The sequence below is a fragment of the Somniosus microcephalus genome, chromosome 19 (assembly GCF_052327205.1).
Source record: "Somniosus microcephalus isolate GS21.2 chromosome 19, FLI_Smic_1.0, whole genome shotgun sequence".
In the NCBI taxonomy this organism is placed as follows: Eukaryota; Metazoa; Chordata; class Chondrichthyes; order Squaliformes; family Somniosidae; genus Somniosus; species Somniosus microcephalus.
The window spans coordinates 40,555,112-40,627,200 of record NC_141005.1 but is presented as its reverse complement, the minus strand read 5'-3'; the positions used below and the strand labels follow the sequence as shown (position 1 = coordinate 40,627,200).

The following is a 72,089-nucleotide window of genomic DNA, read 5'->3' as shown; positions in this document are numbered from 1 at the left end:
AAAAGCGGAATATAGGGAGTTAGGAGATAAATTAAAAAACAGGACCTCAAAGGTAGTAATCTCAGGTTTGCTACCAGTGCCACGTGCTAGTCAGAGTAGAAACAGAAGGATACTTCAGATGAATACGTGGCTAGAGGAATGGTGCCAGGGGGAGGGATTCAAGTTCCTGGGACATTGGAACCGGTTCTGGGGGAGGTGGGACCAGTTCAAACCGGACGGTTTGCGCCTGGGCAGGGCTGGAACCGATGTCCTAGGGGGAGTGTTTGCTAGTGCTGTGGGGGAGGGTTTAAACTAAAATGGCAGGGGGTTGGGAACCTGAGCAGGGAGACAGAGGAAAGGGAAACAAGGATAAAAGCAAAAGATAGGAAGGAGAAAAACAAAAGTGGCAGTCAGAGAAATCAACGGTTTAAATCAAACATGGCCACAGTAAATAATAATTCTAATAGGTCTAAGAGCATTAAAAAAACAAGCCTGAAGGCTTTGTGTCTTAATGTGAGGAGCATTTGTAATAAGGTGGATGAATTGGCTGTGCAAATAGAAGTAAACAAATACGATTTGGTTGGGATTACAGAAACGTGGCTCAAGGAAGGCCAGGACTGGGACCTCAACATCCAGGGGTATTCGATATTCAGGAAAGATAGGCAAAAAGGAAAGGGAGGTGGGGTAGCAATACTGGTTAAAGAAGTGATTAACACAATTGTAATGAAGGATATTAGCTCTGATGAGGTGGAATCTGTATGGGTAAAATTGAGAAATACTAAGGGGAAAAAAACGTTAGTGGGAGTGGTTTATAGACCTCCAAACAGTAAGGCGGAGGTTGGGGATGGCATTAAAAGGGAAATTAAAGAAGCGTGCAATAAGGGCACAGCAGTCATCATGGGTGACTTTAATCTACATATAGATTGGGCCAACCAAATTAGTAACAATACTGTGGAGGAGGAATTCCTGGAGTGTTTACGGGATGGTTTCCTGGACCAATATGTCGAGGAACCAACCAGAGATCAGGCCATCTTAGACTGGGTATTATGTAACGAGAAAGGATTAATTAGCAATCTTGTTGTATGAGGCCCCTTGGGTCGGAGCGATCATAATATGATCGAATTCTTCATTAAGATGGAGAATGAAGTAGTTGACTCGGAGACTAGGGTCCTCAATTTAAATAAAGGAAACTACGATGGTCTGAGGAGCGAGTTGGGTAGGATTGATTGGGGAATGGCACTCAAAGGGTTGACGGTGGATAGGCAATGGCAAACATTCAAAGACCGAATGGATGAACTACAGAATTTGTTCATCCCAGTTTGGCATAAAAATAAAACAAAAAAGGTGACCCAACCGTGGCTAACAAGGGAAATTAGGGATAGCATAAGGTCCAAGGAGAGGGCATATAAATTGGCCAGAAAAAGCAATAATCCTGAGGATTGGGAGCAGTTTAGAATTCAACAAAGGAGGACAAAGAGATTAATTAAGAAAGGGAAAATAGAATATGAGAGTAAGCTTGCAGGGAACATAAAAACTGACTGTAAAAGCTTTTATAGATATGTGAAGAGAAAAAGATTGGTGAAGTCAAGCGTAGGTCCCTTGCAGTCAGAATTGGGGGAATGTATAATGGGGAACAAAGAAATGGCAGACCAACTAAATACATATTTTGGTTCTGTCTTCACAAAGGAGGACACAAATAACCTCCCAGAGATGCTGGGGAACATAGGGTCTGATGAAAGGGTGGAACTGAAAGAAATCAGTATTTGTAGGGAAATGGTGTTAGGAAAATTGATGGGACTGAAGGCCGATAAATCCCCAGGGCCTGATAATCTACATCCCAGGGTACTTAAGGAAGTGGCCCTAGAAATAGTAGATGCATTGCTGGTCATCTTCCAGAACTCGATAGACTCTGGAACGGTACCCATGGATTGGCGGGTAGCTAATGTTACCCCACTATTCAAAAAAGGTGGTAGAGAAAAGGCGGGGAATTATAGACCGGTAAGCTTGACATCGGTAGTGGGGAAAATGCTCGAGTCCATTATAAAAGATGTAATAGCAGAGCACTTGGAAAGCAGTGACTGGATTGGACAAAGTCAACATGGATTTACAAAAGGTAAATCATGCTTGACTAATCTACTGGAATTTTTTGAGGATGTAACTGGTAAAATAGATAAGGGAGAACCAGTGGATGTGGTGTATTTGGACTTTCAGAAGGCTTTCGATAAGGTCCCTCATAAGAGATTAGCGTGCAAAATTAAGGCACATGGGATTGGGGGCAAGGTATTGACTTGGATAGAGAACTGGTTGGCAGACAGAAAGCAAAGAGTTGGAATAAACGGGTCGTTTTCCGAGTGGCAGGCAGTGACTAGTGGGGTACCGCAAGGATCGGTCCTAGGACCCCAGCTGTTCCCAATATATATTAATGATCTGGACGAGGGAATTGGATGTAATATCTCCAAATTTGCAGACGACACAAAGCTGGGTGGGAGGGTATGCTGTGAGGAGGATGTCGTGAAACTCCAGTACGATTTGGACAGGTTGGGTGATTGGGCAGAAACATGGCAAATGCACTATAATGTGGATAAATGTGAGGTTATCCACTTTGGTGGCAAAAACAGGAAGGCAGATTATTATTTGAATGGAAATAGATTGGGAGAAGGGGAAGTGCAAAGAGACCTGGGTGTTCTTGTGCACCAGTCGCTGAAGGTAAGCATGCAGGTGCAGCAGGCGGTTAAGAAGGCAAATGGTATGTTGGCCTTTCGTAGCAAGAGGGTTCGAGTACAAGAACAAGGATGTCTTGCTGCAGTTGTACAGGGCCTTGGTGAGACTGCACCTTGAGTATTGTGTGCTCCCCATATCCCTTGATCCCTTTAGCCTTAAGAAATATATCCAACTCTTTCTTGAATATACTTAATGAACTGGCCTCCACTGCCCTCTGTGGCAGAGAATTCCACAGGTTCACCACTCTCTGGGTGAAGGAATTCCTCCTCATTTCAGTCCTAAATGGCTTACCCCTTATCCTTAGACTATGACCCCTGGTTCTGGACTCCCCGGCCATCAGAAACATCCTTCCTGCATCTAGTCTGTCCAGGCCTGTCAGAATTTTATAGGTTTCGATGAGATCCCCTCTCAATCTTCTAAACTCCAGTGAGTATAAGCCCAATCGACACAATCTCTCCTCATACGTCATTCCTGCCATCCCAGGTATCAGCCTGGTGAATCTTTGCTGCACTCCTTCCATGGCAAGAACGTCCTTCCTCAGGTAAGGCGACCAAAACTGCACACAATACTCAAGGTGTGGTCTCACCAAGGCCCTGTACAACTGCAGCAAGACATCCTTGTTCTTGTACTCGAACCCTCTTGCTACGAAGGCCAACATACCATTTGCCTTCTTAACCACCTGCTGCACCTGCATGCTTACCTTCAGCGACTGGTGTACAAGAACACCCAGGTCTCTTTGCACTTCCCCTTCTCCCAATCTATTACCATTCAAATAATAATCTGCCTTCCTATTTTTGCCACCAAAGTGGATAACCTCACATTTATCCACATTATAGTGCATTTGCCATGTTTCTGCCCAATCACCCAACCTGTCCAAATCGTGCTGGAGTTTCACGACATCCTCCTCACAGCATACCCCCAGCCCCCAGCTTTGTGTCGTCTGCAAATTTGGAGATATTACATCCAATTCCCTCGTCCAGATCATTAATATATATTGTGAACAGCTGGGGTCCTAGGACCGATCCTTGCGGTACCCCACTAGTCACTGCCTGCCACTCGGAAAACGACCCGTTTATTCCAACTCTTTGCTTTCTGTCCGCCAACCAGTTCTCTATCCAAGTCAATACCTTGCCCCCAATCCCATGTGCCTTAATTTTGCACGATAATCTCTTATGCAGGACCTTATCGAAAGCCTTCTGAAAGTCCAAATACACCGCATCCACTGGTTCTCCCTTATCTATTTTACCAGTTACATCCTCAAAAAATTCCAGTAGATTAGTCAAGCATGATTTACCTTTTGTAAATCCATGTTGACTTTGTCCGATCCAGTCACTGCTTTCCAAGTGCTCTGCTATTACATCTTTTATAATGGACTCTAGCATTTTCCCCACTACCGATGTCAAACTTACCGGTCTATATTTCCCCGTCTTTTCTCTACCACCTTTTTTGAATAGTGGGGTAACATTAGCTACCCGCCAAACCGTGGGTACCGTTCCAGAGTCTATCGAGTTCTGGAAGATGACCAGCAATGCATCTACTATTTCTAGGGCCACTTCCTTAAGTACCCTGGGATGTAGATTATCAGGCCCTGGGGATTTATCGGCCTTCAGTCCCATCAATTTTCCTAACACCATTTCCCTACAAATACTGATTTCTTTCAGTTCCACCCTTTCATCAGACCCTATGTTCCCCGGCATCTCTGGGAGGTTATTTGTGTCCTCCTTTGTGAAGACAGAACCAAAATATGTATTTAGTTGGTCTGCCATTTCTTTGTTCCCCATTATAAATTCCCCCGATTCTGACTGCAAGGGACCTACGCTTGACTTCACCAATCTTTTTCTCTTCACATATCTATAAAAGCTTTTACAGTCAGTTTTTAGGTTCTCTGCAAGCTTACTCTCATATTCTATTTTCCCTTTCTTAATTAATCTCTTTGTCCTCCTTTGTTGAATCCTAAACTGCTCCCAATCCTCAGGATTATTGCTTTTTCTGGCCAATTTATATGCCCTCTCCTTGGACCTTATGCTATCCCTAATTTCCCTTGTTAGCCACGGTTGGGTCACCTTTTTTGTTTTATTTTTATGCCAAACTGGGATGAACAAATTCTGTAGTTCATCCATTCGGCCTTTGAATGTTTGCCATTGCCTATCCACCGTCAGCCCTTTGAGTGCCATTCCCCAATCAATCCTACCCAACTCGCTCCTCAGACCATCATAGTTTCCTTTATTTAAATTGAGGACCCTAGTCTCCGAGTCAACTACTTCATTCTCCATCTTAATGAAGAATTCGATCATATTATGATCGCTCCGACCCAAGGGGCCTCGTACAACAAGATTGCTAATTAATCCTTTCTCGTTACATAATATCCAATCTAAGATGACCTGATCTCTGGTTGGTTCCTCGACATATTGGTCCAGGAAACCATCCCGTAAACACTCCAGGAATTCCTCCTCCACAGTATTGTTACTCATTTGGTTGGCCCAATCTATATGTAGATTAAAGTCACCCATGATGACTGCTGTGCCCTTATTGCACGCTTCTTTAATTTCTCTTTTAATGCCGTCCCCAACCTCCGCCTTACTGTTTGGAGGTCTATAAACCACTCCCACTAACGTTTTTTTCCCCTTAGTATTTCTCAATTCTACCCATACAGATTCCACTCATCAGAGCTAATATCCTTCATTACAATTGTGTTAATCCCTTCTTTAACCAGTAATGCTACCCCACCTCCCTTTCCTTTTTGCCTATCTTTCCTGAATATCGAATACCCCTGGATGTTGAGTTCCCAGTCCTGGCCTTCCTTGAGCCACGTTTCCGTAATCCCAACCAAATCGTATTTGTTTACTTCTATTTGCGCAGCCAATTCATCCACCTTATTACAAATGCTCCTCGCATTAAAACACAAAGCCTTCAGGCTTGTTTTTTAACGCTCTTAGACCAGTGACCACAACCCAAATTCCCCTTTCAACATTTGTCCCACACTTTACCTTCGCTCTATTAGTGATCATCACAGTGTCCTCTCGGCCATGATGCTGAAATAATAGCCACCACAACACAAACTTTATACATCTATTCATTCAATATGACATCAAGAAATAAACCCACCACCCTTATGCATTGTCTTAGTAACTATGTTGGGTGTGCCTTTGCCTATCCTACTGATGTCACGCAGTGCTACCCCCATGGCTGCAGCATGGCTGGTGGAAGGCTGCTGAATTTCAGTGGGGGGCACTGCAAATGGCCTTGCTGGTTGACCTTGAGGAGCTGTTGGCTGGGAGTGTCAAATTGAGTGACGGTGTTTCTTCTTCTTCTTCACTTTCCTTTCCCTCTTCTTGGCCAACCACTGGCTGGGCAGGCTGCAGTTTTTGGGTGTGTGAAATGAGGAAGGCACAAGGGTGGAATTGTGCTGAGGGGAGGATGGTAAAGCAAGAGGTGATGCCAGAAGGAGGATAACGTATGAGGATACCAGCATCTTGTATCCTTTCAGCCCCGCCGCTGGCCAAGGGCTCAGCCATGCCCCTGCAAGAATGGCCTGCACCATCTCCTCCAATGGGGTAAGGTGAGGCTAGGAATGGGAGATGTGCCTCGTGATTTGTACAGACTGTGAGTGATTGGCGGGGGAGGGGGGTAGTCATGCATTGAGCAGTGTGTGAGGCTGGTGGTGCAGCTGGTAGGAGACGGCTTTTGAAGATGCATTCACTGACCTTGACCAGTGGTCTGAGGCCATGAAGCTTCTTTGGGCACTGGAGCCAGTGTGGGGGCAACACCGCTGGCAGTGAAAGCCTCGGTGATCTGGTCCCAAATCGTTCTTTCTGGAGGGCCTTCTGGCCCCTGTGGGTACAGGACCTCTGTTGCAGTGTCGACAATCTGCACAAAGCTGGAGTGTTGCACGCGAGACCCTGGGTGCCCCTTCCCTGGTTAGCTGAGCTATTTGTATTAGAGCTGAAGCACTTTTCCCATTTTTTGAGGTTCAGAAGGGAATTCAGCTTTAAGAGCTGAAGACTCCATTTTTACTTCCTTTTAATGTTAATTTTTATTTAAAAGGCAACAAGGGCTGAAAACTGCACGTTTATTACTTCAGAAGGCATTGCCCTTTGAATGCATTGACCTTTTAATTTCCCACAATTCCCAGCGAACTCCATAGCCTCACTTCCACAGGCTGTTCGAAGCTGGATCGTCGCTTCAGCGCGGCAGCATAGGCTGGAAATTTCTGGGGTCCATGCAGGCGCGATCGGAGGCAGGTCGGGTGGGAAATTTGAAATAAGTTTGAGCAGGTCGGGAACCCACCATCATCCCGCCCCCACACGTCTTTCCCTCGGCATGTTTGCCAGTGCGGCAGTGACCCAAACAGCAGAGGCGGGTGACCTAATTCAAATCACTATCAGCTTGTTCTCAGACCCTTAAGCGCCTTTTTTAGCCTACCTTTCAAATTTCCCTGGATGATCACGGGATTTACACAGCTCGGGAACCACGTCTGTCAACCTGAGGCAAGAGTTTTGTGGCCATTGATCCAGCTGATTAGTTGACAGCATGAAATGTACTATAAAAGCTCCCACATGATAGCTGATCACTTTCCTTAGGCAGAAGCTGTTGCTCACTACATTGCCAGCACAGATTTAGCTTTCTGCAGGCTGCAAGTGTTTTCAGCAAAGTCACCATCCTGTGTCACCTCATTGGTAGAACCTCTCTCACCACTGACAGATTGCTTCTGTCATCTCTACTTGACCTGCCATCTATTCCATCAGCATGGGTGCCGTTTATACTGTCACACCTTGGTCCTCAGAATCGGACTACAATGAGCCCCAATACCAGCAGCACCAATCACACCAGCAGCACCAACATCAACACCATCAACCTTCTCCTCAATGCCCTGATGTTGCACAGGACTGAGGGCATCAGCGCAGGGCTGCACCGCAACGGAGGTGATACCCCAACACAGGGTATACAGGCAGAGGATGAGCTTCCTCAACATGACTGAGCAGCAGTGCCAAAGGAGGCTCAGGCTATTGCGCCAGATCATCACAGACATTTGCACATTGCTGGAGAAAGACCTGCAGCCCAGAAGAACGGGTGGACATGCCTTACCAGTGGCTGTCAAGGTCACCAGTGCCCTCAACGTCTTCGCCTCAGACTCCTTCCAGGGATCTGCAGCAGACGTTTGCAGCATCTCGCAGTCGGCTACCCATAGCTGCATAACAGAGGTCACTGATGCCCTCTTTGACAAGTCAGCCAATTATATCAACTTTGCTACTGATGAAGCCAGTCACACAGTTGGTGTTGCTGGTATGACTGGTGCTCGGTTTTGCCTCTCTTTCTGGCTTCCCATGGGTGCAGGGCATCATCGACTGCACACATGTGACCATCAGGGCACCCCATCATCACCCAGGTGTTTGTCAACCACAAGGGCTTCCACTCCCTCAATGTGCAGCTGGTTTGCAACCATAGGAAGATCATCATGCATGTGTGCACCAAATTCCCTGGCAGCTGTCATGACTCTTTCATCCTTTGCCAGTTCACCCTCACTCAGGTCTTCGCTCCTCCAAACAGACTTTCCGGCTGGCTGCTTGGAGGCAAGGGGTATCCACTAAAGACGTGGCTCATGACACCCTTGAGGAGGCAAAGAACTGAGGCCGAGGAGAGATATAATGAAAGACAAACTTCCACCAGATGCTTCATAGAGCAGACAATAGGCATGCTCAAAATGCACTTCAGATGCCTTGACAGATCTGGAGGAGTCCTTCAGTACGCTCCAGCCAGGGTCCCTAGAATCATCTTGGTCTGCTGCGCTCTGCACAACAAAGTGCAGCAGTGAGGATTAGCACTACATGAGGGAGCAAGGCACTGAGCGCACAGCCTCTTCAGAGGAGGAGGAGCAGGAGGAGGAGGAGCATCAGCTGGAAGACAAGGAGCAGGAGCTGGAGGAACCTGCAGTACAGACAGCACCAGCACCCGAGCACATTGCTGCCCGGGAGGCCAGGGATGGCCTCATCATGGCCAGATTTACTTAACTTTTTGCAATACACCCATATGGCTGCCACATGCTGAGCCAGGTTGGCACCACCCCACAGCAACACCGTAAAGGATCCCTACAATGACCAAGACATTCCTTTCACACTGACCACCATTGCTGGAGGTAGCATTATGTCTTACCATTCACTGCAACTCACTAAGCCACTTCCAAAGATGCACACAAATTTGTCCAAGACCAGAAAGTGGTGAAAATAAAGATTTTTATGGTTGAGATTACATTAATGGAAACTTGACATTAACATTGAATAAAACACTGAAGTGGCTACCCTTGTCAATCTACTTGTGTGTCATCTTTCTCTTACGCGTGCTTCTATGAGGTGCTACCCCTGTGGCTCCAGCAGAGGTAGAGGCAGCCTGCTCCCTTCCCTGCTGCGACTGCTTAGATACACTTGGCGGACGCCTTCTGGGTTTTGGAGCCTCTGATGTCCCCACAAAAGTCTGCTCCTCCTGCGACTGTGCGGCAGCAGACTCGGCCATCGCTGTCCGAGGAGGCATCTGGGGCTCTGACTGAGGGGGTGGCAATGGGGGAGAAGTGTAAGTGCTTTGAGAGAAGTCCACACTTTCATGTCCCCTTTCACCGTCATCCCTCTCTTGGGCCACCCGCACTTCCCTGCTAGTAAGGAGCTGGAGAGCACCTCGCTGTACATCAGTGGGGCCATGAGGACCCACGTCTATGCTGACATCCCTCCTAGAGAGGAGGTCTATGAACCTCTGCCATCTATTCTCCATAGAGACCATGTGCTCATGTGAGGGGCGCATTAGCTGCTCCATGCAGGGGGCCATCCTATCTGTGGAAGAGCCTACAGTTGCCATCGCCTGTGACACGGTGGTGCTCATGTTGGAGATGGACTCCTCCATTCACTGCATATTTACAGACATCGCGGTTGCAAAACCTGTCCGAGCCCCCTGCACTTCTTTTTGCACCTCCAGGATCGCCCTCTTTCTGGATGGTCCCCAAGGTTCAGCATCTGCATACAGCTGAGCAGAGCTGGGAGCATCCTGCCCCCTCCTGCAAGGAGTCTCCACTGCTGTCCCTCTCTCCACCATCTGCTCTTGCTCACTTGTGACTTGTGACACACCAGGTGACATCACTACTCTATCTCACATGGGACCCACCGAGGTGTAAGTATCTGCACTGCTGCTGGTTGCGTTTATGTCTGGTGACAGTATACCCTCAGAGGCCCCTTTCCAGGTCCTTTGCAACTCCCAGAACTAACTACAGCAGGTGAAGAGGAGGTCTGCCTTTCTGAAGAAGCACCGTCTCTCTCTCTCTCTGACGAGCATGCATCCTAACTCTGCTATGGCGGGCACAACTGAGGACTTCCGGGGCCCAGCCTTTTAAAGAAGACTGATAGGTGTGCACCAGCAATTATTTGGCACATTGGATGGTCTGCCAGGGAGCCACTGCACCATGTTGGGCAGTATGGAGGATTCTAACTTTCAACTAGTGTGAGGCCACAGCTTATGGCATCAAGGCAATGCAGTCAACCACAGAGTGTGTGGTCAGCACCATGAATGCTCCAGCAGGGACCTCAGTAATGGAGCCTGAGGTGACATCCCTGACAACTTTGATGTTGTAGGAGCACCAGAATAGGTAGAAGAGTATTAAAGTCAGGCACTAGGGCCTTGCACCAGGGAGAGCCTTACATTCTCCATTTCATTATGTTAATTATTAATAACAGCCAATTTTAGGGTCCTACTTATAGAAAATATTAATTTTGCTTTTTGAATGTTGGGGACAGGCTAATATTTTGGAAACAAGGGGAGAAATTAACTCATTAGTCTAAGATCAATATCTGGTAAAATAATCAGATTGACTATCAGGAGCAAATTTGAAGACAAACTGTAGGAGAATAATCTAATAAATAACAACAGAATTGGAGAACAGCTAGGGACCAGCAAATTGAGTTTGAACAAATCGACAAATGAGCAAATCAGTAGCAGATGAAATACAGACAGGTTCACAGTACTACACATTGGAAGGAAAACAGAATGTCATAAGTGGACTAAGAATTTTACGGAAATGGCTAAAGATGAAGCAGAAAGGAATCTGGAGTGATAGTAGATTTGGCACACAATATGTCAAATCACTGTGGAGCAATAAACACAGCAAGCAAAATGCTTAATTATACTGCAATCAAACATTGGAAGATGTCATGTTACTTCTGTACCGTCCCCTGGTCAGACTGGCCCTTTGAGCATCGTGGTTTAGTTTTGCTCACCAAGGTAGAAGAGAAATAGTCAGTTGCAGGCACTGCAAAGAACAACCACAAGTGGACACCTAGGCCTAGATTTCCTTTTAAAAACAACTGCCCATTTTCTGGCAGTGTGGAGGCAGTCTGGCAAGTAACATTGAATGGAGGAGCTCGCCACCAAAACTCCGCCCTTTAAAATGGACATCACGATTTCTATCCCATGACACCTCTGTGATGAGAATCTGCTTACTGCAAGTGCATCCTACCGCAGAGGGGCATCGCCAAGTGCCCCGGCCCCCAAGATTTTCCTGCATTTCTGCCTACTTACTGCCCCTGCAAATCACCGGCACTATATATGTGGCAGTACTGAGCCTGTATGGTACCTCTCAGGTAGAAGAGCACAGGACATTGGAACATAGGAATAGGAGCAGGCTTTTCAGCCCCTCGAGCCTGTTCAGCCATTCAATTACATCATTGCTGATCTGTATCCTTACTCCACCCATCCACTTTGGCTCCATATCCCTTAATATCCTTGCCTAGCAAAAATCTATCAATCTCAGCATTAAAATTATTAATTGAGCGAGCATCTGCTGCTTTGTGTGGGAGGGAGTTCCACACTTCTACCACCCTTTGTATGAAGATGTGTTTCCTAACTTCTCTTCTGAATGGCCTGGCTCTGAATTTAAGGTTATGTCCCTTGTCTTAGACTCTCCCACCAGCAGAAAAAGTTTCTCTCCATCTACCCTATCAATGCCTTTCAACATCCTAAAAGCCTCAATCAATTCACCCTGTAACCTTCTATATTCCAGGGAATACAATCCTAGTTTATGTGATCTCTCCTCATACTCTAACCTCTGGAACCCTGGTAACATTCTGGTGAATCTGCGCTGCACTCCTTCCAAGGCCAATATATTGTCTCTAAGGTGTGGTGCCCAGAACTGTACACAGTGCTCCAGATGGGGTCTAACTATGGCTTTGATTACCTGTAGCAAAGCCTCCTCTCCTTTATATTCTAGACCTCGAGTTATAAAGGCTAACATTCCATTAGCTTTTTTGATTATTTTTTGTACCTAACTACTACATTTTAGTGATCTATGTACATGACCCCATAAATCTTTTTGGACCGCCATTGTTCCTAACTTTTCACCATTTAAATAATCCTCAGGTCTATCCTATTTTGGTCCAAAATGGATGACCTCACACTTACTTGCATTGAAATCCATCTGCTACAGTTTTGCCCACTCATTTAATCTATCAATGTCCCTTTGTAATTTTATGCTTCTGTCTACATTACTTCCTATCCCACCCATCTTTGTGTTATCTACAAACTTGGATATATGGCTCTCTATTGCATTAGCTAAGCCACTGATAAATATAGTGAATAATTGAGGTCCCAGCACAGATCTTTGTGTGACACCGCTAGTCACATCCTTCCAATTTGAGTACATACCCATTATCCCTATTCTCTGTCTTCTACCACTTAACCAATCAGCTAACCAGGCCAATTATTTACTTTCAATGCCATGAGCTTTATTTTTAGCTAACAATCGCTTATGTGGAATCTTATGAAATGCCTTCTGGGAGTTCATATAAACTACATCCATAGACGTTTCCCTGTCTACTACTTTAGTTACTACCTCAAAACATTCAACAAGTTTCGTTAGACGTGGCCCTTTACAAATCCATGTTAGCTCTCTCTAATCAGCTCCAATTTCTCTAAGTGCCCAGTCACTCTGTGCTTGATTATACATTCCAATAACTTCCCACAACAAATGTTAGACTAACAGATCCATAATTTTCTGCTTTCTGTCTTTCTACTTTCTTAAATAATGGAGTTACACTCGCAATTTTCTCATCTAAAGGGGCAATTCCTGAATCAAGCAAGCATTGGAAGATTATGGCTAAAGCATCTGCAATTTCTTCACCTACTTCCTTTAAAACCCTGGGGTGGTAGCAATCAGGTCCTTGGGATTTTTCAGTATTTAGTGCCATTATTTCTTATAATACTGTTATCTTGCTTACATTAACTTTAATTTTTAAAGGGCCCACATTACCCTTGACTACCCTTTTTCTTCTAATATAATTGTAAACACATTTTGTGTTAATCTTGATATCCCTCGCAAGTTCGCTTTTGTATTTCTTTTTGCAGCTCATACTATCTTTTTTGTCTTCCTTTGCTGTTCTTTATATCTCTCCCAGTCCCCTGGATCTACACTATTGTTTACATTTTTATATGTGCTTTCCTTTAGTTTTATGTTATCTCTAATCTCTTTTGTCAACCATGGCTGTTTTATTTGGTAAGTAGGGCTCTTGCCCCTTCGGGTACTGGTCCTGTATTAAGCTAAATTATTTTTTGAACACCTCGCACTGTTCATCTATAGTTTACCTATAGTAATCTGGGATGTTATGATTAAGGTTATCCACCAGGTGGTGCTGTAGCCAATGCTGCTGCTACTCATACTAGTTCTAAGATATCGCCTCTTCGAGTTCCTTGTTTCACTACATGGATTTATCACATTACCCGATAAGTTTTGACCAGATTTCTGTCGTCAGTCTTTCAGTCTCAATTTCATCCCGTTAAAGTTAGCCTTACCAAAATCTTAGTAACTGTGTTAAGTATCTCCTCCTTTTCAAAGAAGAGATTATGCATCTGAAAGGTCACACAGGCGTGCAATTCTTCAACACTGTTTTAGCAGTAAGTCACACCCATTACTTTGAAGTTAAAACATTTAGGGGGAAAAGTTCGGTTGGTTAGTGCCTCCCGTTAACACCTCCGGGGGGCACTAACGGGGCGCTAGGAACTTAGCGCCTGAACGCAGTGATTTTAGCACCGCTCGCGAAATTGACCAGTCATTTTGCGCTGGCGCTAAACACTACCGCCGCGATCTCCTGTGCCCGCAGATCGTGACGTCATTCAAGCGTGCAATGCCCCAGTAGCGCCCCCTGCCTTACTGCCTGCTGCTTGGAACGACAGGTAGAGGGGAATGTTTTCAAGTCGGAAAGGGCTGGGGGAGCGCTATTTAAAGGCGGGCGCTCCCTGCCTTTCCTTGTCAGCAAAATTTTTGGAAAACGCAGGTTGAGAGGGAGACAGACGTCTGGAGAGATTGTCTGGAGATGCTGTCCGAAGGAGTTTTGGGTCCAGAGCACCACTTTTGAGGTTAATATTTATTTCACGTTCATATTTACCATATTTAGAAGCTTTTATGGGGGCTGTACTAACTCGGGGCGTAGTTGTCCAGCTTCACCTTCGGAGGCAGCAGAGAGAGAGTGGCACACGTGGCCAGAGGGAGGGGGGCCAACAGGCCTCTGCACAGGAGACCTTCCCCTCCCAGGGTATTCCGGGAGCAATTCTCCTATATCCATTTGTCCGACGAGCAGTGTTTCCGAAGGCTGTGCTTCAGCAAGTAGGTGGTCACTGAGCTCTGCCACCTCCTGTAACCAGATCTGCAGCCTCAGTTCAGGACCAGGACGTCTCTGTCGGTGGCAGTGAAGGTGACGGTGGCTCCTTTCAAGCTTCTACTGAGGACATAGCGAATATCTCGCAGTTCGCTGTCCATTGTTGCATCAGGGAGGTGACAAATGCTTTGTATAAAAGGGGACGCCCGTACATCTCTTTCCCATGACCCGGGACAAACAGCGTGAACGTGCATGTGGCTTTGCTAGGATAGCGGGCTTCCCCATTGTTCAGGGCGCCATTGAGTGCATGTATGTGGCATTGCAGGCTCCTCATGAAAATGCAGAGGTGTTCCGAAACCGCAAGGGCTTCCACTCTTTGAGTGTACAGTTGGTCTGTGACCACAGACAGCTCATACTCACCATCAATGCCCGCTATCCTGGCAGCAGCAATGATGTTTTTATCCTGCGCCAGGCTGGTGTTGCAGACCTCTTCCAAGCACTGCGTCAACATAGTGGATGGCTCCTCGGGGACAAGGGTTATCCACTCTGCACCTGGCTGATGACACCGCTCCGTGACCCCAACACCCCCACCGAGCTGCAATACAATGAGAGCCATAGCGCCACCAGGAACCTCATAGAGCAGACGATCGGCTTAAAACAATGGTTCCGGTGTGTGGACCACTCAGGAGCAGTCCTGAGCAAGTCTGCCTTTTCATTGTTGTGCTCTGCATGCTTCATAACATTGCAATCCTGAGGACCCAACCATTGTCACCAGGGATTGGTGGATCACCTGAGGAGGAGGAAGAGGGAGAGGAGGAGGAGGAGGAGGAGGATGAAGAGGAGGATCAGCAGCACCAACATGGGAGGGAGGTGCACAATGTTGCCACTGCAAGGGCCGTCCGTGAATGGCTCATAAGACACCGATTCCAACCCTTTAGAGTGAAGATGGCTTCTGGGATGAAGAAGCACATCATCGAAAGCATCCCGCAGCCCCTATTGCCGGGCAAAGTTGCGATGAGTCAAATCAACAAATATGTAAAGTTAGAATAAATGTTTTTATTTATATTACAAACTCTGTGTCATTTATTCAGGACAAACAATTAGAAACAAACCCAACAAATCATGAACTAACAAAACTCGTTCTCACAACATGGAGATAAACGGCAAAACACTAAACAAATATAATAATAATAACAACCTCGATCATTCCCCCCATTTATTTACAGATTCTACTGTTGGGCCTTCGAGGGTGACCTCCATCCCCTGCGTACTTCCCCCCTTCCCACTCTACTGCTCCTCCGTAATGTGGCCCCAGTGGCTGCAGCAAGGCTGGCGGAAGGCTGCTGAATGTTGGATCCAGAGACTGCAGATGGCCTTGAAGGACACCCTCAACCAGCTCTGGGCCTGGAGGGCCCGGCTGCAGACTGCACCAACTCTGCATCGGCGGCAGCAGTCTGGGCTGGCTGTGTTGCAGGCCGTGCCAAGTGTAGTGGGGAAGTGGCAGTGGTGGGAGCAGGAATGCTGTCATCCTGCTCCCATGGGGCAGTACCTCAGCATCCGGAGCAATCTGCTCGAGCACAGATTGCTGGCTTGCTGCAGTACCGTCAGATCCCCGATGTACTGTGGACGACCCAGCGAGGATGGCAGCAGTCAGTGCTTGCGTGACATCAATCTGAGACGGCATGAGAGCAGTCTGAGACTGGATGGCAGCAACCAATGACTCGATTGCAGCACTAAGCCGTTGCGTTGCGTCGGCCTGTGCTGCAATAGATCCTGCCACCTCAGCCATTACACGCGGCATGGGCTCTGGTTCCCCACGATCTCCCTGAGTGTTGGGCGTTTGGGTATTTACACTGTCTGGGCACAGAGTGAAGTTGAGATGGAGGTATGTAGAGGTATTGAAAAGCAGGTACTCACCCTGACCACCCGAGTGAGATCATAGAGTCATAGTCATAGAGTCATAGGGGGAGAAATTCGGTATCGCCCCATTTGGGGCGCAATTATCGGCCAGGCGCAAAGTTTATCGCCTGGTGCTAATTATCACCTCTGACTGCAAACTTGGCTTCTATCGCCTCTGGAGGTGATTGGAGCGCTAAATCAGGCGCTACACACCTCTCTTAAGGCGCTAGCACCGAGGAGCGAGGCGCTACCTCAGAGCGCTGGCGAAACTCATGTAATGTCAGTCAACAATGGAACACAGACACATGGCGCCGGCCAGTTCTTAAAGGGGAGGGCCGATCTTGCTCTCCATCCACACCTTGCTCATTGCAGCCTTGAATCTCGGCCTGGAGAGGCCTGTACATCAAATCTGCTGGAAAGAACAATGGAGAGGCCCAGGGAAAGAGCTCAGAGTACAGCCCCCATAGTCTCTTCTAAATCGATGCAAGGAAGGTCAAATCAAAATGAACCTGCAAAGTGCTGCTCGGTACCCAAAACTCCTTCACACAGCGTTGAATCTATCCAGAAGTATCTCTCTCTCTCAGAATGCGTGGTGCAAAAATATCGGCGACAAAAAAAGCAGAAAGCAGCCGCCTTTAAATAGCGCTCCCCCAGTCCCTTCCCGACTGCAAAATGTTCCCCTCAATCTGTCGTTGCTAGCAGCAGGCGGTAAGGCAGGGGGCGCCACTCAATATCCGGTCCGGGGTGCTACCGGGGCATTGCGCACTCGACTGACGTCACAATATCTCCTGCCCAAAACCTTAAATCTGTGTCTCCTAGTTCTTCTACCAACAACTAGTGGAAACAGCCTTTCCCCATCTAGCCTATCCAAACCTGTCATAATCTTGTACACCTCTATTATATCACCCCTGAACTACCTTTGCTCTAATGAAAAGAAATCCAGCTTCTCCAACCTGTCCTTGTAGCTAAGATCCCCCCATCCCCGAAACCATTCTGGTAAATCTCCTCTGCACCCTTTCAAGGGCCTTCACATCCTTCCTAAAGTGTGGTGACCAGAACTGGACGCAGTACTCCAGTTGTGGCCTAACCAGCGCTTTATAAAGGTTCAGCATAACTTCTCTACTTTTGTACTCAATGGGCAGGATTTTCATTGAGCCGTGGAGGCAGGATTGGAGGCGTGTGGGGGGTTAAAATTGCAAAAAACTGGAGTGCGGGACCCCCCCCCCCCGCCTGGTTCCCAACTCCAAGCAATTTTAACTCAGGCGTGTCTGATGGTCCCGACTCCATCCCGCATCAAACAGGCGGGACTGGTCATTAAGGCCCTTAACAAGCACTAAATGGCCTCTATAATCCTATTTTAAAAGGCCCTTGCGATTTTAACCCTTTTCCCACGTGAAACACGCCTGGTGGGAAACACGACGGTGAAACCTGACGGGAGCACTATTGTATTGCTGACTGTCAACTGCAGGTCAACCATTAAAGAGGAGATTTGATCAGCCATCATTTGCAGGTGGCAGGACTTAGTGGTCTCAGGTCTGGGGCAACTTTTAGAAGGCTTAACCACACCTGTGGAAGGTTAGAGCCTCACACCCATCTCTAGTATGACCTCCTGGGAAACCCCTCTCGCCACCTTCCCTCAGCGCTTCCTCAACTGAGGCATATACCAGAAGCATGGGAGCCATCTATATCCTTCCCATCTGGGCATTAGAGAAGCTCGAGCACCAGCCGCAGCACCAGCAGAACCAGGAACAACAGCAGCACCAACAACAGCAGCAGGAGCACCAGGCTGTTGCTCACCCACCTGAGGCTGCACAGGCCAGAAGGGGCCAGTGCCTGGAAGTCCGTCGGCGCAGGAGATACCCCCCAAACAGGGTCTACAGACACAGGGTCAGCTATCTCAACATGTCTGAGCAGCAGTGCCAAAGGCGGCTCCGACTTTCGCGAGAGGTAGTGAGTGACATCTGCGCAATGCTACAGCAAGACCTGCTGCCCAGAGGACCAGGTGGACAAGCATTAACACTGGCCGTCAAAGTCACCACCGCACTCAACTTTTTTGCCTCAGGCTCATTCCAGGGATCAGCAACAGACATCAGCGGCATCTCCCAGGTGGCTGCACACACTTGCATCACACAGGTAACCAATGCCCTCTTTGCCCTCGCGCACAATCACATCCATTTCACCAAGGATCGAGCAAGTGTCACGGCACGAGCGGTTGGATTAGCTCATCTGGCAGGCTTTCCAAGGGTGCAGGGCATCGTTGAATGCACACATGTGGCCCTTAAGGCACCCCATTGCAATCCAGGTATTTTTGTCAACCGCAAGGGCTTCCACTCCCTTAACGTTCAGCTGGTGTGTGACCACAAGAAGGAAATTTTGCATGTTTGTGCCAAGTACCCTGGCAGTTGCCATGACTCCTTCATACTGCGCCAGTCTAGTGTGCCTCCGCTATTCAGTCCACCAGACCAACTTAACGGATGGCTACTTGGCAACAGGGGCTATCCCCTGAGGACGTGGCTAATGACGCCATTGAGGAAACCATCCAACGAAGCTGAGGAGAGCTACAACTCCAGCCACATGTCCACCAGAGCAATAATCGAGCAAACCATCGGTTTGCTGAAGATGCGCTTCAGATGCCTGGATAGATCAGGTGGAGCCCTGCAGTACTCAGCAGCCAGGGTCTCCAGAATCGTCGTGGTTTGCTGTGCACTTCACAACATGGCACAGCGTCGTGGCTTGCAGATTCCTGAGGACCAAGTGGCTCCTCACATATCCTCCTCAGATGAGGAGGAGGAGGAGGAGGAGGAGGAGAAGGAGGGCTAAAACGAACATCCTGCAGAGGCCCATCAACCAGTGGCAGCATTACGCGATAACACTGCTGCCCAGGATGCAAGGAACGCAGTCATCCTGGCCAGATTTGCTTAGCCTAGTCAATCAAACACTTTTGCCTCGCAGCTTCTTACCTGAGCATTGACAATGGCCAAGAACCAGAGGATTCCTAGCACTCTGACCATCATACTGACAGTTGCAAGTATGCCTAAGCCCTCAATGTGGAAGTCCCAATAGCGAAATGACAGACGATACAACTGCAACATTTTCCATCAGAAATGTTATATACAATAACGAAGTGATGGCATTTTTACAGTAAACACAAAATTGCACCCAAGTGACTACCCTTGTGACTAATTTTGCAGGATTTTCCTCTTATGCGTGCTCCTACGTGGTGCCTTCCCTGTGCTTTACCAGATGTGGAGGCCCCTTGCTCACTTTGTTGCTGCTCCTGTCTTGACACCTTTGGCGGGCGTCCTCTGGGGTGGTGAGCCTGTGAGGGCTTGTCAACAGTCTGCTGCTCCTGCGGCTGTGCAGGGGTTGAGATGCCTATCTCACTTGGGTGTGGACTTTGGTGGGGCTCTGACCGAGGGCTCTGCAGTGGCATGGAAGTGTGAGCGCTTGGAGAGGAGCCCCCACTTCCTTGAGGTTGTGCCACCAACCTCCCTCTCATGGGTCAGGTCCCCCTCAGCGCCTGCAAGTGGCTGGAGAGCATCTTGCTGCACATCAGGGGGGGCCATGGGGACCTGTATCTGCAATGGCAGTCCTACTCAGAAGGACTTCCATGCAGGTCTGGTTTCTCTGTTCAATAGATGCCCATCGCTCCTCAAGAGATGTCATTCTATTCTGAACAATGACCATGTTTTCCATACCCTGGCGACTAAGTTCCTCCATGGCCATAGCCATCCTCTCCTCTACCGTAGCCATCCTCTCCTCTACGGTAGCTATCCTTTCCGCAGAGGTTGCCATCCTTTCCGTGATGAGGCGTTCATGCGCCAATGACTTCACAAAGGCTCTGGTCATGTTCGCTATGACTCCTCCATTCGCTCCACACTCGCAGGGACCCTAGAGACAAAACCTGCCAGAGACTCCTGCATCTGTGCCTGGAGTTCCATCACCACTGATCTCATGGATGGACCCAGAGGCAGAGGGTCGACATGCTGCTGAGCCGAGCTGGCAGAGTCCTGCGCCCTCCGACTAGGACTCTCCACTGCTGTCCCTGTCTCCACAATCTGCTGATGCTCACTTGTGAGCTGTGATACACCAGGTGACAACACTACTCTATGTCCCAAAGGTCCCACCGAGGTGTGAGTGTCTGCGCTGGTGCTGGGTGCACAGATTTCTGCTGACGCTGCGCCCTCAGAGGTTGCAGCTTCCTCTGAGGAGTCTGGCTGCTCAGCCTCTTCTTCCTGACTAGCGGGGACGGATGCTTGTGATGGTCCTGTGGGGGAGTAAAGGAAAGAGTCAGAGATGTGATGCCAAGGCTACATGCACATTGATTTTTGCAGAGGCTCATAAGTCCATCTGTTAGAGCATCACAATCATTATCAGCGACTCATGCAATGTCAAAGGGAGAGATGGGAAACTTCTGTCACCAGCTTGCTGTGTTGCATCCATCTGTCCTTCCCCCACATGTGCATCATACTCCAGTCCCACTATTTCAAGTACTGCCTCCTCCCAGGGGGTCAGGTGGACTATTGAGGCTGTCCCTCCTCCTGTCCTCGCTCGCTCTCTTTTGTTGTGAGCTCTCTTTTCCTGCAATGAGGGAGACAAGTGAAGGTTGAGTGAGAATAAAGGAGTGAGTGTAGAGATTGCATAGCATAGATACTTAGAAGGAGACAAAGATGGAGTGAGGTGGCAAGACGAAGGGCCCTCCCTGTGTGTTGTCAGCTGTTTTCATAGCATCAGAGTGATAGGGAGTGTGAGGGCTGCATAGTCAAATAGTTATGTGAATGTGAGCATAGAGAGAGAGGGAATGGGTAAGGGTGCATGGATATGAGTGTCAAGTGGGATGTGGAGGAAGAGATTGCTAAAGCTGAGTGCTGGTGAGGAAAGGCAATGGGGGTCAGATTGAGGGTGATGGGAAATTCATACTCACTTTTCCAGTGCGCTGAAGGTCATGAAATATTTTCCGGCACTGAATCCAGGTTCGTCGTGTGACTCCCAAGGAGCTGACCTCCTCAGCCACCTGCATCCACACTGCCTTAGTCTGCTTGGGAGGCCTCTTCCCCCCTGAGGAAGGGAAGAGCACCTCCCTGTTGGCCCTAACCCCATCCACCAATGCCTGCAGGGCCACCTCGTCGAAACAAGGAGCTGATCTGGGCCTCCCGCTTGTCATGTTTCCTGCAGGTCCCTCTCACACCAAATGGTGAAAGCTTGGAAGCCTCCAGAAGAAGCAAGGCTTGCTATAGACCTTAAATGCAACGGTAATGATGACGTCATCGGAGGCAACTTTCAGTCATGAAAAACCCATTTGCCAAGGGTTCCCACACGTTGAAAATCAATTGTACAATTAAGTTAAAATTGCATCAATCTCCCACATCCATTTAGATTCGGGTGGATAACACGAAATGCAGATAACACGACAGCATCCTGCACCTGAGCTAAAATCCTGCCCAATGCCTCTGTTTATGAAGCCCAAGATCCCATATGCTTTGTTAAGCACTCTCTGACACCTTCAGGGACCTATGCACATTAACTCCCAGGTCCCTTTGTCCCTGCACACTCTTTAAAACTGTGCCATTAAGTGTATATTGCCTCTCCCTGTTCATTCTGCCAAAATGCATCACCTCACACTTCTCTGTATTAAATTCCATCTGCCACTTGTCTGCCCATTCTGCTAGCCTTTCTATGTCCTGTTGCAGTTGATTGGTATCATCCTCACTGTTTGCCACACCCCCAAGTTTGGTGTCATCGGCAAATTTAGAAATTCTACGTTGTATTCCAATATCCAGGTCATTTATATATATCACAAAAAGCAGTGGCCCCAGCATTGACCCTTGGGGAACACCACTGTCTACCATCCTCCAGTCTGAAAAACAGCCATTTACCACAACTCGCTGTTTTCTGTCTTTAAGCCAATTCCTTATCCAAGCTGCCACTGACCCACCTATTCCACGAGCCTCAATTTTGTTAACCAGCCTTCTATGTGGTACTTTGTCAAACGCCTTTTAAAAATCCATGTAGACAACATCCATTGCATTCCCTTCATCGATCGTCCCTGTTACTTCATCAAAAAATTCAATTAGAATAGTCAAACATGATCTGCCTTTTACAAATCCATGTTGGCTCTTCTTAGTTAGCTTAAACCTCTCCAAGTGCCCGTTAATTTTTTCCTTGATTATTGTTTCTAAAACTTTACCCACCACTGATGTTAAACTGACCAGCCTGTAGTTACTAGGATTGTCCTTACACCCTTTCTTGAACAATGGTGTCACATTTGCCACTTTCCAATACTCAGGCACCTCCCCCGCATCTAGGGAAGATTAGAAAATTATGGCAAGCCCTTCCGCTATCTCCTCCCCCAATTTCCTTAGCAATCTAGGATGCAAGTCATCTGGACCAGGTGACTTGTCCATTCTAAGCATACCCAGCCTTTCTCGTGCATCCTGTCTATCAATTTTCACCCCTTCCATTGCTTTTACCTTTTCCACTTCTACTGATATTTTGTCAGCATCCACCTCCTTAGCAAAGACCAATACAAAGTACTAATTGGGTATTCTGGCCTTGCCCTGCGCCTCTAAGCATATATCACCTTCTTTGTTTCTAATGGGCCCCACCCCGCCTCTTACTACATGCTTACTGTTTACATGTTGATAGAATATTTCTGGGATCACTTTTATGTTAACCGCCATTCTACTCATATTCTCTCTTTGCAAATCTTATTTTCATCTTCACATCCCCTCTCAACTTATTGTATTTGGTCTGGTTCTCCCTTGAAGAATTCACCTGACATGCATCATACACCCTCTTTTTTTGTTTCATCATCTTCTCTATCTCTCTCGTCATCCAAGGAGCACTTGCTTTGGTTCCCTTTTGTTGGAATGTACCTAGCCTGTATTTGGAACATCTCCTCCTTAAAGATCACCCATTGTTCTGTTACAGTTTTTTCTGTCAGTTTTTGGTTCCATTTTACACTGGCTAGATCCTTTCGCATCCCATTGAAGTTAGCCCTATTCCAGTTTAGAAGTTCCACTCTAGATTGTACCTTGCTCCTCTCCATTGCTAATCGAAATCTTATGATACGATGATTATTCGTACCCAAGTGTTCACCCACAGACACTTGGTCGACCTGACCCACCTCATTCCCCAGCACCAGATCCAGCAATACCTCATTCCTAGTTGGGCCAAGAACATACTGGTCAAGGAAATTATCCTGAACAAATTTCAGAAATTCCTTCCCCTCCTTTCCCTTTACCTTAGCATTATCCCAATCGATATTTAGGTAATTAAAGTCCCCCAATATCACCACTCTATAGCTCTTGCATATCTCTGCGATTTCCTTGCAGATTTGCTCCTCTACCTCCCTCTCACTATTTGGAGGCCTATAGAATACCCCCAATAGCGTGATCATACCCTTTTTGCTCATTAACTCTAACCAAATGGATTCTGTCCTTGTCCCCTCAAGAACATCCTCCCTTTCCAACACTACAATATCTCCCTTAATCAGCACTGCCACCCCACCTCGCTTTTTTCCTTCCCTATCTTTTCTGAACACCTTGTACCTGACATGAATCAGTCATTCATGAAAGAAAGACATGAAATAATACAGAGCGGCCTACGGGTGGCGCTGTCCAGGGAGAGTATAAATACTCGGGCACGGGCCCAGCTTGCACAGGACATTCTTAACAGGAACTAGTGAAGGACACAACTAGATCTCCATGTTGTAAAACAGTTGATTAAAGCTTTGTTTAACGCTTTGACCAAGTGCCTAGTCGTTTTCTTACATCAGTACCCCTGAATATTAAGTGCCCAGTCCTCACCATTTTTAAGCCACGTTTCCGTTATTGCCACAACATCATTTTGCCATACGGCTAATTGTGCTTGTAGCTCACCAACCTTATTCATCACACTTTGTGCATTTACGTGCATGCATTCTAAACCCATTTTTGAATTTTTCGTGGTCTTTCTTAGTCTGCTCCTATCTAATATGGTACTACTACCACCTCTAGTATTATCTTCTCTAGTACTATCCAACACAATCACTCTTTTATTCATCTTATTCCTCTTTTCTACTCCTATATGCTGGTGCCCATCCCCCTGCCAAGCTAGTTTAAACCCTCCCGAACAGCACTAACAAACCTCCCCGTGAGAATATTGGTCCCGGCTCTGTTGAGGTGTAACCCGTCCGGCTTGTACAGGTCCCACCTTCCCCAGAAACGGTTCCAATGCCTCAGGAATCTAAAGCACTCCCTCCTGCACCATCTCTCCAATCACGCATTCATCTGTTCTATCCTCCTATTCCTGTACTCACTAGCACGTGGTCCCGGGAGTAATCCGGAGATGATTACCTTGGTCGTTGAACTTCTTCCAACACTGAGTGTGAGTCCTCGGCACCAGGTTCCTTGAGGACACGTGCTGAGCCACCTCCCTCCACACTCTTCAGTACTCTCGGGGCAATGGCCTCCTGCCACTCTCTGGGAACAGCACTGCCTGTCACCGTTCAACAGCGCCAACCAGAGCCACCAAGGCCTGGTCGCTAAAGCGCCGAGCTCTCTCTCTGGGCCTATCCATCAGTACTTCCAGCACAATGGTGATTTAGGTCATTCCAGCACGAGAGTCAACACTGCAATGAGCAGGGTGTGGCTGGGCAGCAAGATGGCCGCTCCCCTTTATGAACTGGACGGCGCCAGTCTGTCTGACTTCCTTGGTAACTGACATCGCCGGAGCTTCGGTAGCGTTTTGAGGTAGCGCCTCACTCCCCGACATTAGCACCTTAAGAGAGGTGTTTAGTGCTCCAATCACCTCCAGGGGCGATAGAGGCGAATTTTGCAGTCGGGGGTGATAATTAGCGCCAGGCGCTAAACTTTGCACCCGGCCGATATTAGCGCCCCAGAATTGGCGATACCCAATTTTTCCCCCTTAAAGGTACTTTGTGAAACTTGCTGAGAGTTTAAAGGGATTTCTGCACAGTGTAACAGTGGATTTCTCTCTGGGGATTCTGTACTTTGATGAGGATAATGATGAGAACATGGAGGAGGAAAGGATGGAAGCCAGGACACAGCAGCATCCCACAGGCAACACCTGACCACACACATCCGCACCATAGTGTCGACAGACCACAGAACAGCTATCTGGATTTTTCCTACGGGAAGTGTCTGGAAAGCTGCTGAGACTGTGATAGAGATATACCAGCTGCTGGAACTTCACATTAAGCCTCTTTCCATATAGTAATATAGGAACAGGAGTGGGCCATTCAGCCCATTGACCCTGTTGCACCTTTCAATTAGATCATGGCTGATCTTTACCTCCGAGGGCACTGCCTTAGCTGTGGCTGTGAAGGTCACCACATCACTTTACTTTAATGCATCCGGGTGATTCCACACTAGTCACTTTTGGATTCTGAGGATTGGGCACTAAAAGGACCATTGTAAACTAGACCATTGGAATCTCAAATCCCATTTCCAGATCACGAGGTTCATGCAGTATTGTCCAGCAAGGGTTTAGAGCATAAGAAATAGGAGCAGGAGTAGGCCATATAGGCCTTCGAGCCTGCTCTGCCATTCAATAAGATCATGGCAGATCTTCTATATCAACTCCACTTTCCCGCCCTATCACCATATCCCTTGATTCATTTAGAGTCCAAAAGTCTATCAATCTCAGTCTTGAATATACTCAACGACTGAGCATCCACAGCCCTCTGGGGTAGAGAATTCTCATGATTCACAACCATCTGAGTGAAGAAATTTCTCCTCATCTCAGTAGTAAATGGCCGACCCTTTATCCTGGAACTATGACCCCTAGTTCTAGACTCCAGCCAGGGGAAACAGCCTCTCAGCATCTACCCTGTCAAACCCTCTAAGAATTTTATACATTTCAATGCGATCACTTCTCATTCTTCTAAACTCCAGAGAATAAAAGCCCATTCTACTTAATCTCGCCTCATAGGACAACCCTCTCATCCCAGGAATCAATCTAGTGACCCTTTGTTGCATCCCCTCTAAGGCCACACGTTAGCGGTACGAGATGGCGTTAAACGCCAGTTGCCGCTTTACCGCCAGCTGATGGTGGTTCCAGCAACGCACGCCATTTCCATGTTGCTGGTAGCGCTGCCGCTAAACTTGATCGCCAGGGACATTGCAATCATGCAGATCATGACATCAGCGAGTGTGCAACGCTCACTTGACGCCTGATCTCCCAATTTCGTTTTGGTCATTGCAGTTAGTGGCTGGAGAAAGCAACGACAGGTAGAGGTGGCGTGCAACAGCAGGAGGCCAGCTCCAGAGACGATACTTAAAGAGATCGTCTCCAATTACTCGCACCTGGCAGGGTTTTGCAGTTTGAGTGGCTGTGTGCTACTTCTTGCAAATGAAAGAGTTTTCTTTAGTTATTTCAAGGTATCAGGGAGTGTTCTGGGAAGTATGAAACTCCCTAATTATTTTTGACACGCTTCAAACTACAGCACTTGCTGGAAGTGATGGGGGCTGTACTGGCAGTCGACCTCGCTCTCCAGGATCTACAGTAGAGGGAGCGGAGGCAGTGAGAAAGACGGGAACGTGTGCGCAGAGGGAGGAGGACGGCCATCAGGGCTCTCAACAGCAGGCCTTAGCCACCTAGGGCCTTCTGACAGCACTTCTCCTACCTTCAATTAAGTGAGGAGCCATGTATTAGGAGCTCCGCTTCACCAAGGAGGTGGTCACAGAACTCTGCCACCTTCTGCAACCAGGCCTCCACCCTCAGACCAGGGTGACCGCATCTCTCCCAGCAGCAGTCAAGGTCGCTGTGGCCCTCAATTTCTTTGCTAGCGGATCCTTCCATTCTGCAGCAGGAGACACATCGAACATTTCACAGTCCGCTGTCCATCGCTGCATCTGGGAGGTCACATAGGCTCTCTACACCAGGGAAAGGGACTACATTGGCTTCCTGATCACCAGAGAGAAGCAGGACGAGAGTGCAAATGGCTTTGCCAGGATAGCGGGCTTCCCCATGGTGCAGGGCGCCATCGACTGCACCCACATGGCTTTGGGGGCACTGCATAACAATCCTGAGATCTTCCATAACCTCAAAGGCTACTGCTCACTAAATGTGCAGTTGGTGCGCAACCACACACAGCGAATCTTCAATGTGAGTGCCCGCTATCCTGGCTGCAGCCACGATGCATTCATGCTGCACCAGAGCCAGCACTCTTCAAGCCACCACTTCAAGCTCAAGGGTGGCTGCTCAGAGACAAGGTCTACGTGCTCTCCACCTGGCTCATGACTCTCCTCCGCAACCCCAATACTTGTGCCCAGCACTCATATAATTAAAAAAAAATGTTTTTATTTGTTTATGGGATCTGGGCGTCGCTGGCAATGCCAGCATTTATTGCCCATTGACAAGAACTGGCAATCAATATTGCACAGTAAAATATTGTAAGTTTTCTGGTAATTTTGTTTGCTTTGACTACAGATACCACAGGACTTGTATCACCTTCTCACTGCTGCTTATCTCAACAAACAGACTAAACAAAGGAACATTACATCTTACTTCTTTTTTATTCTACATCTTACTTTTTCTCCCTTAATGACTTGCTTGTTTCTATATACAGGAAACGTTCTGGTATCCGGCACGGACGGGACCGACGTGGTGCCGATTCATCAACAATTCTGGATAACCGAACGCTATAGTAAAAGATACGGAGCTCAGAGCTCCGTATAAAGCAACAAACCCTGTTGCAGCTTCAAAACAATCGGCACAAGTTGCAAGCATCTCTGTAGCTTAGCAACAGCTTCAGCTACACCCTTGCACAGCAACAAATGGAGTAAAAAAAAGTAATAAAAGTAATAAAAGTTACCTGAACCGACTCTTGAATTTTGCCGGTGGATAGAGCGTTCCGGTTATTTAGGGGCCGGTTAATCGAAAGTTTCCTGTAATTTCATGGCCTATGTTGATTTTTTAAAATACATTATTTTTTCAGTAAACCACCCCAAAATCATTCCACATTAATGGTTAAGTACTTCCAGCAATGCTACATTTTTTATGTTTTTAATTTATATTCATTTATGAGATGTGTGCATCACTGGCAAGGCCAGCATTTATTGCCCATCCTTAGTTGCCCTTGAGAAGGTGGTGGTGAGCCACCTTCTTGAACCGCTGCAGTCCGTGTGGTGATGGTACTCCCACAGTGCTGTTAGGTAGGGAGTTTCAGCGATAATGAAGGATCGGTGATATACTTCTAAGTCAGGATGGTGTGTGACTTGGAGGGGAACTTGGAGGTGGTGGTGTTCCCATGCGCCTGCTGCCCTTGTCCTTCTAGGTGGAAGAGGTCACGGGTTTGGGAGGTGCTGCCAAAGAAGCCTTGGTGAGTTGCTGCAGTGCATCTTGTAGATGGTACAAACTGCAGCCACGGTACGCCGGTGGTGGAGGGAGTGAATGTTTAAGGTGGTGGATGGGGTGCCAATCAAGTGGGCTGCTTTGTCCTGGATGGTGTCGAGCTTCTTGAGTGTTGTTGGAGCTGCACTCATCCAGGCAAGTAGAGAGTATTCCATCACACTCCTTACTTGTGCCTTGTAGATGGTGGAAAGGCTTTGGGGAGTCAGGAGGTGAGACACTCGTCGCAGAGTACCTAGCATCTGACCTGCTCTTGTTGCCACAGTATTTATATGGCTGGTCCAGTTAAGCTTCTGGTTAATGGTGACCCCCCAGGATGTTGATAGTGGGGGACTTGGCGATGGTAATGCCACTGAATGTCAAGGGGAGGTGGTTAGACTCTCGCTTGTTGGAGATAGTCATTGCCTGGCACTTCTGTGGCGCTAATGTTACTTGCCACTTATCAGCCCAAGCCTGAACGTCGTCCAGGTCTTGCTGCATGCGGGCATGGACTGCTTCATTATCTGTGGAGTTGTGAATGGCGCTGAACACTGTGCAGTCATCAGCGAACATCCCCATTTCTGACCTTATGTTGGAGGGAAGGTCATTGATGAAGCAGCTGAAGATGGTTGGGCCTAGGACACTGCCCTGAGGAACTCCTGCAGTGATGTCCTGGGGCTGTGATGATTGACCTCCAACCACCACAACTATCTTCCTTTGTGCTAGGTATGACTCCAGCCAGTGGAGCATTTTCCCCCTGATTCCCATTGACTTCAGTTTTACTAGGGCTCCTTGATGCCAGACTCGGTCAAATGCTGCCTTGATGTCAAGGGCTCACCTCACCTCTGGAATTCAGCTCTTTTGTCCATGTTTGGACTAAGGCTGTAATGAGGTCGGGAGCCAAGTGGCCTTGGCGGAACCCAAACTGGGCATCAGTGAGCAGGTTATTGGTGAGTAAGTGCCGCTTGATAGCATTGTTGATGACACCTTCCATCACTTTGCTGATGATTGAGAGTAGACCAATGGGGCAGTAATTGGCCAGGTTGGATTTGTCCTGCTTTTTGTGGACAGGACATACCTGGGCAGTTTTCCACATTGTCGGATAGATGCCAGTGTTGTAGCTGTACTGGAACAGCTTGGCTAGAGGCGCGGCCACCAGGAACATCATTGAGCAGACCATCGACCTACTGAAGCAACGGTTCCACTGTCTTGACCACTCGGGAGGAGCCCTCCAGTACTTGGCTGAGCGGGTGTCCCATTTCCTGGTGGTCTGCTGCATGCTCAACAACTTGGCCATCATGAAGGTGCAGCCCTTGCCAGCAGGGATTGCGGGACCACCTCAGGAGGAGGAAGAGGAAGAGGAAGAGGAAGAGGAGGAGGAGGAGGATGAGGAGGAGAAGGACAAGGAGGAAGAGGAACAGGAGGGTGTATTGATTTCTTTGTGGGTTCAATGATGACACATTGATGAAAGAGATTCTATTTTAATCTAAAGTTTGTTCAACTATCTTAACAGCATTACAGGAGACACCATCTTAGAGATCCATCTAAAAACGAAACTAAAACTAAACTCTCTCTCTCTCGCATGCCCTCTGCTCGTAAGGCGTAAGTAATCAATACAGGCAAATATGCTGGTAAGGCATCATAATCAAACAGGCAAATACCATCACCATTTGCTGATATCATTACAGAGGGAGGGAGGGGGGCAGGCAGACAATCGGCTTTCTGTGACTAGCTCATTAGACTCCGATTAACATGAATGAAACCCCAGATTCCCATTGCTCACCACATCCCCATCATACAATCCCTGTCTCACGCCATATCACAGCATCCTCCTGGGTACAAAGCTGAAATGAGAGACATCACAAAAGATTCCAAACACAATTAATAAATTTATCTTTAATCAAATCACACATATTTACATGAATACTATTAAGCAATCACGCTTGTGCAATCCCTTAGTGCCTGTCTTTCCTGTGCCCTTTCCTGATCTAGTGCTCCCCCAGTGGCTGCAGCACGGCTGGTTGAAGTTTGCTGAGTTTCCATGCGAGAGACGTCAGATGACCTTGCAGGAGGACCTCGACCAGCTGTGGACCTAGAAGGCTCGGCTGTAGACTGCACCACCTCGGTATCACCTCACAGGGTTGGGGGTAATACATTAGCATGGATAGAGGATTGGCTAACTAACAGAAAACAGAGAGTCAGGATAAATGGGTCATTTTCCGGTTGGCAAACAGTAACTAGTGGGGTGCCACAGGGATCAGTGCTGGGGCCTCAACTATTTACAATCTATATTAATGACTTGGATTTGCTGATGGTACAAAGATAGGTGGGAAATCAAGTTGTGAGGAGGACACAGAGTCTGCAAAGGGATATAGATAGGTTAAGTGAGTGGGCAAACATTTGACAGATGGAGTATAATGTGGGATAGTGTGAGGTTATCCACTTTGGTAAGAAAAATAAAAAAGCAAATTATTATTTAAATGGAGAGAGATTTCAAAATGCTGCAGTACAGAGGGACCTCATACGTGAATCTAGAACTAGGGGGCATAGTTTCAGAATAAGGGGTCGCCCATTTAAAACTGAGATGTGGAGGAATTTCTTCTCTCAGAGGGTCGTAAATCTGAGGAATTATCTGCCTCAGAGAGCTGTGGAGGCTGGGTCATTGAATATATTTAAGGGGTGCTAGACAGATTTTTGAACAATAAGGGAATGAAGGGTTATGGGGAGCCGGCAGGGAAATGGAGCTGAGCTCAGGATCAGATCAGCCATGATCTCATTAAATGGCGGAGCAGGCGCGAGGGGCCGAATGGCCTACTCCTGCTCCTATTTCTTATGTTCTTGTGTTCTTATGTGTGGCAGCACTCAGGGCTAGCTGGCTGACAGGCAATGCCAACAGCAATGGAGGAGTGGCAGTGGTGGGAGTAGGAATGCTGTCATCCTGAGAGAGGACAGCAGGTTCCTGCTCCATCCCCCAGGGCGGGGTCTCAGCATTCCTAGCATTCTGTTGGAGCACCGATTGCTGGCCTGCTGCGACACCATGAAAGCCCCAGTCGATGGTGGTAAACCCAGCCACGATGGCAGCAGTTAGAGCTTGGGTGGCTTCAAGCTGAGATTGCATGAAAGCAGTCTGATCTTGGGAGGCATTATGCTAAGACTGCATGAGAGCAGTCAGAGCTTAGATGCCACCAAGCAGAGACTACATGAGAGCAGTCTGAGCTTCCACTGCAGCACTAACATGTTGGGTCACTTTCACCTGTGCTACAATGGAAGCTGCGACCTCACTCATTATGCTCGCCTTCATGTCTGGGTAGCCATGGTCTCGCTGGGAGTATAACATCCTTCCCAGACTGGAAATTGTGGGCTCCACACTCTGCGCAGAGACCTGTGCAATGTTGGAGGCAGAATCCTCCACGCTCCTTGACATTGCCAAGAGGCTGTCTGGCAGCCTTGCCATTGCATCTATCATTTCCATGTGCATGCCCATCACCCTTCTTCTGAAGGCCTCCCCATCAAGGTCCTCATCCAAGTCCTGTGCAGCAGAACTCGCACGCGAACTCGCCCTCCGGGGAGCTGGCCCCCGAGCTACCCTTTCCCCCAGGCCTTGCTGTAGCCCACTCGTTCCTGGTGCTTCACCCTGTGCAGATCCTGCTACTACACTAGCCTCTAAAGAACGTGTAGCGTCAGTATCTGAGCTGGTATCTGCAAGTGAGAGATGCAGTGATGCGGTCAGCTTCTCCCCCCTTGCTCTCTACGGTGCCCTCGGGGACAGGCTGCTCCGGTGCTTGCTGATTATCTGAAAGCAGAAAGGCACAAGAGTTGGGTTATAGTGTGGAGAGGGGGGTGGGGAAGCCAGAAATGCAAGCATACAGCATGAGCAGCTTGAAAATGAGAAAAGATTGTGGGCGGAGGGGAAAGTGGGATATGAGAAGAAGGATTAGGAATGGACATACTGTTGTTGTCTCCAAGGGGGTCAACGTCATGGGTGGCCATGGTGCCAATGACCTGGTGCCCAATGATCTCCAGCACTCGACTCTCCAGCTGGCTCGGCTCTTCAATGTCAGCCTGGCCCCCACCTGTTTGCTCCAATCCCGACGATTGTGAGCGACCTTAGCCTGCAAGAGCAAGTGAAATGTGTCAGTGAGTGTAGTGCAATGTGTTTGGGTGATGTGCCTGCCATAGTCGAATAGCTGCCATTGTGTGCAAGTTGTGAGATGTGGGTGTGAGTGTTGATAGGTAGAGTTTGTTGGTGGGTGAGTGCTGGGGTGTGTGGCTTTGAGCCGTGTGTGAAGTTTGTGGTACAGATGGTGGTATGTGGCATTTGCTGAAGCCTTCACACAACCTGACCACCCATGTGAGGTCATTAAACTTCTTCTAGCATTGGGCTGTGGGTCCTGGGAACCACAGTGCTGCCTGTGACATGGTCCGCTATCTCCCTCCATATAGTGCAGCAGACTTGTGGCGAGGGCCTCCTGCTGGTTGGTGGGTATAGGACTGCCCGCCTCCTCTCCACCATGAACACCGATGCCTGCAGAGCTTCATCGGAGAACCTAGGAGTCTTTCCATCTGTCTCTGACCTGCCATGGTTACTATGGATGCCTTCTAACTGTTGTTTGCTGTGCTGCTGTGGCAGCTGCAGACCCAACAATCCTGACAATGAGGTGTTGCAGCATCAATGAACCTCCCCTTTAAGTAGTGGAAAAAGCCTGTTGCAATTAGACTGCCCCCGATATTGGTCCAGCTTTTCAGTATAACGCCAATAAGCTTGAGTTTTTAGACTTGAATCATGACTACAATCATTTTAATGAGGAGTTAGCACGAATTTTACGTGAATCCTGGACAATTTTCAGATGGCACAGTTTAACCGTTTTTAGTCTAAACACTGCCCAGTTCTTGACTATAACGAATTTCTAGCCCTTTAAAGATCCTTTTAACCGTCGTAGCTGGTCCCAACGAAGACTCCTGTGATAGGTATTTTGGTGCCAACACCTGTTCTCACACCCAATAAGAATGCTTTCTGACACCTGTGTTGCATTCCATGTTGCGGCGTGCAGAGTGCCTTCAAATTCTCTACTTTCATTTTCAAGAGAAAATGGACCTCAACCAAACACAAGGAATTAAGGAAGTGCGAACTCAATTCCCGAAGGCTCTTACTGGAAAGCACCAGCCAGTCACCTCAAAAATCTCCTGCCAGTGTAAAAGAGGTAGGAGGCTAGGATTGAAAGGGCACACAGTAGTAGGTAGCAAGGGAAAGAACAGTGGTCACTAACAGTAGGAAGGTTGTCAGATTCCTTTTTATTTCATGGAAATGTTTGTGCTCCTCACAGGATTTGTGTGGAATGATTTGGGTCAAGGTGTGGGAATTCGAGCAAGAACAAGTAGCAGAAAGTTTTCCAAATGGGAGTCTTGGGAGTTGTGAAGGAGAGCAACGTGTTTGCAGGAGAATGATTTGAGTTTGCTACCAAAGGAGCGCCATGATGGCAAGCTTCATTCGACATTATGGTCAGCTAAACGTCTCCCTTATGAAATGTGCCACAGCTCTCTGGCAGCTGGTACAACTCTGTTACTATTTTGTGAGGAAAATGTAGCCGTCTCAAAAATTGTTGGGAACTCAGTGAGAAGTGGACCTGCCTGGATCCTTAGACAGGGAGTTGTGGGTATCAGCAGGTAGGGGCCAGAGGCCACCTAAGGTGTCTGATCAACCTGGCCTCTCTACACAAACAGAAGTGAACCCCATGGAATTCACTTCTTTCAATTTAATATAGTGTATTCGCTGCTCACAATGATACCTCCTCTACAACGGAGAGACCAATCACAGATTGCATGACCTCTGTTCAGTGAACAAGCGTGACCCCGAGCTTCCGGTCGCCTGTCAATTGAATTCTCTGCTCCACTCCCACTCTGAGCTCTCAGTCCTCAGCCTCCTACACTATTCCAATGAAGCTCAACATAAGCTCGAGGAACAGCAACTCATCTTTAGATTTGGCACTTTACAGCCTTCTGGACTCAAAACTGAGTTCAACAATTTCAGATCATAACATCTGCCCCCATTTTTTTGGACGGCAGCTGTTGAGATTCTGCTATTCCCATTTACACCTCTTCTAGAACCCTCTTTTGTTTCTTTACTTGTCCCATTACCATCTCCTTTTGCCTTGCACCATCATCCCTTTATTCTTTTAATCTCTCCTGCCTCCCACCCTATCACAGACCTTCCCTTTTGTTCTTTCCTCCCCTCCCTCCCCCTTTCCCTGCCTCTGCACTTGCTTAATGCCTGTTATATCTCTAACTGTTTCCAGTTCTGACGAAAAGTCATCGACCTGAAATATTAACTCTGTTTCTCTCTCCACAGATGCTGCCTGACCTGCTGAATTTTTCCAGCATATTCTGTTTTTATCCCATGGAATTCATGCTCAACTGCTGAAATCAGGCACTAATGGGGTCCTAACTCTTGGCTTATTCCCCTGTGAGTCAGGAAAGAAGGAATTTTGGCCTAGAAATTCAGCTCGGGTGGTGGTGAAAAACGGGCGTATCGGATCAGCCGCCCGTTATACGCAGCGCGTGATATTCAGTTCCATTGATTGCAATAGAACTGACCATCAGGCGCTGCGTATAACGGGCGGCCGATTCGATACTGCCCGCTTTGTGCCACCGCCCGAGACAAATTTCTAGCCTTCAAACTCCAAACGGGAAGCCAGCGGGACACACAGGTGGCCCAGCTGCGAGCTCCAGTGGGAGGACTGCTCCATTTTAACTGCTGGGTCTCATTTACATCCCGCTGTCCGAAACCAGTGTGCAGAGGCAGATTGCCGGCTTTCAGCCCACGAAGATGAGGCAGCCTGGAGGCTGCCAGGTAAGCTGTCAGGTAAGTCACGGGGGAGGGTTCAGGAGGGTTTCATGGGTGGGAAGTGGGGAGTTTAGGGCAGCAGCACAAACTTTCTTTGTGGAGCCTGGAGGAGTAATCCTGTTATTTTTGATAGTTTTTTCTGGTCCCTTGTCATTCTAAGGATGCAATTTTTTCCCCCCCTTTAGGCAGCCCAGTCATGTAAGGTCATGCTCACAGCACCGCCTATAGCTGTGATACTTTGCGACCACTGAGTAGGCAAAACTGTGAAAGATGGAGTTGACCGTGGGGTCATCCACATTGGATCCAAAAAAAAGTCAGAATATTTTCTTAATGGTGAGAGACTAGGACCTGTGGAGGAGCAAAGCGATTTGAGTGTACCGATTCACAAATCACTAAAACCTGGTGCATAGGTAATCAAAAGGCTAATGGAATGTTGGTTTTTATCGCAGTAGGGCTGGAATACAAAGGGGAGGAAATTGTGCTTCAGTTGCACAGAGCCTTGGTCAGACCCAATCTGGATTTCTGCTTGATTCCACGGAAGCTCAGCGTAAGCTCGAGGAACAGCACCTCATCTTTTGATTAGGCACTTTACAGCCTTCTGGACTCAACATAGAGTTCAACAATTTCAGATCATAACCTGGCCCCTGATGTAATAAAACTCACTACGCACTTGGTTTGAATATAAAGCAAGGCTTTAATCAACTTGTTTCAGAAGATGGAGGTCTAGTTGTACTTCATTAGTTCCTGTCTTACAAAATGTCCCTGGGCAAGCTGCGCCCATGCCCGAGTATTTATACTCCTTGGGTGGCGCCACCAGCTGGCCGTCCAGTGTTATTTCATGAGTAGTTTCTTTATAATGATGAGATTTATAACAGCCCCTATCATATATATATTTTTCATCCACACTTTTTGTTTGTGGCTTTTGTTCTTCTCTCCCACATGGCAGCTGTCTTTCATTCTGCCAGCACAATTCACACTTTATCTAGAGCCATCCTTTGTTTCTTAACCTGTCCCATTACCATCTCCTTTTGCCTTGAATATCTCTTAATGTCTCTTAAACTGTTCCGCCTTCTATCTTATCACAGACCTTCCCTTTTGTTCTTTCATCCCCTCCCCCCTTTCCCAGCCCCTACACTTGCTTAAAAATCTGTTCCATTTCCTGCTTTTTTCCAGTTCTGATGAAAGGTCATCGACCTGAAACGTTAACTCTGTTTCTCTCTTCACAGATGCTGCCTAACCTGCTGAATATCTCCAGCATTTTCTGTTTTTATTTCAGATTTCCAGCATCTGCAGTATTTTCTTTCTGGATTACTGCTTTCAATTTTGGGCACCACACTCCTGTCGACTGTGTGTGAACCTCTGATCCCCTTGTATTAGTCGCTTTTAATGCACCAGATTGTGCCCCATCCCATCAGTGGCCCGATCCTTCAGTCTTCTTTAAAAGTCCTCTTGGCGATACAAACGCATTGTTCATCTGCCAGTCAGTTGGGTACTTTAAACTGCAGTCCTTTAATTTGAGCCTCTTTACTTCCCCAAGACCAGTCCCTTGTCATTCTAAGGATGCAATTTTTCCCCCCCTTTAGGCAGCCCAGTCATGTAAGGTCATGCTCACAGCGGATTACTAGAATGAGAACACCATTCACTAACAAATAATGAACATCCAGCAGCAAAATTCCTCTTTGCGCATATCCCCCTCCTATACAGAGCAAAATAACTGTTCCAGACACACCATGATAAACACCTCTCCTTTCTCCAACCCACTCCCTCTTTTCCCTTTTGTCCCCTCCTCCTTGACCTCTCTCGCCTACAATGATGATTCCAGATACAGCAGCTATTTCTAATGTAATTCATATTTACATCAGCGTTGGACCAACTCCTATAATGGCAACCAAGCAACATCTCCAGGGCAGATCAAAAGAGGAACATCTCCAGGGCAGTAGTTCATTTATTCCTTGGGCAGTTTTTGGATTCCACTCCAGAATGAGGCACAAGTAGCAAAACAGTAATTGACTCAGCATTGATTGGTCAATTGCTATTTCATAATAATAAAATATGGAAAGATTCAAATAATAATTAATAGCCAAACAAGAACATTATTTCTTTATTCCATATAAAAGTAACAAAGTAATTATTAAAACAGGTAAAGTGTATTGCCAAAATATGTGGACATCAAACCAGCAGGAAAAATAATAAAATTGTGTTTTGCTTTCCTTGTTCCTGAGTACTAAGTCACTGCTTTTACTGCATCAAAAATAAGCAACAAGCTTCCAAATGGAAAATGGTAAATGGGAGTGTTGAGCATCAGTGGGGCAGTTACTGGAGATTTTTCTTTCTTTCTCTGATCTTTACAAGAATCAAGAATCCAGCTCCTCATGAAATATTCTGATTTGTCATTAAATATCACAATCAATATTGCACAGTAAAATATTGTACGCTTTCTGGGTGTGTTTTGACCACAGATGCTTATCCCATATACCACAGGACTTACATCACATTCTCACTTCCGCTTCTCTCAACAAACAGAGGAAACAAAGGAACGTTACATCTTACTTCCTTTTTATTCTACATCTTACTTTTTTTTAAATTACCTTCCTTGTTTCTATTTAGCTGTATCTTTTGTGGCCTTTGTGGATTTTTTGAAATTATTTCTTCAGTAAACCACCCCAAGGTTATGGCACATTTTCTGTTGGAATTATTCCAGCGATGGTACGTGACAGAAATATGCTTTGGTTGGGTGGAGAGTGGTGCGGTTGGCAAGGGAGAATTTTGTATACACCATGACACAACAGAATCTCCAAAACCTGTAGAAATCGTTCCTTTACTTTAAAGAATTTAAAGAAATATTTTGCAGGTGCATAAAATGACATTGAACATTTCAGTTCATTTCAGCACATATTCATTCAAAACAGATTACCTGATTAAGAAATGTTTCAAATTGACATCATTTCAAGGTTTTGCACTTATTCACAGGCTATACTTTAATTGCACAAGCTGATAATTAGCAGTGAGCTCATACATTCATTGTAGACTCAGACTGGGATTGGTCACAGGTGTTACAGACATTTTTAGATGTTGATCCACAACCAGTTCACTTTTGGGCTCTCTTGGTTGCTTTCCTTGACCTGCTGCTGATCTTGAAAGTCTTAAACTCAGACGAACAAGAGCTTTCTTCAAAGCATCTTTAAATGTTGAACTTGAAAAGTAGTAAATAACTGGGTCAAGAAAACTGTTCAGATATGTCATAAATAATGTATCGTAAAATACCTGAACCGCTGTCTGATATGACTCGCAGTCTTCTAGGATTCTTTGCTTTGTAATTAAAACAGCGACTACAGCAACGTTTGTGGGCAAGAAACAAAATATAAAAACTGCTGCCACCGCTATCACAAGCTTTACTGCTCGGTTATATTTACCCCTCGTTTCAGTTTTCATCTGTTTTAACTTCCAGATGATGCAGGACGTGGAGAACAGGATAATCGAAGCTGGTAAAACAAACTTGAAAAGAATAAAAACAATATCGGTCCAAATTGTCGTGGCAATTAGAGGCTTGTACATGTTGAAAGGCTCACAGAATGTCAGATTGTTGTGCGGGAAGTTGTGTGGTTCTGTTAAAAGATGTGAAGAAATTGCCACTGTTAGAATCCACAGGACACCGGCAACCTTCACTGCACAGCTTGTCGGTATTTTGTTCACGTTATGGTGAGGGTGAACCACCTTAAAATAGCGATCGACCGCCATAACTGTAAGGAAGGCGATGCTCGCTACCCGGTTTAGGAATATCAAAAATATCTCCAGACGACATGCAGCATCACCAAAAATCCAGTTCTTTTCCCGTATAAAGTAATCTGCTCGAAATGGTAAACAGCAGATTAACAGAGTGTCTGCAATCGCCAGATTCAGTGAATAAATAGTGTTTGGTTTCCAGGATTTTACATGAAAACCAAAGATCCATAAAGCAATTACATTTCCAATGAATCCGAGGATAAATGTTATAATAATTACTGGTGGATTGTACGACGAATTAATGTCTTCAACAGGATCACATCGTTGGCTCCTGTTGTCCATTGTAGGCAGTATTGCAGTAAATTCAGTCACACAGCCACAGAAATTAGTTAACTAACTGAATGAGGCACAAACTTTATATAGAGTTCTTCCATGTTACATCACAGATCATGGGTGGGGCTTTAATAAAGCCAGAACATTAAAGGAGTTGTATCATAAACCTACCAACAATACTCCTAGAATAACTTAAATATGTATTTACAGCTAAATTATTCAAACTATGCAGCAAACCTAGTAAAATATATTTGGCTTGAAATGTTATCAGAACAAAAAACTATTGTTTTACTCATTTTGCCTTCCTGCATTCAACCCTTTTTATAAAAAAGAAATAGTGTAATGTTCCTTTTATCTGCTTCACAGTGTCAGCTGTGGCTCTGTGGGTAGTACACTTGCCTCCTGAGTCCGAAAGTTGTAGGTTTCACGTCCCACTCCAGGGGCTTGAGCAGATAAATCTAGGCTGACACTCCAGTGCAGTGCTGAGGGAGTGCTGCACTATTGGATGTGCCGTCTTTCAGATAAGAAGTTAAACCGAGGCCCTGTCTGCTTTCTCAGAGTGGATGTAAAAGATCCAATGGCACTATTTTGAAGAAGAGTATGGTAGATATCCCTGGTGTCCTGGCCAATATTTATCCCTCCATCAACATAAAAATAGATTATCTGGTCATTAAGTGGCTGGTAACATTCGCGCCACAGAAATGCCAGGCAATAACTATCTCCAACAAGCGAGAGTCTAACCACCTCCCCTTGACATTCAATGGCATTACCATCGCCGAATCCCCTACCATCAACATCCTGGGGGTCACCATTGACCAGAAACTTAACTGGACCAGCCACATAAATACTGTGGCAACAAGAGCAGGTCAGAAGCTAGGTATTCTGCGGTGAGTGTCTCACCTCCTGACTCCCCAAAGCCTTTCCACCATCTACAAGGCACAAGTAAGGAGTGCGATGGAATACTCTCCACTTGCCTGGATGAGTGCAGCTGCAACAACACTCAAGAAGCTTGACACCATCCAGGACAAAGCAGCCCGTTTGATTGGCACCCCATCCAGCACCTTAAACATTCACTCCCTCCACCACCGGCGTACCGTGGCTGCAGTGTGTACCATCTACAAGATGCACTGCAGCAATTTGCCAAGGCTTCATCGGCAGCACCTCCCAAACCCGCGACCTCTTCCACCTCGAAGGACAAGGGCAGCAAACGCATGGGAACACCACCACCTCCAAGTTCCCCTCCAAGTCACACATCATCCTGACTTAGAAGTATATTGCCGATCCTTCATCGTCAAAATCCTGGAACTCCCTCCCGAACAACACTGTGGGAGTACCTTCACAACACGGACTGCAGCGGTTCAAGAAGGCGGCTCACCACTACCTTCTCAAGGGCAACTAGGGATGGGCAATAAATGCTGGCCTTGCCAGCGACGCCCAGATCCCATGAGCGAATAAAAAAAATAGAAATAGAAAAGCTAGAGACAGTAATATGTCTGATAATTCACTTCATTTATTATTGACAAAACATTCATTCTAAGCACCCATACAGAGCAGCGTACATCAGCCTTACATCTAATCATACACATGTGTAGATTTAATGATGAACCTTGAAGGTGGCTTCTCCAAGCCTGTTCATGCCACCGGGTGTTGAAGGTGGCAAGAGGTTTTCCTCAGTAATTAAGTAAAAACATAGCAACTCTTCTTATACCATTTGCTTTATGGTTTGCTTCCTGCTGGATGCAATACTATCTGATGTTTTAGGACCTCCCAGTTGTTAGAAATGATTGTCAAATAGAGATGAGAGGCCCCATGCCTTTTCACACCATACTGTTACTTCCTATCATTGCTTTCCCCGAGCCATAGCTTTGTTGTAAAAACATTTAATGCATGCTCTACAGCAACAGATTGCCACTAATATTGCAGCAATCGCCTCTTACACCACCCCCTGCTGTGATTAAAAGCCTGTGTTTTAAAATCTTCTGGCCTAGAAATTCGATATCGGTAAAAACATGCCTGTGCCACCGTAGGCCATTGAAAATGATGGCATTGCAAGGACCGGTAAATTGGTGCTGGTGGTTAATTAACATTAGCCCAGTGCTAAACTTACCGTGCAATGTCGTTCTGGTGGCATTAGTCCTGGCAGGAGGCCCCACTGTAGCGTGGCCACAGCGTCATTGAACTTAAAGGGGAACTGCCTTCTGAAATGAAAAAAAAAAAAATTATGTAAAATTAAGTAATTTTTAGCCCTTATAGCTCAACAGCCTTCGAGAAAAATAATTAACATTAAAAAGAATTCCTAAATGGGAGTCTTCAGCTCTTAAAGCTGAATTCCCTTCCACACATAAAAACGAAGAAAAATGCTTCAGCACTAACACAAATGGCTCAGCAAGCCAAGGAAGGGGCACCCAGGGTCCCGCATGCAACACTCCAGCTTTGTGCAGGGGGTCAACACTGCAAGAGAGATCCTCTAGCCTCAGGGGCCAGGTGGTCCTCCAGAACGAAGAATGTGGGACCAGATCTCTGAGGCCATCACTGCCAACAGTGTCACCCCACCACCTGGCTCCAGTACCCAAAGAAGCTTTATGGCCTCAAACCAGTGGACATGGTCAACGAATGCATCTTCGAAAGCCGTCTTCTATCAACTGCACCAGCAGCCTCACACATTTCTTAATGCATGACTCCCCTCCCCGCCCCCACCGGCAATCATTCACCTACCAACAATCTGCACCAAACACAAGGCACACCTCCCATACTTAGCTTCACCTCACCCCATTGGAGGAGACGGTGCTGGCCATTCTTGGCAGGGGCATAGCGAAGCCCTTGGCCAGCAATGGGGCTGAAAGGATACAAGATCCCGTTTCCTCATATGTTATTTTCCTTCACGCATGCACCTCTTGCTTTCCCGTCCTCCCCTCACCACAACTCCACCCTTGTGCCTTCCTCATTTCACACACCCAAGAAATGCAGCCTGCCCAGCCAGTGGTTGATCAAGATGAGGGCGAGGAGAGAGAAGAAGAAGAAGAAGAAGAAGAAGAACCATCTCTCAATTTTACACTCCCACCCAGCAGCTCCTCAAGGTCGACCAGCAAGACCATTTGCAGTGTACCTCACTGAAAGTCGGCAGCCTTCCACCAGCCATGCTGCAGCCACTGGGGTAGCATTGTGTGACATCAGTAGTGTTGTGTATGTGTCTTTAAGAGAAGAACTGATTCTATACTGCAGTACCGGCAGTGACCACCCCTGTATATAAAGCCATAGCAGGCTTCTGTATTTCAGTCTTGAATTACTCTCCGTTCAGTAAATACCTGTTTTATTGTTCTCCTGCAGTCTGAGTATTATTGATCCTCGGACATTACAGTGGCGACGGGCAGGTTTGAACTCACCTGCAGTACTGCATCACCTCATGGGGATCTTTTCCCTGAAGAGAAGCTTCTTGGAGGTCGAAGTCAGAACGGCGGGCGTCGACCGCGGGCAACCGCCCAGGGATCCATCGGAGAGTTGCAGGGGAGGCTGTGGAGAGCTGGGCCTGGCTCCCCAGTCGAGGTGTTCCAGCAAGTCATGCTGGTAGCAGGTAGTGCGCTGACCCTTCCGGACTGCGGCGGGCTTGGGCTCGATCGAGCGGCTCTGCAAAGGGGCCATGCAGTGTCGTCGGGAGGAAGAGAGAGAGAGAGGGTGGAGCGCACAGGGCGCGGTCGGTGCTCAAGAACAGGGCAGCGTGGAGAGGATAGAATGCGGGGAAGGAAAAGTGAGACGCGCCGAAGCCGCGGGTCGCCGCCATTACCCTGTAGAATGCTAGGAGCAGCGTGGCAGCAAGGGGAAGAAGGAAAAGCGCGGGAGGCGCCATTTTATTCCATTGGAGAAGAAGGAAAAGCGCGGGAGGCGCCATTTTATTACATTGGGGAAGAAGAAAAAGCGCGGGAGGTGCCATTTTAAATCACTCAAGATGCCGAAGAGTGGCAGTATCACTGCTTTCGACAACGAGGTAGAAGACTGGACCACGTATGTGGAAAGAATTGAAGTGTACTGCAATGCCAATGAGGTGGCCGATGGAAAGAAGGCGTCGGTATTATTAAATTTGATGGGCGCGAGAACGTACGGCCTATTGCGGAATTTAATTACCCCAGCTAAACCAATGGAGAAAAGTTTTGAAGAGATTGTTAATATCTTACAGGAACACCTAAACCCAACACCGCTGCTGATAGCAGAAAGATTCAAGTTCCATAAAAGAAACCAGCACAAAGATGAGAACAATGTTGACTATCTTACGGAACTACACAAGTTATCGAAGCACTGCCAGTTCGGAGCAGGACTGGCAGACACCTTGCGGGATAAGTTTGTCTGCGGGCTCCAGAGTGAAGGAACCCTGTTGAAGTGCCTTACTTCTTAGCTCTGGGTAATGACTCAATACACTCTTGGATTCGTCAGACGGACAGGCCTTTTATTTCACTTGCAAGGGGAATCAGCACCTCCACTCAAGGGGTGAGGCTACTATTCCAATGATACAGCGTAAGCGTTCCATATTTATACAGTGTAACAAACAAGTTTAATTGACATTCCTTTGTTCCTCAATCAGGATACATTTTAGATTAATCATTAGGTCTTATGACATATTGACAGAAGGATCCTGGACACATAAGTCAACGGTTAAGATATAACAGGATATGAATCGTGTAACCGGAGGTCCTCCTTAATCTTAATCATGTATCTGGAGACTAGGTCTAACAAGTTATTAGGTCACTGGGTACTTCAAACAAAACCCATTGTTTCACTTCTACATTCTCATTAGGTGGGCAGACATCTGTTCTTGGCTGTAATCCAAGTACGTGCAATAGCTGTAAGATTCGCAATTTTCAGCAAAAATCACGTAAGAAAACTGGATAAAATAAGACTGTTTATTGACCAAAGTAAGCTTGCACAGAAAAACCTTTGATAAAAGGGCATACAAAATGGCCGCCAGGCCCCGTGATCAGTTTATGAACCATTTTATTTCTGTTACTGCAAGCCAGACAGGCTTGTGGATTGAAGACAGTGAGCCCACGAAAGCCAGTCTCTGGGAACCGAAACTCAGGGCAACAGCATACATATTCAATGGATTATAAGTACAGGATGGGGCCCATCAAGATATGGGCGGACAATGTAAAAACACTTATACCCATTTATCGTACAAAGGAAAAACCGTTTAGCAGCCATCAAGGAAAATGTCCGGACCGATCAATATGCGAACCGAGCCACGGTGACAATGCAAAAGACATTGAAAGACATTATCGGCCAGGAAGGCCAGTTTAAGTTATCACCGGCTCCGTTACAAGACAAAGCGCCCCTGCAGAGATTTCTGCCCACCAAAATTAATACAAAGACAGGACTATGATTTGGCGGGAGATAAGACTGTCCCAAAAGAGTATAACTATGGATTGAAAGTCCATCTAGGTGACTTCGGACTCCGGGTTACTTGAACAACTTCTTCTTCACTGTCACGGCTTCTTGTTGGGCGACTTCAGGCTTCCATTTCTTCAAGAACTTTCTTCTACGAGGAACGAACGAAGGGCGGACGGTGCCCGGATCGGCGCCTCTTCCACTTCGGCAGATCGATGAAAACGTTTTCGTCTTAAAAAAAAGACGGACGGTTTCGATAAAAGGACAACGTGGTCGGTGTTCAGCCAAACAAGGCTCGGCCATGACGAGAAGACGACGAGGGTGGCCCGGGTACTGGGGTCGGGAGATCATCGACGACCCAGGCCGACGGAGAAGAAACCCTCTGGAGAACCGACGATCGATGCCACAAGATTCTCCCAAGTGCATAGCCTGCATCTGGGTCTGCTCCATGAACCCAAATTGACTTAGTGGATCTCAACCTTAACGAGCGCTCATCGAGGCTGGGTCTACCCCACCGCCTCGAGGGAGGAGAGAATATCGACTGCGCCAGAAGTTTCCAAATCCACGTGACGATGGAAAGCGGTGCCAAAAAGGCTGCGAACCCCCTTTCTCGCGATTTCGAGAGTGGTGAGCATGATCCCAAGTTCCCCAGGTCGAAACTTAGTTTAGGTATAGGGGAGGGAGTTAAGGGAAATCGTAATGTGTTTCCCCTTTTTCGATGTGCCGTGTGTTCCCCATTTCCATAGAGTCAAGTTCATAAATTTGTGCATGATTGTAGTAATTTTAATCTGTGCCTATGACATGTATTTTGTAATGCTTCAAACTGTTTAAAAATAAAAGCATCCATTTCGTGCTATTCAACCTGGTCTATTGAGTTCTTTCTCTGCACTACTGTTCTCTGCACCTAAGTCCAAGGTCTAGAACCGTAGGGGGGAGTGGGTCGAACCACTCAAGGGTAATTATTGCACGAAGCCTGGCAGGAGACCAGAAAGAGCAAGAGAAACCCCCTACAGAAATGGCGACCGCGGCAGGACCTTGGCAGCAGGAAAGTAGTGTGTTAGATCAAGATCTGAATAAACGAAATGTGATGGATGAAAGAATAGCAGATTATGTTTTCGGAAAAGTCAACCTCACAAAACAATGGATATCTGATCTACTAAGGGATAGGCGCCCGCTAGACGCAGCCATCAAGTGGACAGCGGGTAGAGAGCATAAGAAATCTGTAGAAAAGGCGGTCTGGCTGATGTGCTACAAGAAGCAAGTCCAGCTTTTGGACCAGGTAGTTGCAGCACAGACAGTCCAGATCAACGGCTTGCTTAAAGGCGTGGAGGAAAAGGTTGCGGGAGGTCAAAAACTGATTGAATCGCTTGACGCGCTGAACCAGGAACGCCGCTCTGTAATTCGCTGCCACGAAACCCGGGTAGAATATTTAAAATGTCAGGTCGTTGAGGCCAAGGCCAGTGAAGGTAGAATGAGAGAGAGGTGTTCCCGTCTAGCCAAACAAGTAGATGCCCAAGAGGAAAAGCTCCTGGGAGCCAGGGCAGCATATAAAATGGCCATGGAGGATAGATCTGAGAACACCGACCACAGCACTTGCCGCCGGGAGCTAGAGGACCTGAGAAAGGCCCTAGCGAAGGCAAACGGGTTGGTGTGTCTCATAAATCCACCAGCGAGTCAGCTGTTGCTAGCCAAGGAATCCAAAAGACCGATTCCACAAGAGGCAGTTGGGGTACCAACCCCCGAACCTTCTGCGCCTCCTGCCTATGAGGAGTCTTGGACTCCGGGACAGGAGACGGAGACGGTAGAGGAAGAGAGCCCTGAGGTAGAGCAACCCCAGACAGTAGAGTCGGGGTCGGCGCCAATGTGTCCAACGAGACACCGGAGGATCGGTCCAAATGAAGAAAATGGCGATGACGGACCCCTTGAGAGTCAGATCATAATGCCTCATAGCGCACGACAGCTAAGAGAGATGATAAGTCACATCCCAAAACTCTCCGAGTCAGGAGATCCCTCCGTGCATTTCAGGGACGTGGAGCAGACCGCAGCAGTCAATGACTGCGACGGGGTTGAACAGTCTAAAATGCTGCTGTTCTCCCTGGACAGTTCGCTCCTCCAGTGTCTCCCTGACGAGAGCAAGAGAGGGCACAGGGACTATGAGTTGCTACGGGATGAGATTCTGGAGATCATGGGAGAGGGGGACGGAACTCTGTTCCTCCGTTTAGAAAAGACAGTGCAGCTAGAGGGAGAACCCCCACGGGTTTTCGCCGACAGGTTGTGGCCAGTGTATCGGCGCAGCTGCCCGGGCGGGCCGGCCCGGGCCGGGCTGGATGGCGAACAAAGGGCTCACTGGCTTCGGTGCCTGGTAGCAGGTTGCCTGCCAGTAGTGAAGGAACAGGCCAAAGCATGGTTTGACCCCACTAACGCCCGCTCCACGGAGGAAGTAGTACTAGATCAGCTCACGATCAGTTATAGAAACAACAAGGGCAAGAAAACGCCTGTTGTGAAAGGAAAGGTGCATGAGGTGAGACCCGCAGCCTCTGCTAAAAAGGAATGGCGTCAGGAGGGAAATCGCCATCCCCAAGCAAATAGCAGTTGTTACGGGTGTGGGAAGGAGGGTCATTGGCGCAAGGACTGTAGGAATCCTTGGAAGGATAAGAGGGAGAGAGCGTTCGCCGCAGCCCAAGATCAAGCCCAAGCCCGAGTCGCCAACGGCCCGAGAGTTTACCCAACACCAGCACAACCACAAGTGCAGGCCGCTGCCCCAACACCAGTCCAGAACCCAACCGTAGCCTCTGCCCCGAATAAAGGGGGTGGTGCGGTTGTGGACCCCGCTGCGATCGAGTCAGTCTTGGAGACTATGCGGTCTCTGATGACCTGGCAGGGGAAGGTAACGGTTGCTAACAGCCCTATCGCCCCCGAGACCCCAGCCGAAACACCTAAATGACTGACGCCCGCGCAGCCCATCTACTTGTGTCCGCTCCGCTATGACGCTTGGAGAAGACCTGTGGTGGAGATGGAGGTGGAGAAACAAAGGGGTAGTTACCTGTTGGATACGGGAGCTTCGTGTACCTTGATCCACACGGACAAACCTTTTGCCTCACCTCTGTCCGCCCAGGCTCCATATTTAGTAGCGGGTTTCACAGGTAGAGCACAGGCTGGCGTGCACTGCCTCCCGCTCTCCATTCAGTTGGGAGCGCTCCACACCACATGGACGTGCATCCTATTGAAGTGGAAAGAGGGGGAGGGGAAAGGCATCCTCGGGGCTGATTTCTTGGTGGAACACGGGATCCTCGTGGACCTGAGAAATCACTGTCTCTGGGGAGCCGAGGGCGGTTTAGGTAAGGTAGTCGTAATCCCGGGGAAGGAAGAAAAGGGGGCCCTGTGCACTATGAAGCCATCAGGAGGTTACGATCTCGAGCTCATGATAACAAACGTCCCAACGGACTTGCAGGCGCGTGTGTCAGAAAATCTGACCGCGTTCGCCACCCACAAGCACGACTGCGGGAGAGTCACTGGGTTCGAAGTCAGCGTAGACGGGGACCCCATGATCCGACCCCAAAAGCAGTATAATTTCCCCAAGGAGGCAGAACCCGACATGGAGACAGCAATATCTTCATTGGTACAGCAGGGCGTATTGAGGACGATAGCCACCCACGTGAACTCCCCATTATGGCCGGTAAAGAAACCGGACAATTCGTGGAGAGCCACGGTGGACTATAGAGTCCTCAATAGTAATATCCCAGCCTGCGCGCCCACGGTAGCAGCAGTTGCAGACTTAATAGGGAGTATTCCAGCATCGGCGACCACATTCACGGTGCTGGACATCTCGAACGGTTTTTGGTCCATTCCGCTGCGGCGGGAGGACCAGTACAAGTTTGCCTTTACTTTCAAAGGGCAACAGTACACCTGGAACTGCTTACCACAGGGTTTTCACAACAGCCCCAGCATTTTCCATCAGTGTATGGCGGGGAGTTTGAAAGAGTTCAGCCAGCCCAACCAGATAGTGCAGTATGTGGACGACTTACTCCTGTTCACAGATACAAGGGAGCAGCACGGCCCACTGTTAGCCGAATTGTTGGAACTGTTAGAAAGGAAGGGTTTCAAAGTAAACCCAAAGAAAGCCCAGATCGGCCAGCAGGAAGTTAAATTCCTGGGTCTGGCCATCCGCGCTGGGGAAAGAGCCATAGATAAGGCCAGACGGGAATCTATACAAGATCTGCCGATTCCCAACACAGTAATGGGTGTAAGGTCCTTTTTGGGATTGACCGGGTACTGCAGAGATTTCATCGAGGACTATGCTGCCACAGCGGCCCCGCTACTTCGACTCTTACACAAGGGAGTCGAGTGGTCTTGGGACGAGGGGTGCCAGGCAGCATTCGAGAAGTTGAAAAGAGATCTGCAGACCGCGCCAGCCCTAGGGGCCATAGATGGGGGAGAGGAGTTCTTTCTGGAGGTAGCCGCTAGTGGGGACAGCCTGAGCGCAGTACTGCTCCAAGAGCGGCACGGCAAGCTAAGACCAGTAGTTTATTCCTCCAGGGTGCTCACGGATGTGGAGAGGAGTTTCTCCAATTGCGAACGGCATCTCCTGGCCACGCATTGGGCTGTGAACAGATCAGTGATCTTCACAGGGACCTCTCCCATTACGCTCCTCACCCATCACACCCCCACGAAGATGCTTCTGGACGGGAGGATTAAGGATGGGACCGTAAGCAGCGCTCGGATTGCGCGCTGGACCCTCCTCCTTTCCCAGATGGATCTCAAAGTTAAAGGCCTCTGCGCGCCAAGGCTCGCAGCCAATATGGCATATCCCGGGACAGCCCATCAATGTTCCGTAGAAGGGGTATGGAAAGTTAACATAGGTTTACGGGCCGGGATACATCCCACGGGCCGCGAGATCTACGTAGACGGTTCTAGCACTGTAGCTGACGGCAAGCGACTCACAGGGTGTGGAGTTTATGACCCTGCGGCAAACATTGCCCTGGCAATTAAGCTCCCCAGCACTATGAGCGCGCAGCAGGCTGAACTGTCCGCGGTGGCGTATGTGGTTACCCACCCCGAGATTTTCCCAACCCCATACACAATTTGCTCAGACAGCATGTTCACGTGCAATTCGTGTACGGAGTACCTCGCCATCTGGTCCCGACGCGGGTACACCTCCGCGGACGGGCGGCCTTTAACAGTTAAGCCCTTGCTGGAGAAGATCCTAGCAGCTGTGGGGGAGAAAGGAGAGGTGTTCATCCATAAGGTGAAGGCTCACTCCATTACAGAACCCCGCAGTCAGGGCAACCAGCAGGCGGATGCGCTAGCCAGGGAGGGTGCCCGCAACGGCATTCTCTGGGACCCATACGAACCCGGACCCGTGGCGGCGATCCAAGGCAGGGAGGGAATTCCCGGGAACACAGGGGTGACACCGCCCCCAGACCTAAAGACCGCGCAAACCCTGGATCCCGCCCTAAAAGCAGTCCTAAAAGCCATCACAGAGGGCAAACAGGTAGAAGGTCCGTACAGTACGGCAGCCCTCACAGTCAAAGAAGGTATGCTGTTCCGAAAGGAGCAGTGGGTTGTGCCGCAGCAGCACCGAAGGGAATTCCTGCAATTGGCCCACGAGGGTCCAGGAGCGGGACACCCCGGACCTGAGGTCACCTGGCAACGGGTGGAGCAGGCGGGATGGTGGCCGGGACTTCGGGACGATGTCCGCGAGTTCTGCGCAAGCTGTCTTGTGTGTGCTGCTAACAACCCAGACCCCCACAAAAGGAAGGTGCCCATGGGGCACATCAGGAGGGTAGAGGGACCATGGCAGTCGATTCAGGTCGACTACATAGGGCCCCTGCCCGCCGCCCAGGGAGGCTATAAGTACTGCCTTGTCCTGGTAGATGTGTTCACCAAATGGGTAGAAGCCTTCCCGTGCAGAACAGCTACGGCACTGGGTACTGCTAAGATCTTGATTCGGGAAGTGTTCTCACGGTGGGGACTCCCCCGTTTTGTAGAGTCCGACCAAGGGAGTCAGTTCACCGGTCAAGTAATGCAGAACGCCCTCAGGCTCTTGGGCATTGAGGGAAAGTGGCACGTAGCATACAATCCCCAGTCATCCGGGATTGTTGAGCGTATGAATCGGACCCTCAAGGAAAAGCTGAGGAAAGAGACAATGGGCTCGCCCCAGAAATGGGCGGAGGTCCTGCCTTTAGTCCTCATGGGGATCCGAGCCAGCCAGTCCAAAAGCACGGGGTATTCCCCGCACGAGTTAATGACTGGAAGGATCATGCGAACACCCACCCATGTGCTAGCCCCGGTGCTCACTGAGGGCCAGCTCCGAGAGGTGAAACGGGACAAATTCGCCCAAACCCTCTTGGAGCGCCTGAGACAGATTTATGGGCAGGCGGCTGGGAACATGGGAAGACAGCACCAGGGAAATAAACTGTTGTTGGAACCTCGGAAACAACAAGAGTGGGTAGTCGGGGACCAGGTCATGGTCCGAAACTACGCCAGGGTAGGGAGTTTTGAACCACTGTACATGGGGCCATACAGCATTGTAGACAAAGCCAGCCCCATGGTTTATGCAGTGAAGACGCCCCGATGTACCAAATGGTTTCACATCAACCAGTGTAAACTGTTTAAACCGGGTACACCAGGGCCACCAAAGGGGACCAGGTCTGAGAACAAAGATCCTCAGCCTGTAACAGAGTCACAGACCACACAGGCTGGAGCAGTAGCCTGCGTGAAGGGAGAGGCCATCCCATTGGAGTGGGAGGTCTCATCTTTTGAATGGGATTTAGGCAGGGGAGAGCCCGAACAGCTCAACCTCGCTTTAGACCCAATCACGGAGGAGGAAGAGTCAGAGGACGGCAGTCCCGCCCTCGACTCAAGCTTGGGGGAGGTAGGGAGTGGGGGTGGAGACTCGTTACCTGTAGGGACAGGTGAGGTGGAGTCGGAAGCCACAGATCCCGACCCTGGGGGGGCGGAGCCTGAGGAAGGGGAGCTGGAGCCGGCAGCTGTGGAGGAACCACAGGCTGTGACGGTAACAGTCACGACCCCAGGTCCATCGGCCCCGGGAGCCCAACCCAAAGCAGCCCCTCGTAGGTCAGCTCGAGCGCCCCAGCCCAGAAAATTTTGGCCAGATTCTCCCCATCCTCCCCAACCACGGTTTAAAGCAGCCCCAGGAAGACATGATCCCCGTTCAGCAGCGACAGGCTGCGGGGGATCAAGGCCAAAGATCAATGCAGCCCCACCGCAGGGTGTGGCACACGACAGACCTCACAGGGATTCGGAAAGCCGCCCCACGGAGGGCGGCGCTGTACATAAGTTAAGATAGGTAATTATGGTCATAGTTTAAGGAATGTAAAGTATATGGTGTTAAGAGTACAATTTTGAAGTCTGCCCGGTATGTGTGTTTGTTAGGGAGCGGGGTCCAGGAACCCGCGCGTCCAATTAATTTAGGCTAGCACCTATCGGGAGCCCGGCTACATCATTTTGTTGGTTACAGAAACCTGGGATACGATGGAAAGGATTGTCGTCGCGTTCATGGCGATCGGGTGCGGGTGGGCCTACCGAGGCCGCACCAAGGACGTCATCATTTTCGGGTGCTCCGGGGACACGGCCCCCATCGCAACGGATGGGACGGGGGAGCGAGAGGTAGAGGAAACCGCCACCTACTTCCACCAAGGGAGATGGCCAGGTTGGCTGGGAACGAATTCTACGGAATATTCCAGCAATTTCGGTTTTGCCTACCAAGAGACTTCATTAACGTGCCCTCGAGTGAGGATCCTAGCGCCCAGAGTCAGCGTCACCGTGGGAAAGAGGATTTGTCTGGTGTGCAATGGGAACGTACCACCAAGGCGATGGTGGTGGCTACGAAAGCTGGGAAAGGACATGAGAAACTCTACGGTCGAGTGGGAGCGACTGGGTAATAATACCCATCGGACTATTACGGGAACTCACGGACAATTACGTGTGTGTTGGGACAAATGGTGGGAACCGGATGAGGGAATATATGTCTGTATGTGGGGTTCGAGACGCGTCTGCCCCAAGGGCGTGTCCATCTTCTTCCAGAGGCAGTGGCAGGATGAAGGGAAGGGGATGAGATGGGATGTTAGCACTCGAGCGTGCGGAGCCCCATACTCCCCTATTCCGGTGAACGCCACTGAACTCATCACCCGCCCACGCAAGCCCCTGCCCACGCTTCCGGTAGCACTAGCCCAGAAAGGAGGGTGCCCAACCACCACCAAGGGACCCGGGAACGGTTTAGTATTGGTACCCACCGGTCAGGTGCTGTACCAAGGGGTACACTACGCGGTGGCCTCAGTGATTTTAAATCTCACTGAGGTAAGATTGCCGGAGTGGTGTCCCAAAGAAACGGAACAATTATACCAGGTCCTGTTAACCAGTATGTTTAGACAATTTTACGAATTTGACTTTGCCGACATCGACAGAGACAAATTATACACCACACCGCCAGAAGTTTTGGATCGAGTCGGGAGGCAAAGAAGGGGTACTGTAAATGACATATTCACTGCTTTTAATACCGGGACATCTGTTGTCAACGCTCTAGATAACGTGGAGCTGCAGACACAGATCAACGGTTTAAAAGCCCAGTTAAGGAACATATTGACAGACGAAAACAAGGTCGTGGGTTCTGAGTTGCATGAGGACCAGGCCATGACACTACACTTTAAGGACATAATTGCTGAGCTGGAGAAACACGCGAGAACGGTAAATGCACTCATTAAGGAGGATCGGAATGCGTCCGATCAAGCTGCGCAAAACGAGGCCTGTGTGCTGTACGGGGCGTGGTTATTGGGCGAGGGCCGCAGTAATCTTGAGGATTTAAAACAGGGTTTGGTCCCGTCCTGGATCAGCAACAAGCACTTGCAAGCGCTCCACCCTTTTGAGAATGCATTAAGCCCGTGCCAGCTCAGACTAGCCGCAGAAGCATACCCAGTTCCAGTGGACTGCGGACATTCGAATCACACTATTATGGGAATAGTAGTAAGAATGCCGGTGTTGGGTCCCGCAGCAAAGCCCGCCCCGGTATACAGAGTAGAGAACATTGGAGTCATTCAGGGGGGCGCACACATTCGTTACGCAGTGGTCCCGCCTTACGTCATCAGATGGGAGCGTACGATGACAGGCACCGACCTCTCGGGATGTCGGAGCCGGGGAGCACACATCATCCTGTGTCCCCAGCACTTGAATGCCTTTTTGAAACCACAGTGCGGGTTCAGAACCGCTAGCGCGAAGCCGGTGAATTGCACCATGGAGGCAATGGCAGAGGACCATGTGCCCCCACAGGTAGCATATATCGGGGGTGGGACATACTGCGTCACCACTGCAGCGCCTCAGTACCGATATGGACAACACGAGTGGTGTTCGGTCGGTGATAGCAGTTTCTGTTTCAAACCCAGGGCCGAGGTTCAAGTGGCACAACAACGAATTGTTCCCATTCCTGCGCCCTCCACTGTACACATCACTATCAAAGAGAATTTCACAGACTTACAATGATTTGTCGCGCATTTTGGTTATGTCATTCCCCCTCTTCCCGAACACCTCACCAAGGTTTTAAAAGCCGTTATAGTTTCGCAGAAACATTTCTATACACTGGAGCAGAAGACTTTAGAGATAGGAAAAGACATATTGGACATAACCATCCCACCATGGTGGGACTTGTTCACCAACATAGAGGTCCCCGCCTGGATTAGAATAGCATCCCATATCCTAGTAGTATGTCAGGTTTTGATTGTGATATTTTTGCTCTTCGTGCATTGCAAAAGAGGCAAACGCCTCCAGAGGCACGAGAACACAGGAGAATGGAGAGAACGCTATGTGCAGATGGGGGAAGCAGATACCCCACTCTAAGCTGCTAGTATAAGATTAAGCGTCCCTCCATTTAAAATTTTTTTTTTTTTTTTTTTTGATTGTTTTGGGTTATAAGGAAATAAGTATGGTTATGTTATTAGTTGTTAGTAAGTTTTTTGGATTAATAAAAGATGCATGCAGATGGCGCAAAAGGGTATCAACCCCTGCCCATCTGACAGGTGAAGATGTTATAGTTTAAGTTTTGCTGTCTATGATTCCAAATGTGCATGAGGTAATTTTCATTTTCTCCGGAAATGGGAACTGCATGTGTCGTGAGGGGCATAGATAGTTAAGTGCCAGGAATGTTTGGATGTGGGGAATCAGGGAAAATTTGCTCATCAAGGATTATTGATACTTTAAGCAAGCTATCAGTATCACAGGGGGGCCTGTAAGATTCGCAATTTTCAGCAAAAATCACGCAAGAAAACTGGATAAAATAAGACTGTTTATTGACCAAAGTAAGCTTGCACAGAAAAACCTTTGATAAAAGGGCATACAAAATGGCCGCCAGGCCCCGTGATCAGTTTATGAACCATTTTATTTCTGTTACTGCAAGCCAGACAGGCTTGTGGATTGAAGACAGTGAGCCCACGAAAGCCAGTCTCTGGGAACCGAAACTCAGGGCAACAGCATACATATTCAATGGATTATAAGTACAGGATGGGGCCCATCAAGATATGGGCGGACAATGTAAAAACACTTATACCCATTTATCGTACAAAGGAAAAACCGTTTAGCAGCCATCAAGGAAAATGTCCGGACCGATCAATATGCGAACCGAGCCACGGTGACAATGCAAAAGACAGTGAAAGACATTATCGGCCAGGAAGGCCAGTTTAAGTTATCACCGGCTCCGTTACAAGACAAAGCGCCCCTGCAGAGATTTCTGCCCGCCAAAATTAATACAAAGACAGGACTATGATTTGGCGGGAGATAAGACTGTCCCAAAAGAGTATAACTATGGATTGAAAGTCCATCTAGGTGACTTCGGACTCCGGGTTACTTGAACAACTTCTTCTTCACTGTCACGGCTTCTTGTTGGGCGACTTCAGGCTTCCATTTCTTCAAGAACTTTCTTCTACGAGGAACGAACGAAGGGCGGACGGTGCCCGGATCGGCGCCTCTTCCACTTCGGCAGATCGATGAAAACGTTTTCGTCTTAAAAAAAAGACGGACGGTTTCGATAAAAGGACAACGTGGTCGGTGTTCAGCCAAACAAGGCTCGGCCACGACGAGAAGACGACGAGGGTGGCCCGGGTACTGGGGTCGGGAGATCATCGACGACCCAGGCCGACGGAGAAGAAACCCTCTGGAGAACCGGCGATCGATGCCACAAGATTCTCCCAAGTGCATAGCCTGCATCTGGGTCTGCTCCATGAACCCAAATTGACTTAGTGGATCTCAACCTTAACGAGCGCTCATCGAGGCTGGGTCTACCCCACCGCCTCGAGGGAGGAGAGAATATCGACTGCGCCAGAAGTTTCCAAATCCACGTGACGACGGAAAGCGGTGCCAAAAAGGCTGCGAACCCCCTTTCTCGCGATTTCGAGAGTGGTGAGCATGATCCCAAGTTCCCCAGGTCGAAACTTAGTTTAGGTATAGGGGAGGGAGTTAAGGGAAATCGTAATGTGTTTCCCCTTTTTCGATGTGCCGTGTGTTCCCCATTTCCATAGAGTCAAGTTCATAAATTTGTGCATGATTGTAGTAATTTTAATCTGTGCCTATGACATGTATTTTGTAATGCTTCAAACTGTTTAAAAATAAAAGCATCCATTTCGTGCTATTCAACCTGGTCTATTGAGTTCTTTCTCTGCACTACTGTTCTCTGCACCTAAGTCCAAGGTCTAGAACCGTAGGGGGGAGTGGGTCGAACCACTCAAGGGTAATTATTGCACGAAGCCTGGCAGGAGACCAGAAAGAGCAAGAGAAACCCCCTACATAGCTCTAGTTACACATCGACTCTTGACCAGTGTCAAGTCTGAAAACTTTTACCCAGCAAGCACCTGAAATTAACCCCTTATATCATGTAGATTTCCTCAACCCAGAAACGACTACTTTCGGAAAAGGACCTGATGCTAGAACAGGCTTTCAGCGTGGCAGTATCCTACGAAGCAGCAGCACGGGGAGCTGCGGAAATACAACAGAAACCACAGGAATACAGCGCTAACGAAATGGCGTATGGAGCAGAAAAGTGCTATCGCTGCGGCAGAACAACCCATGATCAGAAGGACTGCTGGGTTAAGGACAAAGTATGCAGGCAATGTGGGAAAATGGGACACATAGCAAGAGTCTGCAGGTCGGGAAAGAAAACCAACACTACAAGAACTACTAAGGATAATACAAGAAAGTAAAGAAATTGACAGACAGTAGTTCGGAAGATCAGGAGAGTGATAATGACTCCGGGAGCAGGAGACTAAATTGTCTAAAGTTACACAACGTGATCGCAAAGAAGGATCACCGAACCATTTGGGTCACCCTCGTGATAGCAGGGTCCCCAGTAAAGATGAAATTGGACACAGGATCAGCCCTAACTGTCATGAATCGACGAGACTATGAGCGGCTATTCTCACACATACCCTTGAAGGACCCGTCCATTGTATTGAAGACATACACGGGGCAAAAAGTCTACCCCAGAGGAAAAATAAGGGTGCCAGTTGAATACAACGGCAAGGAAACACAGAAACTGTATCTATATATACTACCACATGGAGGACCACCATTATTGGGATGTGAATGGATCCGAAAAATACAATTGGATTGGCATTCCATTCAGGCGCTAACTGTGACTGATAAAAAGGATGATGACGTCACACCTGGACGACTGTCAAAAATTCTAACTGACGCGGAAGAGGTGTTCCAACAAGGACTTGGGAGCCTAAAAGGAGTAACGGCAACGATAAAAATCGAAGATAACGCAAACCCAAATTTTTTAAGGCCAGACCGGTACCTTACGTGATCCGCCCAGCCGTTGAAGCAGAGCTGGAGAGTCTGGAGTGTTCGGGTGTACTGTCCAAGGTGGACTGGAGCGAGTGGGCCACACTCATCGTTCCTGTAATGAAGAAATCATTGAGCAGCACGCCTGGGGAACCGAAGAAGGTTCGCATCTGTGGGGACTTCAAGGTAACTGTGAACCCAGTCCTGCACACAGTACAATATCCACTTCCACGGATAGAAGATATTTTCGCCTCACTATCTGGAGGGAAACGCTTTACAAAGATTGATCTGGCCCAAGTGTATCTACAAATGGAGGTGGAAGAAGTATCTAGGAAATACATCACGATAAACACTCACAAAGGCCTTTACCAGTACAATCGACTGGTATTCGGGGTAGCATCAGCCCCGGCTATTTGGCAGAGGGCGATGGAACAAGTCCTGCAAGGGATCCCGGGGACCCAGTGTTATTTGGACGACATCCTGGTTACGGGCAAAAATGACAGTGAACACCTTGCCAACCTGGAGCAGGTGCTCACGAGATTACAGGAATATGGGCTACGAGCCAACCACCCCAAATGCGAGTTCTTCAGGAGACAAATCTCGTATTGTGGCCGCATGATTGATGAGGAAGGGTTGCATAAGTTGCCGGACAAGATTGAGGCTGTAGTCAAGGCTCCAGCACCGGAAAATGTGTCGCAACTGAGGTCGTTCCTCGGGTTGGTGAACTACTACCATAAGTTCTTGCCGAATTTATCTACAATTGTGCACCCACTGAACGCCTTACTGCAAACTGGAGTAACATGGAAATGGAGTGATGAGTGTAAGCGTGCCTTTCAGAAATGTAAATGCCTAATCACTTCAAAAGAAGTATTGGCCCACTACAATCCAACACTACCGATTCGGTTAGCATGTGATGCGTCTCCCTACGGCTTCGGAGCGGTGCTGTCACTCAAATTCCCTAACGGTTCAGAGAGGCCAATAGCCTTTGCGTCGCGCTCGTTAACCTCAGCTGAGCGTAACTACGCCCAGATTGACAGGGAGGCCCTCAGCCTAGTGTGGGGGGTGAAGCAGTTCAATCACTATCTGCACGGGCAGAAATTCACCCTACTGACTGATCATCAGCGCCTGGTCTCCATTTTTAACCCAAAGAAGGGCGTTCCGGTGATGACGGCGCAACGGCTGCAAAGATGGTCACTTTTTCTAGGAGCACATCAGTACGACCTAGAGTACAAGGGTACGAAACAGCATGGAAACGCTGATGGGCTGTCGCGCCTACCGTTGCCTATGGTAGAGGAAGCACCTGCAGTGGACCCTGTTGAGATATTCCATGCGACCATAGTCGAATGTCTACCTGTTACAAACTCAAGTATAGAGAAGGAAACCCGAAATGACCCGACACTCTCTCGGGTCTATGATTTGACGGTGAAGGGATGGCCAGCACATGGCGACTCACTGTTGCCAGCATTCTTGCCAAGGAGAGAACAGCTGTCAGTGTGCCGGGGGACCTTGATGTGTGGATCCCGAGTGGTAATTCCACCCAAGTTGAGAGATAGAGTGCTCAATGAGCTTCATGAGGGTCATTTGGGAGGGGTAAAAATGAAGAGCCTAGCCAGGGCGTTTGTGTGGTGGCCGGGAATCGATAAAGAAATCGAGGATATGACCAAGAGATGCACAGGATGCCAGAAGGTCCAAAACGCTCCACCACAGGCCCCGCTACATCCATGGGAGTGGCCCTCATCTCCATGGCAACGGGTACACATTGATTTTGCTGGTCCATTTATGGACTCAATGGGCTAGAAATTCAGTGGGCTTTGCGCCCAGTTACCGCCCAAATAGGGTTTCTGCGCCAGTGTAAGAGGGTGCGCTGATATTCAGCGCTGCGGTAATGGCGGCGGTAGCCGGTAGCGCTGCGCCGACACCGATGACGCCATCGGTGTGCGCAGTGCCCCGGTTCCGCCCCGCTTCCGGCCCAAACCCCATATTTAGTTGCGGCCGCCTCTTCTGCAGCGGCCGCAAACAGCGATTGAAAAACGGGGCTGTACTGCTGCGCTACTGGGGCGCTTTAAGGTGGAGGTGCGGCCAGCCGCTTTTTCGGCGGCCGCCTGCCCGCACTTCCTTCCCCGGCCTCCTCCACCCCCCCCCCCGCGGCATTGCCAGCTGCTTTCCGCGAGCCCGGCACTTCTCCGTGGTGCCGGGCTCATTTGCCGGCACAATCCAGCGGCGATCTCGCTGTTGCAGGCACCTCCCCCTTAAGAGAAGGAGGAGGCCTGCAGTACCGCAGCCTGCCGCTCCGCAGCGGGTGGCGCAGCGGGGCCTACAGCGCAGAAATTCAGTTTCAGCGCCCCAAGCGGGGGCGGGCACACCCTGGAATAGTGCCCGGTTCCGACTTGGGGCGCAAAAGTCGAATATCTGACGGGCGCACCTGGCTCCGCGCGCAGCGCTAACTTTTGGGCGTTAGCCTGCTGGCGGGCCTTAACTGAATTTCTAGGCCAATGTTCCTAATCGCTGTGGACGCCCATTCGAAATGGCCAGAGGTCATCAAAATGTCCTCCACCACCACGGAGAAAACTATTGCAGTCCTACGGACCATCTTCGCCAGGAATGGCTTGCCAGAACAGATTTGCTCCGGCAATGGGCCACAGTTTGTGTCAGAGGATTTCCGGAGATTTCTGAGGAATAATGGGGTGAAGCATTACACATCTGCCCCATATCATCCAGCCACAAATGGATTGGCTGAGAGGTTTGTTCAGACCTTTAAAAAGGCCATAAAGGCAATGCATAATGACGACATACCACTACAACACAAGGTGGATAATTTCTTGTTTGCTTACCGGAATGCGACACATGCAGTCACCAACCAAGCACCAGCCATAATGTTCTTCAACCGAAGGCTAAGATGTCGCATGGATTTGCTCAAACCAAACATAAGACGAGATGTTGAGGATAAGCAATTCCAGCACATAAATGAGAAGCCAACCAGGAGCTTCAAGATAGGGCAACCAGTCTTGGCCCGTGACTACCGAACAGAAAAATGGCAGCCAGGAACGATATGCACACAGCAGGGACCACTAATGTACACAGTGGACGTTGGAGAGAGCATCGTGAGACGCCATGCTGACCAGATTCTAGAGTCACAGGAGCAAGCCAAACCCATACCACGAGCAGGCACACCTGGCAATCAACCCGAAGTACAGATTGCGTCTACCTCAGAAGCAGTGGTATTGGAAGCTGACGAACCAACCAATGACAATGAGCCAGAATCAACTCCGCTGCAAGAACAGGATACTCGAGAAAGGCGCTATCCAGTCAGGATCAGGAAGCCTCCTCAAAGACTGAACTTATAAATGATTATTTCAGTTGATGTATATAGTACAGAGAAAATTGTAATTGTAATTAGTTATTATTTAGTTGTTAAATGAATGTTATGTACTGTTTATCTAAAAGGGGAGGAATTGTTGTGTATGTGCCTTTAAGAGAAGAACTGATTCTATACTGCAGTACCAGCAGTGACCATCCCTGTATATAAAGCTATAGCAGGCTTCTGTATTTCAGTCTTGAATTACTCTCTGTTCAGTAAATACCTGTTTTATTGTTCTCCTGCAGTCTGAGTATTATTGATCCTCGGACATTACAAGTAGGATAGACACAGGCATACACAAGACACTCACTAAGGGAATGCATAAGGGTGATGAGTTGATTTCTTGATGTCATATGGATGAATAGATGTATAAAGTTGGATTGGAAAGTTTGCTTTGTGGTGGCTTCTTTTTCAGCACTGTGGCCTAGAGGACGCTGTGATGATCAGTAGCAGGGGGAGGTAAGATGTGGGACAAATGTTGAAAGGGGAATTGGGGTTCTGGTCACTGGTATCACAGGCGGATGATTCCATCCTGGATATCTCGGCCGGAAAGGGGCTGTTTGGGTTACTTCCTTCCATCTGCTTCCTCCTCTATTACTTCCTTCTCTTCTGTATCTTCCTCTTCCCTCTGTGAGCGGATGCTGTAAACCTGAAATAAAAGCATAAAGGGCTAGAAATTCATTATAGCCACAGAATGGGCGATGTCTGTAGAAAAGTTGGAGAATTAGCGCCAGGCGCAATGCTTTAGGCTGCATGCAAAATTCTTAAAGGGAGGTTCATTGATGCTGCAGCACCTCATTCTCAGTATTGCTGGCTGTACAGCTGCCTCAGCAAACAGAAGCAGAACAAGGAGAAGGAGCCAGAGGACTGAACCAGGTGTGCTCATGCCAAATCCATGCCCCAGGGAGACAATCCACAGATTCTCCGATGAGGCATTGGAGGCATTGGTTTTCGCTGTGGAGAGATGGAGGGCGGTGCTCTACTCAGCAAGTGGCAGGAGACCCTTGCCACAAGTCTTCCACACCATGTGGGGGGAGGTACAGCAGCATGTCTCGGGCAGCACTGTGATCCCCAGGACTCACACACAGTTCAGGAAGAAATTTAATGACCTCACTCAGATGGTCAGGGTGAGTGAATGCTTCCAAAAATGCTTCCAACCACCATCTGTACGACAATCTTCACACACTGCCCAAAGCATCACACCCCCAGCACTCACCTACCAACAATCTCGACCTACCAACACTCACACCCACATCTCACGCCTTACGCACAATAATAGCTATTCAACTATGGCAGGCACATCACCCAAACACATTGCTCCACTCTCACTCACACACTTTCCTTTCTCTTGCAGACCAAGGTGGCTCACAACAGGAGGGTGCAGGAATGCACAGGCGGGAGACAAGCCGACACCCAACCACCATCTGCGCTGGAGAATCGAGTGCTGCAAATCATTGGGCACCAGTGGGGGGCGGCGTGGCCACCGGTGACGTTGACCCCTTGGGGACAACAACGGTATGTTCATCCCCAGTACTTCTTCTCACATCCCAATTCCCTATCACCCCACAAGCGTTTCACACTTTGCAGCTAATCATGCTGTATGCACGCACTTATCTCTTCCTGCCCATCTCCCCTCATTTTAACCCGACTCTTGTGCCTTTATGCTTTCAGATAATCAGGAGCAGCATACCCCTGAGGACACCATAGAGAGCGAGGCGGGAGAAGAGGAGGAGGAAGAACACACCGCGTCACTGCATCTCTCACCCGCAGACTTCAGCTCAGATACTGGCACTACACATTCTTTAGAAGCTAGTATACTAGCGGGATCTGCACAGGCTAAGGCACCGGCGATGAGTGGGCTGCAGCAAGGCCAGGGGAAAGGTCAGCTCAGGGGCCAGCTCCCCGGAGGGCGAGTTGGTGCGCGAGTTCTGCTGCCCAGGACTCAGATGGGGAGGCCTTTAGAAGAAGGGTGATGGGCATACACATGGAGATGATGGGTGCAGTAGTTAGGGTGCCCGAGGGCCTCTCGGCGATGGTAAGGAGCATGGAGGACTCTGCCTCCAACATTGCACAAGGCTCTGCGCACACCATGGAGCCCATCCTTTCCAGTTTGCAAAGGTTGGTAGACGGCCAGAGCGACTGTGGCGACCCAGACCTGATGCCGCATGTGATGGGTGATCTTTGAGCTTCCATTGGAGCACAGGCGGAAGCAACGCAACGTCTTAGTGCTGTAATGCAGCCTATGCGTAGTGGCATCCAATCTCAGACTGCTCTCATGCAGTCTCAACTTGATGCAACGCAAGCTCTGATTGCTGCCAACATGGCTCGGTCTACCACCATCGACTGGGGCTTTCACGGTGTCGCAACAGGCCAGCAACCTGTGCTCCAACAGATTGCTAGGGATGCTGAGGTGCTGCCTCGGGTGAGCGGCAGTGGGTCAGTGGAGCAGGACCCTGCTGTCCTCTCTCAGGAGGACAACATTCCTGCTCCCACCACTGGCACTCCACCATTGCCCTTGTCGATGTCTGTCATGTAGCCAGCCCAGACTGCTGCCGCCCATGCTGAGGTAGTGCAGTCTGCAGCCGGGCCTTCCACGTCCAGAGCTGGTTGAGGGCGTCCTGCAAGGCCATCTGAAGTCTCCCGCACGGACACTCAGCAGCCTTCCACCAGGCCTGCAGCCATTGGGTCAACACTTCGTAGGAGCACTAGAGTAGGCAAAGGTACAGTAACGACAGGCAATAAGGGATGGCACACGGGTGAATAGTTAATATTTTTGATGTAAATATTGGTTCACTGATTTTTGACAAATGTATTAATTCAGTGTGGATTCTTTTGTGGTGTGTCTCATTTCAGCTTTGCGCTGTGATACGGCCTGCGACTGGGATAGAATGATGGCAATGTGGTGAGCAACGGGGATCTGGAGTTTAATTCATTCGAACTGCAGTCTGATGAGGTGGTCACAGACCGCCCTTCCAGAAGGCCGATTGAGTGGCTGCCTCCTCCCTCGCTCCTGTTCCTCCTCCTCCTCGTCCTCTTCCTCCTCTTCCTCTGCCTCATCCTCCTCCTGAGGTGGTCCCACAATCCCTGGTGGTAAGGGCTGGGTCCTCATGGTGGCCAAGTTGTGGAGCATGCAGCACACAACCACGAAATGGGACACCTGCTCATCTGAGTACTGGAGGGCTCCTCCTGAGCGGTCAAGGCAGTGGAACCATTGCTTCAGCAGCCGATGGTCTGCTCGCTGATGTTCCTGGTGGCAGCATGGCTCTCATTATATAAGTGCTGGACTGGAGTGTTGGGGCTGCGGAGGGGAGTCCTGAGCCAGCTGGGGAGCGGATAGCCCTTGGGCTGGATTTTGTCAATGGGGACGTGATGGAGGTGGTTCTCCCACTTTTTGGGTTGTAGTCCCGCCTCCATCGACTTGTGGCCAACCCACGCTATTTTCCCTTGATTGACCTTGTTAAGCCCGCCCAGCGGGGTCAGCAGGCCAATTAAGGGACACCTGGTTACTGGTGACGTCAGTGATTGACATTTCATCTGTCAAGAGCTTTTGACAGATGAAAAATCTGCATTTGACAGCTCTGTGAAGCTGTCAAACACTGACAATCTGTCTCCTAACTTGAGTCCTTCTACTCAGACTCAGTTAGAGATCTCCCCAGACCAGAAAGCAGAATGCTGCAGCTTTTGACATTTCAGCGCCCATTCTGCTTTCTGTGCCGGTGAACTGAGGGACTCCCGAGAACTGAAGGAAGGAAGCCTGCAGTAGAAAGTAAAGGTAAGTAAAACGTATTAAAACACTTTACACTTATCTCACACACTTACCTCTGCACACGTGCACCCATCACTCACCTGCACAACGGACATCGCGACCCCTCCAACCCATTCAGACCGACGGTCCGCCTCGCTAACTTGGAATGGTTTGGAGCCATTGGGAAGCCCACACTTCAGGGCTAAAAATAGGGATTAGGCCAAAAACTGCCTGTTAACTACCTGTTAACAGGCAGTTAATTGGCACTAATCCCCTTCCCGCCTCGGGGAGGCGGCTCCCAGCACAGGTCGGATACCTGCCTCCTGGGACATTGGCACGGAGGCGGGTTGGGGGCGGGATGGGTTCCTGCCCCCCGATTCTGCAATTTTCCCACCACTCCCGCCTCCAAACCCGCCTCCACGGGGCTTGGAAATTCGAGTCCCTTGTCTCCGAACAGCCAGCCATGAGCTTGAAGGGGTGGCTGGGAGAGTGCTGACACACCAATCTGGTGCAGGATGAAGGCATCGTGGCTGCTGCCAGGTTAGCGGGCATTGATGGTGAGGATTCACTGTGCATGGTCACACACCAACTGCACATTAAGTGAGTGGTAGCCTTTGCGGTTACGGAATATCTTAGGATTGTCATGTGGTGCCCGCAAAGCCATGTGCAGTCAACGGCACCCTGAACCATGGGGAATCCTGCTATCCTGGCAAAGCCACATGCACACATGCTTCTCTCTGGTGATGGGGAAGGAAAAGTAGTCCCTTCTCCTACTGTAGAGAGCCTCTGTGACCTCCCGAATGCAGTGATGGACGGCGAGCTTTGAGATGTTAGCTATGTCTCCTGTTACAGAATGGAAGGATCTGCTGGCGATGAAATTGAGGGCCACAGTGACTTTGACTGCCACTGGAAGAGCTGTGGTCACCCTGGTCTGAGGCTGGCGGTCTGGTTGCAGGAGGTGGCAGAGTTCTGTGACCACCTCCTTGGTGAAGCGAAGCATTCTAATGCACTGCTCCTCGCTTAATTGGGGGTAGGAGAAGTGCTCTCAGAATACCCTCGGCGGGTAAGGCCTCCTGTTGAGAGGCCTGATGGCCCTCCTCCTCCCTCTGGGCTCATGTTCAAGCCTTTCTCACTGCCTCCGCTCCCTCCGCCATAGATCCTGGAGGGCAAGGTTGACTGCCAGTACACCCCCCATTAATGTAACCAAGTGTAGCAGTTTGAATCTTTGAACAATAAATGTAACTACTTTGTAGTTGCCAGAAGACTCCTAATACAAAAGAACCTTGAAATAACTGAAACTGTTGCAGTGGGTGAAATTAAGAAAAAAACACTAAAACTGCCCTAAGCTGACAGCTGTGAGTGATTACTGATGATCCCTTTAAATAACGTCACTGGAGCCTGCTTCCTTGTGCTTCATGCCAGCTCTCCCTGTCAGTGTTTACTTCAGGCGGTAAGGTAAGTGGTGAGAATCAATTTTGAGAATCGGGTGGTCATTGCACACTCACTGATGTCACGATCTCCCTGGCATTGATGCTCTTGGCGATACCTCTTACCGGTGATGCTATGGTGGACCCAGATTTGTCATGCGGTGGTGGATTCGCCTTGCCCCAGCGACACTAGTCTAGCACCCCAGAGCTAATGGGAGGCGCTAAGGGGATGAATTTTTCCCCCAAGGTGCTGGAAATACTCAGCAGGTCAGGCAGTATCTCAACCTGAAACGTGAACTCTGTTTCTCTCTCCACTGATGCTGCCTGACCTGCTTATAAATGGCAGCCGCCACTCCAACTCCCTTCTCTGGCGTGGGACTCGGCGTCCACCATTTATCGCCAGGATTCCAATGCTAACGGGTGGCAGTAAGTAGCCCAATTTCTGGGCCACTGTGTTTCAATCTTAATGAGTCTTTAAGGTCAATATTTATATGTGCCTATCTTTACAGTACAGATCATAACCTCTGCCCCCATTTTTTCAGATGACAGCTGTTGATGATTCTGGAATTCCCATATACATCTCTTCTAAACCCATCTTTTGGTTTTTTTACATGTCCCATTATGATCTCCTTTTGCCTTTGTACAATTATACCTTTTGTCATTTAATCTCTCCTGCCTTCCACCTTATCACAGATCTTCCCTTTTGTTCTTTTCTCCCCTCCCCCTTTCTCTGTGGCCATATATGGGCAACGAAATGACTATAAAGAGAGCAATAAAGCTCTTGCTATTTGTCACTTCAGGAGAACGGGAGTCCGCATACGAACCCAGCCAAGTGTCCCAAGCCTGTAAGTCTGTAGTCAACTACTTAATTGCTGCTTCTTTTTAAAAAATTCATTCACGGGATATGGGCGTTGCTGGCTGTAAAGTCTGTGGGTTGTGCAGTTAATAAATACACAGACTTCAGAAGTAACAAACAAACAGGTCTTTACTATTCGAAGGTCCGGGCGAATCTGCCCCAGAAATCCTGCTACAACACTTATATACTGGTGTGGTCACTATCGGTATTACAGTATACAGAAGCCAAACAAATAGTGCCACACCTAAAGTAGTTCCCTTAAAGGTGAACGGTTACATTCAATAGTTCCCTTAAAGGTAGACGGGTACATACACTACAATCCTCCCTTTTTAGCTTATTACTTACAGAGTCCCCGTTAAACATACATATCTTCAACTTCCTATAAAACAAATTACAGCTATAATCTCGGTGGAGTCAATGTCATATAAAACAATTTACAAATATAATCTCGGTGGAAACAGTTCACAGGTTCCGTCTCTGCGGAAACAGTTCATAGATTCAGTCTCTGATCTTGACTCGTTCCGAACAACATTTCTTTGGGGTAGCCGGTTCACCTGGCTAGCGTGACTCCTCCATAGCCTTTTTCTTGACGTAGCAGCTTGAACTTTCGTCCTGTTGAACCAGCGGTGCGGACTTTGACAACCAACTGGCTGTCTTGACATTTTCCAGTTTTTCAACTAATTTAGCTCCTTTCGTAATGTCCCGCCTGGAATAGTAGAAGTGCTAATATTTTAGACAGTTATTATCTTCTGCTTCTTCTTTTTCTTTTCTGCCTTTTTGAAACTCTCGGAGCTCCTTTCTCGGCTGCCAGCTGTAGCGCCACCAACTCTCTATGTTCCTTAGACCTTAAGTGCTTCATCCGGATTTTAGCACTTTGAGAGTTTCCATCACAAGCTGGGCAGACCACATCCTCATAATATTCAGTGTCACTCAACAGGTCATGGTAATATTCAGGTTCGTCCTGAGTTAGGCCAGCGAGAGAGACATCTTCTTCCTCCTCACCCGTCTGGACGTTAGCTGACGGTGGTTCCTTCCCTAAACATCTTTCTTGAAAAGCCTTCTTCATGCATTCATATTCATCCCGCTCTTCCTGGGTTATCTGCCATTCCTTCACGACGGACCTCATTTGTGAGTTCAATACCTTCCTTTCCACCGGTAATTGCGTTATCAGGCTATTTAACCCTTCTACTGAAGTAACGGTTTCCACCTTCTTCTGTTCACCTTGACGTGATTCAACGTACTTTTGGCATCCTTGTAAAATTTGTGTTGCCACCTCAGCTATCTCCGTGACTTTTGAGAGCTCCGAACTCGTTCCCCTGAAGATTGAAGCTCGTGTTCAGATTGTTCCCCTTGTAGAGTCTTGTCCTTCAGCATATGAAGGAGTTGGCCGACCGTTAACTCTTCCCTGGGAACACGGTGGATCAGAGTCTTCTCCATTTCATCCACCTCTTTCTCCAATACTTCCACCTTACGTTCCTCTTGAACTTTGGCTTTCAGCGCTCGGAAAAGTTGCACCCTGATGCTCTCTAGTTCATGTTCAGGGACCATTCTTACAGTGTCCTGTTCTTCCACTGCAAGGGTTCCCAGTTGAATCTGTTCTTCAAGTTGTTGGACCTCAGACATTGCCGCCTCATATTTGTCTTGGGTGTCCTTCAATGTTTTTATAAGTTCTTGGACATCCTGTCTTTCATGCTCTGCCATGATTTTCACCTCTAATTGCTCATCTATGGATGGAGCTTTTATCGATGAGTCTGTCTTGGCCTTGAGCTCATCAAGAATTTCCTGCAGCCTTTGGACTTCTTGCTCATGTTCAACCTTTAGTTGTTCATATGCTTCTACTGAAACTAGCTTTTCGGAGGCTGCCGAGTTAACCCCCTCCTGAATTGTAGCCTGGGCCTGTTCATACTGTTCTTTTAACTTCTCACACTCTGCTTGTAAGGAGTCGTAAAGAAGAACTGGAATAAAATCCTGGCTCCCTGAAGATTCCTCTTCCTTTGGTTCATTCTGTAAATATTCTAGTTCCTGAACAGCATCAGGGGAATGTGATTGGTATTTGACCATGATGGCTCTATGGTCGCTCTCTGCTTGAGCTAGCTGTCTCTGTAGTCTTTCCAGGTTCCCCCATTCGGTGTCCCAGAACTTTTCCATATTTTTCATCTCCTGTACGAGACGATCACTCAACTGTTCTAATTGTTGTCGTACTTTGACATAAGTTTGCGTCCGAGCTCGGTGTTCTTCCGTCATGGATGAATCCTTTGCTTGAACAGGCTCAGAATTCTCTGTCAACCTGGAGTTCTGCTCTGCAGCTTTATTCTTCTTGGTACCATAAGTCCTTCTGCCTGTCTTCGTTTTCGACTTGGTCTTATCATGATCCATTTCAGAATCTGAGCTAATAGCTTGCACCGAGTCCTCCCTCATTATGGCTTTTAGGTAATGCCATTCCATGTCTATTTTCTTAATCCACTCCCGTCCTAGAAGTGGTGGTCCTCCCTCAGGTAATACGTACAGGCTCATTCTTGGGTGTTCTTTACCCCTATCTCTCACCTTGACTCTTATTTTCCCCACGGGGTATACGTTATGCCCCGTGTATGTCTGTAATACGAACTTGGTATTTCTTAAAGGTATGTGAGAGAATAGCCGGTGGTAGTCCCTTCGGTTGATGACTGATAGAGCTGATCCAGTGTCCAGCTCCATTCTTATTTGGACTCCAGCTATTTTTAGTATGACCCAGATGGCCTGTAGATCTGTTTCTTTACCCACATTGTGGATTCTCAGACTACCCAGCTCCTGGTTGTTTGGGTCTGAGTCTGAATTCTGTTCGTCTGAACTCTTCTCAGCCACCTTGTGTACCTTGTTGTACTTTTCTGGTGGTGGCTTCCTTTGATTATTGATCTTTTTCCCGGACCGGCATACCTTCGCGATGTGACCCAGTTTGCCACATTTCCTACACTCTTGGTTCTTAAACCAGCATTGATTCTGGTCATGCGTTGTCTTCCCACAACGGTAGCATTTTGTTGTGCTTGAAGTAATTTGGTCCACCCCGAGTGCCGCCGCCTTTAGTTGCATTTCCGCCGTTCCTTTCGCTGCGGCTTCGTGCGATGCAGCTATAAGGACAGCCCTGTCCAGTGTGAGGTCATTCTCTTCCAGTAGTCGCTTCTGCGTCCCTTCTTTGGACAATCCGCATACGAACTTGTCCCGCAGCGCTTCTGTCAGATTCCCTCCGAACTGGCAGTATTTCGCTAGCCTATGCAGTTCGACCAAGTATTCCGCATTGCTTTCGTCTTTCTTCTGCGTTCTTGCGTAGAATTTGAATCGTTCAGCCAGCACCAGCAGTGTGGGGTTCAAGTGGTCCTTCAGCACAGCCACAATCTCTTCGAAGGTCTGATCCGCTGGTTTATTTGGTGCTATTAGATGCTTCAAGAGCCCGTATGTTTTTGCCCCCATCGAGTTTAGCAATGTTATCGCCTTGTCGTCTTCCTCTATTTTGTTGGCTTCGCAATAGATCTCTATGCGTTCCACGTACGTGGCCCAGTCTTCTATTTCAGAATTAAAGTCGTTAATATTCCCTCGCTTAGGCATCTTTCTTCCCTTGGGAGCAGCACCAGTATTTCTTATTTATTTATTTGTTTCTAAGATGGCGGTTTTCCCGCGAAATCGGCGGTTTCCCGCTCTTTCCTTCTCTCCCCGCCCACTTCAATGGCGGTATGTCAATCAAGATGGCGGTTTTCCCGCGAAAATGGCGGTTTCCCGCTCTTCCTTTCTCGCCCTGCCCACTTCAATGGCGGTTTCCCGCTTCTGGCGTCTTCTCCGCCTAATGGCGGCTTCCCGCGTTTCTTCCCGGTGGAAGGGGTACGCTTCCCCCTCAGCGGACAGGTTCAGCTGCTGGCTGGCTACCGCACAGCTCCCCTTACTCGGCTATGTCTTTTCCTCCCGCCCGCATGGCTCTACCGGCGCTGGGTACACCCCGTTAGCAGAGGACAGTTCAGCCGCTGGACTGGCTCTCGCGCAGTCTCTCTCTCCGTACCCGGCTCTGTCGCTCTCACCCGCACGTTCGATGCTACCGGCCCTGGGTACCCCGTTGGTGGAGAACAGCTCACCGCTGGACTGGCTCTCGCGCAGTCTCTCACCCCGTTTTCGGCTGTGTCTCTCACCCACTCCCGCACGTTCGGTTTTGCCGGCTCTGAGTACCCCGTTGGTGGAGAACAGCTCAGCCGCTGGACCGGCTCCTCGCAGTCTCTCTCTCCGCACCCGGCTCTCACCCGCACGGTTCCCGTTCGCCTCCCCAGCCCTCTCGCAGACCGGTGTTTCCCTCCCCGGCTGCGGCTGGGTTTCTCTTCCCGCGCCTACTCGCAGGCTCAGCGCTTCGTGGCTGCGGTCGCTGCCCCGATTGTCCCGCCGATCGCGGTCCGGCTGTCACCTGACGCCGTTGGACCCGACTTTTGGCCGGCACAGCTCCCCCTCGACCGAGGTCGAGTGCTCTGCCCTTATCCTCCGGATGCTTCTACACCTTCCCCTACTCACAGTCTCTTCGGCCGCCTTGTTTCTTGCTGGTCGGCTCACTCCGCACCGTGGCAGAAGGGTAGTCAGTGCCTGTTGCTGATACAGCTTTTGTTGTTAGTCTTCCTGCTTTCTGTTGTTGCAGCCTCGTGTTTTCTTTTGGTAGCACGACGAGGGCGGTTGTCTCTCTTCGACGCTCTTCGTTGCTTTTGGTAGTCTTGCCGCAGGGTACGATCGGACTCGTCGCCACTGTAAAGTCTGTGGGTTGTGCAGTTAATAAATACACAGACTTCAGAAGTAACAAACAAACAGGTCTTTACTATTTGAAGGTCCGGGCGAATCTGCCCCAGAAATCCTGCTACAACACTTATATACTGGTGTGGTCACTATCGGTATTACAGTATACAGAAGCCAAACAAATAGTGCCACACCTAAAGTAGTTCCCTTAAAGGTGAACGGTTACATTCAATAGTTCCCTTAAAGGTAGATGGGTACATACACTACACTGGCAAGCCCAGCATTTATTGCCCATCTCTAATTGCCTTTGAGAAGGTGATGGTGAGCCGTCTTCTTGAACCGCTGCAGTCCGTGTGGTGAAGG

General features: G+C 48.6%; 1 pseudogene; it reads right to left on the bottom strand.

The window, feature by feature from the left end:
• Positions 1–37,482: 37,482 nt before the first annotated feature.
• Positions 37,483–39,459, bottom strand: LOC147104376 (hydroxycarboxylic acid receptor 3-like; annotated as a pseudogene).
• Positions 39,460–72,089: the final 32,630 nt, after the last annotated feature.